This window comes from Dipodomys merriami, unplaced genomic scaffold, assembly GCF_024711535.1.
Source record: "Dipodomys merriami isolate MVZ:Mamm:240054 unplaced genomic scaffold, mDipMer1.0.p SCAF_24, whole genome shotgun sequence".
NCBI lineage: Eukaryota > Metazoa > Chordata > Mammalia > Rodentia > Heteromyidae > Dipodomys > Dipodomys merriami.
In genome coordinates this window covers 12,345,521-12,417,609 of record NW_027203826.1, presented here as the reverse complement: position 1 = coordinate 12,417,609, position 72,089 = coordinate 12,345,521, and the positions used below count along the sequence as shown (strand labels likewise).

At 36.6% G+C, this 72,089-nt stretch overlaps 1 protein-coding gene and 1 long non-coding RNA gene across 2 annotated transcripts; both read right to left on the bottom strand.

Annotated features, from left to right (window-relative positions):
- Positions 1-21,271: 21,271 nt before the first annotated feature.
- On the bottom strand, positions 21,272-25,505 carry Rgs1 (regulator of G protein signaling 1). Its single transcript, XM_070034069.1, has 5 exons — positions 25,311-25,505; positions 24,898-24,978; positions 24,241-24,302; positions 22,995-23,158; positions 21,272-22,034 (listed from the first exon to the last, which is right to left on the bottom strand). Exons 1-5 carry the CDS (start codon positions 25,445-25,447, stop codon positions 21,849-21,851), a joined length of 630 nt encoding a protein of 209 aa, XP_069890170.1. The 5' UTR covers positions 25,448-25,505; the 3' UTR covers positions 21,272-21,848.
- A 15,835-nt stretch (positions 25,506-41,340) lies between these two features.
- LOC138835597 (uncharacterized) lies at positions 41,341-54,455 on the bottom strand. The gene is made up of 3 exons (XR_011374666.1): positions 54,376-54,455; positions 42,288-42,340; positions 41,341-41,501 (listed from the first exon to the last, which is right to left on the bottom strand). It is a non-coding gene; the product is annotated as an uncharacterized lncRNA (long non-coding RNA).
- Between the last annotated feature and the right edge of the window lie 17,634 nt (positions 54,456-72,089).

Sequence of the window (72,089 nt, the reverse complement as noted above, 5' to 3'; positions counted from 1 at the left end):
GGTACTTCTTTCAGGCTTGAGTGGCTATGATTCTTATGAGTGTATATTAACCAATTATTGACATCTACATTTAAATTGTTTCTCTGTGAATTTATCTTCATGAAGTTGGAGAACTTTCCTTGAGTAGATACATGGTTTCAGTACATCCTCAAAGTTAAAAAGCAAGGATGCTCTTCAGAACTGTTACTTTACTAAGGGAATTTATCAATAGAACAGAGAGTTTTATACTTACTGCTTATGTTCAACTTTTCACATGTGAGACACTAAGCAGCTAGCTTTTCCGCCAGTGTTGTACTTGACATGACTCCTTCACTGTGCTCTTCTTGACACACATCCCTCAAGTCAGGTATCACTCTCATTTGACACTTAAGAAACCTGAGGTTCAGAGACATGAGACTACTTGTCCCAGGATATACTGAAGATAGATATAGGCTTGGATCTGTCTGATAAGGCTCAATAGATACTTATATTCCTCTTTTTCCCCCACACATAATGGGGAAGAAGGCAAAGGAAATAATCTGGGAAATAAATTAACTGACTGAACTAGAGATACAGCAGGATGAATTTTTTTTCCTCCCATATATTCCTGGACAGCTCTCTCATGGGGCCAGATGAGTTGGGATAAGTTTTCACAAGGAAAAAATAATACGTATTTGCATTGTTTTCCTAAAAGTTAGCAAAGCCTTGGAATATAAAGGCATCTATCCAGTATGTTAAGTAGCAATATGTAAATTTATTCATTCTTTTAGTTTAAAACTAGTTAATCTGTACTTAATATGAGTAAGACATTCTAAAACAATGTCTATATCTTGTAGGAAATTATAATTCAGGAGGAGTGCATTTAAAGACATGCCTTTTGGTATTGTATGTAGTAGTACATTTTTCCTCATGGTTTTTGTTTCTGCTCAATTCAGGCTTAAAATATAAGCTGAGTAACAATCAAATTCTATGCACTATCCTTTCATATTGTTCAACTTCTATATTTAACTTGTTATTATCTAATTTTTCAGCTGAAGAATGTTTTCTTACATCTGTTGTCTGAAAGTTTTCCCCAATTATGTTCTTTGGTGAAATAGTTACCTTTCTCATGTTTACTCTTGTCAATCTCTATGGGCCAAACCTTTTCCAATGGCATAGTGCAATATGTTGTATCAGAGTTTTCCATAGAAACAATACCAGTACTATATGACTATACACATATGATTACATATAAAAATTTGCAGTATTAGTATACCTTACTGGACTTCAAGAAATTTACTGTTATGGTTGGATCTGGCAAATTTCAGGCTTAGAACAGGAGGGCTGTAGGTTGGGAGCTGGAGAAAGACAAGACTGATGATCTATGCTTGCAGATTTTACACTTAGGACCTTTCAGTGCATTGGTAAGCATCCTCATTAATATAGGTAAATTCTTCTATTTAAAGGAAACTGAATGTAAATGTTAATCACATATACAAAACACCTTTCCACAGCAATAGCTAGATTAGTGTTTCAGTGAATAGTTGTGCACTATAGCTCAGCCAACTTTATACACAAGATTAGATATCACAGTCACCTCTTGGGATATGAAGAAAGTTGCTACAATATGAGAATAAACAATCCTTATATACATTTTTGTTTCTCTTTTCTTTTTTCTTTTCTTCTTTTCTGTTTTCTTTTTGTAAAGGGTTAAGTACGCCCTTTATATGAATTATTATGTAACACTTCCAGAATAAATGTGAAATCTCTCAAGTGGTGTTATAAAGTGTTAAGATTTATCAAAATGTGTTGATTCCAATAAAGAAGTAAAATAATAAAAAGTTCCTTCCTACCACTTCTAGGAAAGTTGTACTTCATGAGACAAAAACAAGAAAGATATTTCTATTGAGATTTTAATTTCCAGTTTTTCCTGCCACTTTTAAGTTACTTATTGAAGAAATAGATCTTGTAACAGGAGTTGAAGTTTAGCTTCAGTCATTTATTTCTTGAGAAGGGTTCTCTAAGCCACTTGAAACACATTCGACTTTACTCTTAAATACATGTTCAATTACTTTTCCACATGGGGCTGAGTATAAGTTTGATATCTAAAGTAGGGCTAACACCAAATCTGTTTCAGTAAAACTTCTGCCTACCAATCTATCTGTTTCTCTGTAACCTTTTTAAATCTTTTATTGTACAGGTAATGTACAGAGGGTTTACAGTTACATAAGTAAGGTAATAAGTAAACTTCTTTTGAAACAGTGTTACCACTCTCTCATTTTTCTTCTACTTTGTCTCCTCTCTACTTCCCTTCCTCCCAAGTTGTAAAGTTCATTTCCAATATAGTGTCTTTTGATTATCACTGTTGCAGTGGTTCACCCCCTGTCCTTAGTTTCCCCATTTTGGTGATTCCCCTTCCAATCCATAAATCAGATAAACTTATAAAGAAGAAACAGCCTAACAAAATCCAAAACACTGATAACAGGGTAAATCAAAGGGGGAGGGGTGAAAGAAAAAAGAAATAACTGTACACAGTACACTAAGACAAAACCCTAAAACATAATAATAAGACCCTTTTGTTTCCATATCTTATTGTTCATTTCAATTAGCATTATTTTATAAGGTCATATGTACATAGCTATTGAGCAATTGCAATCTTCTGCTTAACTATCGTAGATAGATATTAATTATTAAAAATGAGGGAAACCTCGCATCCTGTGTTTCTTTGAGTCTGACTTTTTTCACTTAATATGATTTTTTTCCAAGTCTTTCCACTTCCATATGAATGGGCCATGCTATTCTTTCTGATGGAAGCATAGAATTTGATAGTTGTGTTTTAGTTCACATTAGACACTATTCTTACAAGCTTTGTGGAACTTCATACTACATCAAGGGCTTTCTTCCCCACTGAGATTTAGTTGTAAATGACTCTGAAATTTCCGTTGCATATTCTATGTAATCTAAAAGCCAGAATTTTCTGTGAAATGTATGGATAAAGGAGAATTGGGCAGCTCATAGTTCATAGTGTCCATTGCTTCCTAAATTTCTTTTCCCTCCTAAGTCTTTAGTAGCTCAATAGAGATGATCTTTCATCCTCAGTTAATTAGCAAAAACAACAAAGATTGTCTTCATCCATACAGTGTTCATTAAGTAGATTAGTACATGTTACCAAGGTAAAAACATCTGTGTCTATGTATGTCTGGGAAATTGGGTAGAATGAAGGATTTTACTTTATAATAAGTCAACCTCAAAGGAAGCAAGAGCATACCGCATTCCCGTTGCCATACCATTTCTTCTCTGTTTCCATTTTCTGGGACTTCTCACCCTTTCTTTTTCCTCTCTATTTAAGGTTTCACTTCCACTCAATAGCAGCAATAACAACTTTCTCCTCTTTATTACGTGGTCCATATGACCTCTTCCTCTTGTATTCCTTCAGATATCTGTGCCTTTTGAATTCTAATCTACCCTAAAGGTAATACCAGGTATACCATCATTACAAGAGAAGCTTTAGATATTAAACATATAAGAAGACACATTCACAAAGATTGCTTGTGAATGATACAACCAAAACATAAGATTTCACCCAGAAAAACATGGAACATCTAAGTGAGAATTCAGCTCTCCACAGAACTCCACAGGCCTCCTTCAGAATTTCTAGGGTAAACTGCCACTGAAACAACAGAGAAAGGTGGTTCCTGTTCTTCTCCTTCACTTATCCACAGAAACTGGCTGGTTCTTTTCTGTCTAACAACCTCATTCCTTACCAAAATGGTACCAGTAAATGGTACTGCTAAACAAGTTTATTGATGGGTAAATATTATTTTCAAACAGGCACATTTACCCTATGTGAAAGGAAATAGAAATATAAAAAAATAAAAAAATGAATAAAACATTTTGTCTCTGATGCATAACAGTCCAGTAGACTACCTTTTACACAGATTATATAGGTAAAGATTGTCAATTCTATGATAAGCTTGCATTTTTAGCTAGAGAGAGAGAGTAGTAACTCTGGAGTTTTCTATTTTTACTAATAATGCTTATGTGGGTACAATTATACAAGTCATGTTGCAAAACAAATAACTATTCAATGATATAAAAAGGAAGAACCTAATGTGGGAAAAAATGGAGAATTATTTTAGTACTCACTTGTGGTGGGTATTGGTTAAAAGCAAGGAAAAAATGAGAGAAAAGTGAAGAGTGATGTAAGGATAGAATAAAGAAGGCAAGTCGTTATGTTGAAAAAGAACTTTACAACTTTGGTGGGGGAGATGGGAAGGGGAAACAAAGGAGGAAGCTACAATGCTTGATAAGAAATGTACTCATTATCTTGCCCATGTAATTGTAACCCCTCTATACAGTATTTTCACAATATAAATAAATAAGTAAAAAAGAAGAAGGGAATGTAAATGGGAAGAGCAATTTGTTATGATTTCCTCCATCTTCTGCAACACATTCAAACTGCAGGATGCAATTTTCTCTGAAATAGCTAGTAGTATTTTGCTGTGTTCCTGCTTTAGCCATAATCATTCAGCAAATTGCACTAATAGGTTATGAGATGATAGAGAATATATAATTAGTTGATCAGAGAATTGAGTCTGCATAGTTGTTCTGTGCAGCGAGGAGAAGGTAATTTTCCTTATGTCTGTGTGTGCAGAGGTATCACTGGCTAGAATACCATTTCCTATTTTATCCTGTGGCCCATTGTCTCTCTTTCTCTTGTATTCCTTCTCACACCTGAACCTTTAAATTCAAGTCTAATCTAAAGAAGAGACTTACATCATGATTTATAAGAAAATAACAAGAAAATAAACACAAATAATGTCACATTAAAAAGACACAGATTGCCATTTTTCTTTCTCTATCAGTGCTTAGCATGCTTACTTAGTGTCAAGGGTTAACAAAAATTTATAGTGTTATCAGTGTTTTTAACTCCAGTTTATGAACCTCCGTGAGCCATACCTTTTCTTCTAATATATATAATCTTGTAAGCATTGAACTTTTTCTATGTTTCATATTCTAGTACATTTAATATGGCATTTAATAAGAACAAGATACAGCTATCTAGAACTAAAGCCTCAACAGAACATTGTATTATCGAAGTATTATTGCAATATTTTCACTTTATAATGTATCTTTAGTCTTAAAAGATAGCATGGAGAAGGTTTAAAATTCATGGATGTGAGACAAGCTTCTTTGTTCCATATAGTTAATTTTTTCAAATATGTAACTTTATTGTTTAACTTTTCTTGGATAAAGATATTGGTTGATTAATTGATTGATTTTGCTAGTAATGAGACTTAACTTGGGGCCCCCGGCACTCATTTGATTTATTCATTAAAGGATGTACTCTACCACTTAAGCCACATCCCCACTTCTGGCTTTTTTTTTCTGGTTAATTGGAGATAAGGGGTTCATGGAATTTTTTGCCTGAGTTGGTTTTTGAATTTTGATCCTCACATCTCAAGACTCCGGAGTAGCTAGTTTTATAGACATGAATCACTACTGCCTGGTAAGATAGACTCATTTAATCTTTTGGGTTGTGATTTTACAATCTGCAAGTACAAAGAGAAAGTCTGACTGTCTCTTAATAGACCTCTAGATGTGGCATTAAATTTTTGAGAAACATAGTACAGTGGTGCGGGATTTTATTTTCTTTCTCGAAAGTGGATGAGAGACAGCTTACATAATAAGCAAAACCTCATTTTCATTGCTTTCCTATCTCACGATTTCCTCCTACACACAATGTATTTGGTACTTAATAGGTCCTTGTTGACTGAATAATGGCCCTTTTGTGAGGTTAGGGACCTTTAGGAGATTTTTGTAAACCCGGTATGAACTTGCATTACATGACACTAAGAATGATGCTTATTTGTCAATGATGCTCCTCTTATGATACAACTGAAACTAAGGGTTTAGAGTTTGGGCAGTATGAGTAAAGTTGTTAGAATCAGACAATTTTCCTGGAATGAATTTGACCTGCTGTAATTAGGGAATTTTTCTGTCATAATTATGTTTCTAACACTGAGAGATAGGTTCATTTTTAATCAATGGAAAAGTTAAATAATCTGTCAAATGGAATTCATTTTAAGGAGAGTACCTCCTGGAAAAAAAGCACCTAATTTCAGAAATTGTGTGAGTCAACACTCAGGTGAGACACATAGAAACCTCAGATGGCAGCAAAGCTTAGAATCATAGGAATCAGGAAGAATGTGAAAGCCCAGAGCTGAACTCTCACCACAGGATAAGTCACCCAGATCCCCCTTTATGTGGTTTCCAAGAAGCTGGTCTGAAAAGGAAGTAAGTGGTAAAGGTCTTGGAGTTCTTAATTTTGGTGAAAAAAGGGGAAAAAGTTAATAGGAAAGATGAAGAAGGCCTTATAAGGTGAAAATTACTTTTTGCTATTATTTATGTTTGTGTGTTAAGCCTACAATATCCGACGTGAGGCCACAATGTCTATCACTGAGAGGCTTGGATGATTGAGGCATGAAATGCACAAGTGTAAATTCTCATTTAACATAGAGCTTCAGAATCATGAGGATATGCTTAGAAAATTCTTGTCAGTATCTTCCTATTTTATGTGGTTCATATTTTTAATATTTTATGATGTGAGCAAATAGCTATCATATATATTGAGGTGGATAGAAATTCCAAATTTTATTCTCTTCCTGACACAGCTTTTCTAAAAAATATTTTAAATTCCAAACACTCCCAGTTCAGTCAAGTATGGGGATCCTCTTCGACTAACTCAGATTATATTGGAAATCATTACACTGTTAACAGAGTAGTAAGTTTAATATCAACTTTATTATATAATGTATTATCATATGAGTGTGTTCACATAAATTATACCTCTATGTTCCAGTAGACCTATTATGTTTGTGCAATGAGAAACAACATGGAACAAAGTTATATTAGCAAAATCAAGTTAACACTAGATGTCATGAGTTGGTGAGACTATAGTCATAGCTGTTAGATATTTACTCCAGGTAATCATCAAACATAGGCCATGTTTTCTATTAATTATCTATGTGACCCAAGTTGCCTTTTCTGAAATGTTCATGTTCAATGTCATTCAATCGTTTATCTTTTTCTAAACCTCTCCTGATCTGGCTCTGTTCAAGCCTGAGTAATTTCTAATGAACATAAAACTATTGCTTACAGTTCAAGAGACTAACACATTCCAGATCTAGGTGTTTATATGTCACAAGAACCTGATTGCTATGTCATACCACGGTAGAAAATACAAAGATTAAAAGAGAAATGGAGATTAAATGCAGCCTTCTACAGGTTCATCCCACACAGCAAAATGTTCCTATAATACAAGTTTTCACTCTTTCATGAGTATAGAACTCTTTTTTCAATTTCTCACCTCTTGATAGTGTTACAGAATTTTTCAATATAGGATTTGGAAAAGACATGTTCAAACCATCCACTCATCTTACTTCAATACGAAGAAATCTATGCTGTAATATTATTACAATATTATTAATAGACTTGTATCTAGGATAGTAGTTTCTATTATGTAGAAATTTTGAGTTTCATTGTGAGTATATCAATAAAAAAGTTAATAACCATCACTAGATATTCTAACTAGATTAAATTGTTTCTATGGCTACCACTGTGATTAGCACTTGATATAATAGATTCTGTATTTTCAAATGTGCAGAAAAAAACATGCTAATACTTAATATATCACTGAACGAACTAGATTAAAGGTTTTAAAAAGTATTTTAGTGGCTATGGAGAAACATCTGTGAGTAATGGGGAAGTAGATTTTTTGTATGATATTACCTAGGAACCCAGGCTGGAAAGGCAGGTCTGCCCTCTCCTGGAGCACTGTCACCCCTGGCACTAACATCATTGTCATGTTGGGTGAGCACATGTCTACTTTGCATCTGACACAAATACCACAATGTACAGGAGGCCCACTTACTGCTTCTGAGTCTAACGGTATAAAATGCATAATTTCTTTTCATGGTTCGTAGTAGAGAACTTACGTGTACACAAACAACTGTGAGGAGGAGAGAATAGATTCTTCAGAATATAAAAAGGTTGATCATAGTTATTCTTTTTCTTTCTTTTTTATTAAAGAAAAAGGTATTTTAAAAAGTTTACAAAGCATTTTGTGCATTTTTCTTCACTTTTGCTTTTGTATATCCAACAAGTATGATTTCTCATCTATGTGTCAACACTTCTTACTAGATGCTTTATAACTGTTTCACATTACACGGTTCTCAGATGAAAACTAATGAAACAATCAGACTGATTAAAGGAGGGTGAGATTCAACAGTGTAATTCAATTGAACAGTAGTTCAAAGTTTAATACCAAGAAGCTTAAACATGTTTTGACTGAGGGGGTAGGAAGTAAAAGAGAGGGAAAGATGGATGGAAAGAGGAATCGTCATGAATCCAGCCACAATACTCCATGTACTTAAGCAAAAACTGAATGAAAGCACTTCAGACAGGAGTAGACAGGACAGATGGTGGGGGTGGGAAGGATTTCAGGGAATAATGGAAGAAATGACCCCAGATACCATGCACACACACAAATGCACATGTTAAACTAAAACTCCTTTACATAATTATTTGAAGAAAACAATGAAATTAGAATTATCAAACATATAAAAAAGGTGACACATGGATCTTTCCCTCTCAGAAATTCTGTACGAAATTGAAGCTTGGGGGAAAATAATAAAATAGCTTAAGCTAACAATGGAAGTGTAATAAATAGTACCCTAAAGAATTAATTACCTAGTAAAGAATGGAGGTGAAAATTAATGTAGAAATTTGGAAGAAGTTCAACTGATTCCTGTTGTTCCAATGAAGCTTTATTGTAAAGAGTGACATGAATGTGATTTTGAAGAAATGGTAAGATTTCCCTATGAAGGCATGGGCAACATTGAGGTGGGAGATGAGGGACGCTGTGGCAAGCCTCTGTTTTGAGATTGAGTCTATCTAACTTTTTGCACAGGTTGGTCTTGAATCAAGATATTCCTGACATCTGCCTTCCACAAAGCTAGAATGATGGGCAAGAGCCACTGAACAGAACTCCATTTTTCCTTTCTTTCCTTGATATCTCCTTGTTTTGGTTCAAAAGCATAATGATGTGTCTTTCCTTCTCCCTAGTTTGGGTATCAGAGGATTCCCAGTAGTTCAGAGGCAATCTTAGCACTTGACACATCCCCCATGAACCTTTGACTAGTGGCATCACACACGCTCTGCATGCAGAGTTTCTGTAACATCCTCTTAGATGGCTTCTCATTGAAATCTGATATTCCCCAAGGATTAGGAGATTTCCTTTTCTTGGTGTTTTCATAGGATCCCCTTCATCTCTCTATTTGCCCATCTCATTGGTAATTTTATATCTTTTCCTCATTAGCATTTTATCCAAGCAAGTGTCTCCAGTACTCAAGGGAAGTGAGGCTTTCAGTAATTAGTCAGCCACTGTTTCTCTGGCCATCTACTCCAAGTGGCATCTTTTGTACAACTTCAGAATAAGTAATTGTCTTGCTTTTCGTTTTCATGTTTTCTACTTCTTTTTCTTTTGTTATAGTCCTTCCTTGTCTGGAGACATCAAGAATGCCTTCTCCATTTTATGACTATCTACCACTGAAGCATTCTTTTAATTGGGTGAAGCTAGTTTTTCCAATTTCACAATTAGAAAAAGAATTCTGTATTCCTCATTTTTATAATTGATTACTATTAAGTAGACATCTCTCAGTGAAGTGATAATTTTATAATAGAGGAAATAGCTAGAATGTGAGTCAGGAATAAACAGTCATTTTTTTTCTGTGAAACCCAAAATATTCAGAGTATCTAGCATCCAACAAAACCTAGGATGTCTGGATAGTTTTTTTATAAATGTTTTAAAATATAATTGAGAATTCTAAAGGGAGATATATCTTTGAATAAACTTCAAAACATAAAAATTAAATAGCAAATATTTAAAAATTAAATAAAAAATTCTAAAGGAATGCCATTGATCAAGATGTATTGTATTCATTACTGCTTTGTTGAATATCAGCTACATTGTAAAATGATTTAAGGATAATAAAGACATAAAAAAACATGTGAAATGAATACAATTCTCAAAATAAACAACTGATAGAAATGGGTATCGCTTGGGCTGGGAAGGTGGCTCAGTGGTAGAGTGCTTGCCTTGCATGCATGAGGCCCTGGGTTCGATTCCTCAGCACCACATAAGCAATAAAGAAAAAAAGCCGGAAGTGGTGCTGTGGCTCCAGTGGTTGAGTGCTAGCCTTGAGCTGAAGAGCTGAAGGACAGCGCCCAGGCCTAGAGTTCAGGCCCCACGAATGGACCCCCCCAAAAAAAAACTTAAAAAAAAAGAAATGGGTGTCGCTTAGATATCTTTTGATGATGACTGAGAAACATTTCATCTTTTGGGAAATCATCATCAAATACCTGCTACTGACTTGCATCACCAAATATAATCACTTCAAAGAGCATTTACAGGGGAATCTGGAAGCTTCTATCACAAATACTCTTCTGACAGGGATTCTTCCAATCAATGGAATGAAAACTCCAACGCAACACACTGTACTTGGTCTAGAGGACACACTTGTACTCATTCGCTTTCTCTTCTATCATCCAAACAAGATTCCTATCCTACTCCTTTCGGGCACCATTATCCCTAACTCCTGTGCTTCTTTGTGTTGGGAATGAGCCTGTTCACAGATCAAATTGGGTGACCTAACTTTGCTTTGCCTCCTCCCTATGTGGGCAGGCCCCTCAGAAGGAAATCCTTGTCCAACATTACCTGCACTTGGAGAATGAATTGGCCCACTTCTACTTTCCATTATCAAGTCCTTTTAAGTCCCAATAGCATGTTTCCTGTTCAACCTGAATCAGTAAATGTTTTAGCTTCTACCTTAATGTCTTTATTTTTTTTTATTTCTCAAGGAATCAGTACTTACGTGGGAAGGATAATATTCTACAAGAGCCATGTAAGACCTCCATCTTTCTATCCAACATTAGGCTGCTAGAAATATTTGCTAGTAGTGTTGGCAAAATGTACTAAGGCAAAATATCTCTTCCAATTCTTTTTTCTAGAAGTAGGTTGGTTGGATGGTTAATTCAGTATGCTTTTTCTTGTCAGCGTTTAATTCTACCTCAAATCAGGAGAGTACTTCACTATCACTTGAGCAATACCTGGTGCTTGTGAGATCTGAAAAGTTTACAGAATGTTCCAGTCATTTGCTTACTGTTCACTCATCTCCCTCAGGTTCTAGGCATACTTCAAAAACAGTATGAGCATCAGATACCTACCCCATGAAAAGTAGCCTGTTGCTTCCAGTTAAGTTTAATATTTGTAGGCCAAATATTGTAGGCATCACAAGATTCTCTTCTGATAGGATATATTACTGCAGAGGTAGTTATTTGGTCCTTCAGGGAAACTGGTTCTGGTAAGTTGACACTTGTAGCTTTCTTGGCATTCACCAAATTCACACCTCCCAGATTAACAATAAGTTTGCTTTCCAAAAGAACACCACACTTATTTGGAATTCTAACTTGTACTTGGTGGTTAGAGCATTTACCCTCGAAAGTGTTCATATTAGTATAGGATGTAGTTCTAAACTGAGTCAAAAATGTGAATGGAAAATTTAGTTTTTAAGTAGTTGTAAGTTTTTCATCGTTCACTTTTTTTGCCTACTTTTTTGCCTACACCTCCCTTTTTGATGTTGCTCTTGGCATTTGCTCTCCTAAGCATCTGAAATAGCTTTTCACATATTGTTCTCATCTATAGCTTACATCCTCTTTTCCAGGCAACTCTGTCTTAAAGAATATCACATGGTTAGAGAGATAACCTCTCCCTAATATGGAAACAAAATTAGATGTTGCTGTGACGGCCATGTTGCTCTGGTTTTTCCTGGGATGACTCTATTTATCTTTAGAAGTCAATTAAGAAATTACTTAAAGGAAAACAAATTTATATTAGTGTCTTTTTTTGGGGGGGGGTCCAGTAGTGGGGCCTGAACTCTGGGCCTGGGCGCTGTCCCTCAGCTCTTCAGCTCAAGGCTAGAGCTCTACCACTTGAGCCACAGCGCCACTTCCAGCTTTTTTTTTCTTTTTTTCTTATGTGGTGTTGAGGAATCGAACCCAGGGCCTCATGCATGCAAGGAAAGCGTTCTACCACTGAGCCACCTTCCCATGCCTATATTAGTTTCAAGATCAATCTCTCCAGTCACTCTAACAAACAATGTTAAAATCTTCACAGATTCTATCATTCACCTAAATGCCAGTATAGATTGCATGGTTATTCTGGACATGGTGATGGCTTCATGGTCTTTGTATTGTCCAATTTCTTTACTCCTAGCAGTGCCTCTTTTACAAGGAGTGTGGAGAAGAGAAATAATTAGGATCTGTTATGGTTTGGCTATGGTTTGTCACAAAATAATTCAAGTTAGGGCTTATTTCCTCAATATGAAGATTTGCTCTTACTTTCAAAGTAATTAGGTCATAGTGTCTCCATTCTCATGAGGGATTAACATACCCACAGAAAGGAGGGAGAATGATCTGTCGTACAGTGAACCTGTCACCTCTCCATAGTCTTGCTTATTTGCTTCTCTCCCTTACACATTTGCTTTACTGTCTGCTTTCTTTCTGCTCTGTGGTAATGTTTCCAGATGTGGCTGCATGATCGTAAAGTCTTCTGCCTCTAGAACTATATGCTAAATAAACATCTTAAAATTTACCTATTTTCAAGTATGAAGAAAAACACTAAAGGGACCCATCTCTCTCTCTCTCTCTCTCTCTCTCTCTCTCTCTCTCTCTCTCTCTCTCTCTCTCTCTCTCTCTCTCTCTCTCTCTCTCCCTCTCTCCTATCTATCTATATTTCCTTGTCAGGACCTTAGAATCAAATCAGCCTGAAAACAGCTACCCAGACATGTGGCTGACAAAGGGACTAAAGGAGTATGGTGGAACTCAGTATTTAACAGTTACTTGGAAACACCCCACTACTGGTTATGGGAGAAGAAGGTAAGAAAGGGGACCTCAGAGTCAAGCCCATGGAGGCTTGTTTGGCTGCATGGTTGAAAGGGAAACTATCAGATAGGGGGAAAACAGATATAAAAATAGAAAAAAATAGCATAGCAGCAGAATGGAAAAGTAGTCTGACATGCATAGCTTGAGAAATGCAACAGTGGTGTATTGAGGAACCATCTTGGGAAGGCATATTTCACCCAAGCTTACTGCTTTGGGAAACCTTAAGTTCCTAGAAATTCTAGTTCCCTGGGAATCACAGCAAGTGTTACCACCGTGTTCTAGACACTATCTACCTTATGACTTACTGTGTTCCCATCTGAATTTCACTTAAGTAAGTTCATTGTGTATATGGGATTCAGGTTGGAGCTCACATCCTTTAATACTGGTTGCTCTAAATTGATGTAAGAGATTGCTCAGGAACTAGGCTCCTGAAAACTATAAGGATGGGCCAAGGAAAGGGTGAGACCTCTTGCACACACTTTATGGGAATCTGTGTTTAAAATAAACAACAAAAATTAAGTAAAGAAAAAAATTAAGAAGAAAAAAATAATTAAGTAAAGCACCAGCAGACACTGCAAATCAAACAAATGGAATACTCTGACTTCAAACCTCAGTACGGCTAAAAACAACAACAACAACAACAAAAACTAAAGCTAGAACTGCCATGTGATTTGTTATGCCATACATAAGTACACATGTAAAAGAATCAACATGAGCCATATATTAGTTATAGCAAGTTAGTTATTTGAAAAGTTATAGAATCAGCTTAGGTGCCTACAAACTAATGAATGGATAAAGAAAATGGAATATATGTACAAAATGGATTGTTATTTAACCACAAATAAGAATAAAACATTAATGGAATTAGAGATCATAATTTCAAGCAAAATAATACATAGTGAGAAATTCAAGTCTTATATGTTTTCTTTCATATGCAAAATCCCAAGGCTAGGGATGCAAAGCAGTTTCTGTGGAGGGTAGGCCAGAGGGAGGGAAATTACAAAGAGAGGGTGTGACATGTGAATATAGTTAAAATATTTATATGTGAAAATAGAACAAGAAACTTCATGAGTTTGTTCCAGGAAGTGAGAGGGAGAATGAGGAAGAGTGAGAGAAGGGAAGTATTTGAACAGTGTACATTGTATTAATATATGCAAACATCACAATGAACAACTAATACATACTACTAGAAAGGAAAAATAAGAGAATATCTTAATCTTAAGATATTTTTGGTTCATTTATTCTTTCTAGACAAAAAGGGGGCTATATATAACTTCAACAGTTTTGAGGAATTAAAAGATGGTTGAACTGAATCCCATAGACTCCACTCCCAAATTACTCAAGCTGATTCAAAACTTTGGCAAAGTAACAGGGTATAATATTAACCCTCACAAATCAATGGCTTTTCTGTATGCCAACAATGAGAAAAGCGTGGCTGAAATCAGGAAAGCAACTCCATTCGTAATAGCCCCACAAAAAATAAAATACCTAGGAATTAACTTGACCAAAGAAGTGAAGGATCTTTATGAGGAAAACTTTAAAAGTCTGAGAAAGGAAATCAAAACAGAACTTAGAAAGTGGAAAAACTTCCCATGCTCCTGGATAGGAAGAATCAACATCGAGAAAATGGCAATACTTCCCAAAGCTATCTACAAATTCAGTGCAATTCCTATCAATATTCCAACCTCATTCTTCAAGAAAATAGAAGAGGCAATCCAAAAATTCATATGGAACAATAAAAGACCCTGATTAGCCAAAATGATCCTTAACAAAATGAACTGTGCTGGATGAATATCAATACCAAATTTCAAACTCTACTACAAAGCCATAGTAATCAAAACAGCTTGATACTGGCACAAGAAAAGACCTCAGGACCAATGGAATAGAATTGAAAACCCATAAATGAACCTAAAGACCTATAGCCATCTAATCTTTGATAAGGGAGCTAAAAAAAATAGAACAGAAGAAAGACAGCCTCTTCAGTATATGGTGCTGGCAAAATTGGTTAATCACTTGTAGAAAACTAAAGCTAGATCCTTATATATCACCCTGCACCAGAATCAACTCCAAATGGATCAAAGACCTTGGAGTCAAAGCAGACAGTCTGAAAACATTACAGGATGGAATAGCAGAAACCATAGATCTCCTTGGCACAGGATGAAATTTTCTTAATAGATACCCAGAAACACAACAAATCAAAGAAAGTTTGGACAAATAGGATTGCATGAAATTGTAGAACTTCTGCATAGCAAAGGACATAGCTAGCAAGAGCAGTAGAAAGCCCAAAGATTGGGATATCTTCACTAGCCATACAATGGACAAGGGTCTCATATCTAAAATATACCTGGAAATCAAAACATTAAATCCTCCAACAACAAATCCTCAAAGAAACAACTGCCCAATAAAAAAGTGGGATAAAGACTTAAATAGAAACTTCTCTGAAGAGGAAAGAAGGATGGCCAATAGACAATGAAGAAATGCTCAACCTCTCTAGCCATAAAAGAATTGCAAATCAAAACAACATTGAGATACCACCTCACCCCACTTAGGATGGCTATAATCAAGAACTCTAATAGTAACAGATGCTGGAGGGGATGAAGCCAGAAGGGAACCCTACTGTATTGTTGGTGGGAGTGTAAACTTGTTCAACCACTTTGGAAAGTAGTATGGAGGTTCCTCAAAAGACTCCACATAGAGCTCCCCTATGACTCCCTATGACTCAGCAATTCCACTTTTGGGCATTTACCCAAATGATCACAAACAAGACCACACTAAAGCTACCAGCACAACTATGTTTATTGCAGCATTATTTACCATAGCTAAGATATGGAACCAACCCAGATGGTCCTCAGTAGATGAATGGATCAAGAAAATGTGGTATATATACACAATGGAATTCTATGCCTCCATCAGAAAGAATGACATTGCCCCATTTGTTAGGAAATGGAAAGACTTGGGAAAAATTATATGAAATGAAGTAAGCCAGGCCCAAAGAAACATAGGTCCCATGGTTTCCCTTATTTGCAATAACTAGTATATGTCTGAGACAAGCAGAAAAGGTCAGAAATGTTGATGTTAGGTGAAATGAACTCCAAGAGAAGTATTCAAATGTTTTTTTTTTCTTTCTTGTGATTGTTTCTAACATATTCATAAGATGAGTTCTTTGTTGCTTTGTATGTCCCTACCCCATGCTATAATCCCTGCTTTCATTGTATTTGATGTTGGTATAATTTGTAGAGGGGAAGGGGAAAAACAAATCATTTAAATAGAGATACAGATTGACCCATTCCAACAATGAGATGTACAAGTCGTTATGTCAAAAAACAAACTTTAAAACTTTGGCTGGGGGGGGGTTGGAGTAGGGGGAGATAAAAAGGGGTGGGAAGGGGAAACAGAGGAGGCAACAATACTTGATAAGAAATGTACTCATTACCTTGCTCATTTAATTGTAACCCCTCTGTATGATATTTTCACAATAAACAAATTTAAAAAGATGCTTGAACTAAAGGTTGTGCCAAGAGAGTGTCTAGCTACATCAGTTTTTCTGTCTCTGTTAACAAGAAGGAAACCTAGAATATTCCACTTGTTGCTTGGCTCCCACATAGATTGAATGTCAAGCTAAATAGCAAGTCCTCCATATAAGGAAGCAGAATTCCTGTTGCTTTAATCACAATCTCCTGTTGTCCAGTGTTCCACACTCATGGTGGTTTATCTTTAACAGCTGTTAGCTGGTCTCTTGACAAAAATCCTGAGCTTTGGTTTTATTTTTCTATCTTTGAAAAGTACTTTTGACCTTTTGGCATGCACTTACTGCAAATCTGTTGCGTCTCTTGGTCTTTCGTTTGTTCTTAGGCTAGAGGATGGCTCAAAAGGCTCAGTTTTTGTCCAAGGTAAAAAACAACTTTACGAAAAATCAGATTTAATGTTTCATATGCAGATTTACTGGGAAGGAGATAGTGTCATTTGAAAATGCCATGTAACCTATTTCTCATATGTGACCCAGTATTACCATCTTCCATTGCTTAATTATTTAACACACATCTTAATGGAAGGCTCTCAAAGACAATGTGATGTAGCTATATTTTAGGACACTCAGATTACAAACCTTAAACTTCCTTTTGTTTTTTTTTTTTGGGGGGGGGCAGTCGTGGGCCTGAAATCTGGGCCTGGGTGCTGTCCTTCAGCTCTTCAGCTCAAGGCTAGCCACAGCACCACTTCTGGCTTTTTTTTTTCTGCTTATGTGGTGCTGAAGAATCGAACCCAGGGCCCCATGCATGCAAGGCAAGCGCTTTACCACTGAGCCACCTCCCTAGCCCACGTTAAACTTTTTGTATGTCCCTTTCTGGTTATTTTTCAAGACTAATCATTCACCAGGTATTGTCTGCTCACTGTCTTCTTCCTTAGCCTTGTTTACTTTCCTAGTGAAAACCCTGAGTTTCTCTGTTTGGCTACAAAACTAGCTGAGCTTGGCTTTCCCTCCTCAATGATACCTTCTTTCAAAAACATCTTCTATGTTAAATCTTGTGTTTTAAAAACACAAATCATAATTCTTCTAAGAATAGTACGTGGTGAGAAAGACTTTGGAAATTATACAGCTAAACTCAAGTCAGGGGTCCGTAATTTTTCAATTACATGCTGTTAGGTTACCTTTTTTTTTCATATTTTTCTCCCCTCTGCAATTCAACAGTTATATGGTGCAGGGAGTGCTTATTTTAAATATTTTTTAGGATTAAGGAAGTCCTTATTAACACATGCATTATTAAAAATAGGCCAAAACAATATTTTGCTTAAAATTTACCAGTTTTCTGTCCAGTAAAAGAGAAAATTTATATTCATTGGAGAGAAAAAATCTCCTCTCATAATCCTTCCTAAATTACTATGCTATTCAGCCTTCTGTTTCGGGGACAAAAATGCTCAAGAAAAATCAACTTATGAGGTGGACATGTTTCCTTGGCCTCACAGCTTCAGAGGTTCTAGTCCGTGGTGCCAGTTGCCTCTCTTGAGTTTGTGATAAGGCAGAATATTTTACTAGAAGCCTATAGCAGAGAAAATGACTAAGAAGAGAGAGTGAGCACCACTGTTCCAATATTTTCTTCAGAGAAATTAAATCTATTACATACAATTTATTCCAGATTTACTGCCTCCTCATAGTGCCAAAATTTAGCCACTAAGTCTTTAAGAAATTGTGGACATTTCACATCCAAGCTAAGGCAACTACTTCTTTAGATTTCCAAGCTATATGATCTGCTAGCCCATATATTTTCAATCAACTTAGAAAACTACTATTGTTGAACACAGCGTATTTGTTGTCCTGATATCCTAATTGTTCATAGATTAGTCTGTGTATCTGTAATCATCTCACCATTTTTTCCTCACTTTTTTTTCATTTGTTTCTTTCTTCATTTTTTTGCAAATATGGTGTTTGGACCAAGGCTCAGTGCTTGCTAGGGTGCTTTGACACATGTGCCATTCTCCCAGCACTACTTTTTGCTAGATATTTTGGAGTGGAATCTAATGAATTGGCTGGCACCAACCTATGACTCCTCACATCCAAGCATCCTGACTAGCTAAAATTACAGGGTGATCTGTGAGCATCCAGGTAGTAATTATTCATGATGGATGGAACATACATGATACAAGCAAGCATGCAATTAAACATAGAAAAGAAAGGAAGCAGGTTTTTCTGGAAATAAATCTATTGCCTAATGTAATATATTATTAGTTCAATAATCATTATTGTTTGTCAAGTATAAAAATTCTTTTAGGTAAGTGTGATTTATTTTTAAGATGTAAAGTGTTTGTACGTGTGTGTGTGTGTGTGTGTATGTGTGTGTGTGTGTGTGTGTGTGTGTGTGTGTGTGTGTATGGGTGTGTTTGTATGACAGAAGGGACCATGAGGTTTTCACTAACAGCACTGAGCGACTGGATCAATTGTTTTTTTTTTTAATAACAAATGTCACTGGTGCCAGTCACATTTCTGTGAATGGTCTAATGATACAGTCATACCATAATGAAAAGCACCTAAAGAAAGGCAATGACAAAGTAAGAGAGAATGTATATATCTGGTTTATGAAGCATTATTCTTAGTCAGCACTAGTGGCTCACATCTATGATCCTAGCTAATCAGAAGGCTGAGATTCAAGGATGGTGGTGTCGAGCCAGAAAAAATTTCCAAGAAACTCTGTCTTCCAATTAACCCCCCCCACACACACACACAAGTGGAGCTGTGACTCAAGTGGTAGAATGTCACTCTTGAGTGAAAAAAGTTAAGGTATACATGCCCTGCGTTCACGCCACATTTCTGGGAGAAAAAAAAACAGAACAACAGTTCATAAAAGCATTATTCTTGAGTTTTCCTTAGATTGAATTAAAATTAGTTCTACTATAGATTTATTCTGGAATGTAGCAGGCCATATTCTGCTTTTTAAGGTACTTTGTATTTGCTTGAATCTATTCAGCTAGTATGATTATTTTTCCCCACCTGAGTTGGTATCTTAGAAACCTGTTTTGATCCTCTGTTCAAAATTGGGTAGCTCTTTCATATGGCAGATTATTTAGACAAAGAGCAGCAGGGTTCATTTTATGACTGGTGTGTGTGCTGGATACTTCTGCTCCTCACTCCTCTGGCCTGGAGGGCCTGGATTCTATTTAACGTGACAGTAGCACTTAAAATAGGAGCAGGGAGTCCTGTATTTGCCTAGACTGCAGATCATCTACATTAGACGTTGGAAATAAATACACTTAGGGTGTCAATATCACAGAAAAGTTTTCAGTATGGGCCCAGAAGAACTGGTGTAAATCAGAAGAGCACAGGAAATGTCATTTGAAGTATAGAGCAGGGCTTCACCAAAAGCCTGGAAACAATGAAATGCGTTCTTAACAAAGCATATAGCAAGGTTCCTGCAGAACAGTGAATAGTCCAGAGCAATATTAAGTTAGGGAGGATACCCTGAGGGGAATAATGAAAGTTGCACTGTGAAAGTCACAACTGGCAGAGTTTGAATGCCAGAAGGACACATTTGAATAACATTTTGTATGTCACGGGAAACAATGTTTCCACGTCTGTACTTTAGAAGAGGGTAGGTTTAGCTGTTTAGATGATGAGATACAAACAGTTGGTAAATTGTGAAATGGAAGCTAGGATGGGGAGAATAGACAGAATAAGTGACATGCCACAGGCGTGGGTTGTACAACAGAGACGGACAGAATTCGGTGCAGTATGAGTCATGGAAATAAAGAAACCTGGGGGTGATGTGATCACATGGCACTTGCCATTCACAACTCAGCAGAGCATGCCAGAAAACCCAGGGTACTACTAATGTGGACTCAGTCCAACGGAAAGTTTAGTACAAATCTTATAACCTTGATCTCCATATTTTCCTTGCCACTGCTGTGGACTGATTGTTGGGAAAGCTGGTAGTGAGAATATAGAGAACAATTTACCAAGGTTTGTATCTGACTGGGTGTTGAGTAACATATGAATCAGAGGTCCAAGGGGAATGAAGGTGTACAGGGAATACAGGAATGTGAACCATATTTTCCTATTATAGGTGATAGACTTGTAAATTTGAGTGGTGTGGGGAATATCTTTTGGCCAGTGGGTGGCAGTATCACAAAGGAGAAAGAGCACAGGATTGCAATTGGAAGAGCCTTAAGGAGTCCCTTAGGCTGTTACTCCCCTTGTCTCCAGTGTCCAACTCTAGATTATCAAATTATGTTCAGAATTACCAATAGATTATTCTTAAAATTATATTCTCATATTCTACCTCTTGGAGCTTCAGATTCGGTCAATCTGGGCAAAACTCCAAAATAAGAGACAGTTGTATGTCTTCACATTCTGGGTGGTTTAAACCTAGTACTTTGAACTTTCAGTCTCAGTTTCCATGATACTGCCCTGAGCCACAGATAAGAAGACACACACACACACACACACACACACACACACACACACACACACACACACACACACACACACACACGAGTTTTATAAATGTTACTTAAACTAAAGTGTCAACTGTCAACTACTGAATCTTCAGGATAATTTCTATCATCACCTTTTTTTCCTTCTTCCTTCCTTCCTTCCTTCCTTCCTTCCTTCCTTCCTTCCTTCCTTCCTTCCTTCCTTCCTTTCTTTTTCTTTTTTTTTGTACAAATGTCACAAATTTCTTATCTGTTTGATGTTGGAATTTTGTGGGATCATATTTTCTTTTTATTCATGGCAAGAGAGAAGACAGATAATTCTTTCTACTTTAATGCATAAGATATACTTTTATATGTCTACTAGTAGTACAAAGTAGAAAAAGTACCAGGTTAAAAAATAGCAATAAAATAGAAACAAACTAGTTTCTCTATATTTTAATACAAAAGTCACATTTATTATTGCCACTGTGATAACTTAATGTACAAATATATTCTGATTTCCAATTTCAAGAGCAGTAGCTCAGATTATCCCTACTGTTCTCTTCACCGCTTCTAAGCCAAACACACTCACCCAAAAACAGCATGTGCTAAGAACAGTGGTGATCTGAACCACATAAGTTAAGGGGATTTCAGAAGTTTAATATAGTCTTTATAATAAGCAGCATGAGGTCGGTGGAGCTGAAAGCTTATAAGTTTTCTATAGTTTCGTATAGTCAGTTTCTCATGGCGAGGTCTACTCCATTTGATGTGAGTCCTATAGCTCCTTCTTCATCTTCAGTCTCCTTGTTTGTCTTGCTTATGCTTCTTCAAGTCTGACTGGAAGCACCCATGTTTTATCATTCTGACCCATTTATTCTTTTGCTGGGCTTGTGGAGTCACCCAAATATGCCGAGGTGTTCACCCAGGCAGCAACTTGGTCATATGTCTTATCCTTGACACCATCTTTTAAATTTCCCTCAGCTAGGAACTCACTTAAGGTTATTAGCCTGAAGGTCATTTAGGAGATTTATGTAAATAGCTGATTTCAGGAACCTGGGGTAAGAGTCCTTCTCCATGAGAGTAAATATGATTTTTTGGGCTTCATCAAAAGATGTGGGGGTTGGTGCCTTCATCTTCTTAGCTGTAGATTCTCGAGTCCGAAAGTCAATATTGATCTAAAGTGAAATCATTATTAATTAGCACACACTTCACATTTTTTGGTACATATTATCATCTTACTGGGCATTTTGATATATTTCAACAAAGTCATTTTACATCCTCATTAAAATCAGTGCAGAAATCCCTCAAATGCTTGCTCTAAAACCAACCTATACTTGATGTAGAGAAGATTAAAAAAAGTATAACCACAAAAAATATTTGCTCCATATATGTTCATAGTGTAGTTGAGAGATGAAAGGAGAAAAACACACAAAACGTGTTAGTATCAGTACACAGTAGGACATGTACCCAAAAATTGGCATAGACAATTAAGATGTACTTGTAAACAGGGCTTTTGTGCAGCTATTTTCTTCTTGAATGAAGAATATTTTGTTTGATGGCCAACACTACTACTAAAAGACCATACTTGCTTGGCTGCTTACAGTGGTGTGTATCATCAGAATTTTTTTTTGGGGGGGGGGGTCCAGTCGTGGGGCCTGAACTCTGGGCCTGGGCACTGTCCCTCAGCTCTTCAGCTCAAGTCTACGCTCTACTACTTGAGCCACAGTGCCACTTCTGGCTTTTTTCTTTTTGCTTATGTGATGCTGAGGAATTGAATCCAGGGCCTCAGGCATGCAAGGCAAGTACTCTACAACTGAGCCACCTTCCCAGCCCTTATCATCAGAATTTTATCTCATCTGAGATAAGATAGCTCATTAAAGTTTTACTTCTATGCACATCTTGCCAATAATATCCACACTCTCATCTCATTCTCAGATCGTTTTACAAAATCAGTCTTTTCATTCTCCTGGTAGGGATCTTTACACAGATTATCATTTCACTGGACTATCTGATAATGCCTAACTCTATGGAAATAAAATGATGATACTCAAAAAGGATTTCATGATGAGATGTGCAATGAGTTTTTTTCTTTTTCTGTTTAATATGCACACTGAAAGAAGGAACTTAATACTCACTTGCTTAGCTGCATCTGAATGCACAAATGCTTTGTATATCTTCTGTGCCTTGCAATACAAAAGATCAGACTCCGTTTTCTTGTAATCTTCGCAAGCCAGCCAGAACTCGATATTCTCTTCACTGAACTCAGTCTTTAGAAAATTTCCAAAGACATCTTTACCAACTAAAAAGAGGTGATTAAGATAATTAAAATAGTTAAGTAAAAAGAACTTGTAGAACATTATTTCAAATAATATTATTTCATTCTCAATATACAAATGTAAGAACTGGCTGTTACTGATATACCTATATCCTAATTTGTGAAGAGAAAGCCTGATAAATAGTTTTATAGAAGGAGAAAAGTCTGAGGGCAGAAAAACTTTTTTTCTTAATGAATAGCAGTTCAGTGTGGCTATCAGTCTTTAAACTGAAATTAGACTGGTTTTATAAATCAACATCTTATTTTTATAATTGATATAAAATATTAGCCAGAATTCAGAGTATTCCAGGCAAGCAAACATTCATAAACAAATGTTACTTATGTAATGTTAATAAACTCAAATATAATTGCCTCATCTAATATATATTTAATTAATATCAGGTCTACATGTCACCTATGCACCTGCTGTAGTGACTGTATTTGCTAGTATTTTTTCTTCTGTGCTACTGAACCAGGTCCTCCTCCCAGAAGCATTGTAATACACTCATCAGGAGAAAAAGCTGATTTCTGTCATCAGAAAATCTCCAAAGACTTAATGTTTTAAATATTTTTATATTACCTATATTAAAATATGTAATGCATCATGTTATATATAAAATATATTTTGTCCCATTCCCCTTCAGAATAGTAAAGGACTCTGTCATTGTGTTTGGACACTTGGTAACACTAAAATTCCTGTCACACAAAAGTAGCATGAAGGAGAAGAGCTAAGGAATGGGGACTTCCCATTAATTAATTAATTAATTGATTGATTTACAACTTACATATTAAAAGCTGTGTTTATTTTTTCAACTTTTTCAACTTCAGAACTTTAAAAGAAGTTAATGGTGCTTCTACAAAGATCCTTGGAAAAACCTACTTGCATTGTTATATATATATAACAGAGTGGTAAAACTGTGTGCTATGTCAGCAGTGGATACAAGAGAGGTCTACTTGGACACAACTTTCTTCACACTACTCTACCTAAAACACTATATTTTAATGAAGCTATTCAATCTACTAGGGTATATAGTTGAATCTAGAAATAGTTGTTAGTATGTGCTTACTTTGGTTTGCAAGGAGTTTTTCCAGAGAGTGGGACCATTGAATTACTTCATCAGCAGAAAGTCTGTAAAGAACAGCATTTATATAAATTAATGAAATATTTTATGTAAACTAAAAATGAAATGAGAATGACTAATAACTTTTCATAACCTTCGAATCTAGTTCTAGTAATTTTTTTTTTGAAACAGGAATTTGCTATACAACTCAGATTGTCCTGGAACTCATTTTGTAGCCAGGCTAGAAATCATAAGCCTTCTGCCTCTACTTCCTGTGTTCTGGGGCTAGAGTCATGTGCCCCATACCTGCCTAGTATTAATAAATGTTGTTAACATTTATATGTAACAAAACCTTAGAATTAACATAGTTATGAAACATAAGCTAATAAAATATAAAACAAATCCATATGAATAAAATCTGATAGTGCAAAAATAAACAGCAAAATACATTTGTATTTATTAATGAGATTATTATAATACAAATACACTTACAATACACTTTGTATTAAAGTTGTATTGATTCTAGGGTAGTCTAAGCTTACTTGGCATATTACCTGACAGACATGAAATCTATTGTATATAGTATTAATCTCTTACTAGGATACAGAATGAATGCTCAAGCTGCTTTTATAAATGATAATAATTCAATGGATTTATACATACATGTCTTTGGACTTGGAAGATTTCATTCCAGATTCAAGATGTGGTATCATAGATCTCAAGTATGCTTTCATGTCCATTCCACTGCAATAAAAGCAAATACATTCATTTATATGTTTTCAACACGTTTCATTCTAGTTTTAAAAATAAAAAGAGCGTGAGATAAACATCTCCAAGGAATAAAAGCAGATACATTTTTCATTATTAAAATAGAGCTAATTTATGAGTCAGTGTCTGAAAGTGTTCCCAACTCCTCTAGTGATGGAATATGATTTACTGTTTAATGCAACTAAAATCTTCCTTATAATTCACAACACACAAATTCTCTGATTTGGCCAAACTCATGATCTCCTCCCTTCATTCATAATCCTGACTACCACAAAAGATAATCCAAATGAGATACTGAATGCACTTACAAAGCCCTTGGCCTTCTTCTTTGAGTTTTCTCCTCTAGATGTGAATGACTGGTTTCTTTCAAGCCCTTTGGATTAGCAGAGAAGATCATTCCTGGCATTTTGTCCAGCCTTGGTGTAGGGATGGCTGCTGCTCTCATGGTCCTCTTACGGCGAATGTCTGTGAGTTTACGTCTCTACTGCTTTATATAGTAAAGGCAGACAGGCGCTTGCTCTTCAAAGGAGCCTGTTTATCAAGTGATGTTACCACAGACACTGGAAGTTCCTCCTTTCTTGGTGTATCATGACGCGTATGTTTAAAAAAATGCATACACTGATGTCGTCTTGTGGTTGAAACAACCAAATGAGAGCAGGTCATTTGATTAGACAGAAAATTAAACTCACAGAGTGTCACGGACTTGTACCACAGGTCTCAAGCATTAACAATATCTGCCTTTGGTTTCAGGGGATTCTTTATTCTTCTTGAAAGTCCCCTCTTCAATAACGTGATTTACTTGGTCCATTTATGGAAACTGACCGTTAAAGTTATATGTCTTTCAATGCAGTGGATAAGTCAGGGACTATAAATCAACTGAGTCTAATTCTTAAGCACACTTTTTCTTCCCCAGAAAGCTGTGTAAGCAGATACTCTTTATTTTACTCCTCTCTAGTAGGAGGGACACCATGATAACACTTTGTTTCCATCCATCATTGCCATAGGAAGTCTTCATGTTTTCCTACATTTGTCTACATGTCTCCCTACAAATGTGTTAAATATTCTATGGGTGATGTGTAGATTGTTTGAAAGGGTATATAATTTTAGCATTATTTTAATACTTAATAGGAATATGAGCTAATGTATCAAACTATGATTATTTATGTATTCCTACTTAGGAAAAGAATAAAATAAATTTAAACCAATAAAATAAACCTAAAAAAGATGTAATTAATACACAAATATGGCATGACACATAGGTGTACAGACACAAAAGAACCACCAATATCCCAGAAACAAAACCATTCTTGGTAAAACACAAATTTATTTTGCTATAAATGTGGACTGCTCAGGTGATGAGCTTCCAAATTTTGGCAATAGCTCTGGGAAGATACAGTATGCCTTTAATTAACTTAGAAAAAAATAATTCAAAGAACTCAATATCTAATTGTTTGAGAAGGTGCATTAAAGCAATATAAACTGTTGTAGAGTTTACAAAGAATGTGGTGTTATATAGAGCACCCAGTTTGATATGAACTTCCTTTGCATTTCTTTTTCCTTAAGAAACAGTATTGTGTATCTAGACAAGCTTTTAGTGAATCAGGTAGAGCTGTTGAAAAGGCAAAGAATAAATATACTTCCCCTTGTCTTATGTCAGTAAAGTAAACAATATTTTTAGAAAACAAAGTTACAATATTACACAATTTACTCCCACACAGTTATGAACATACACTGTCCGTAACAGCATCACTTGATGTTTGAGAGATAACCTGATCCAGGAAGAAAGGGAACTCGTGATATGAGCTGGCCACTTTGGAAGTGTCAGAAACAAAGTGATAAAGCTCAAGGATTGATGACATGAAGACATTTGTTTACTTCCTGTGGTTCCTGTTAGCATCTCCAGCATTGCTCATTCTTGTAGATAAGTGTGCGTAAGTTATGTTAGAGAAAAACTACAAATTGTCAATGGCCCATTATATTATCATCCAAATATACTGACAAATTTCTAAGTATGTTTTGGCATCAATAGTCCTTTGTATGCTAATAAATAGTCTAAGAATCAACAGGTTTTGGAATCAAAGAAGTTTGATAAATGTTGTATTTCTGCTTAGATAAGTATTTTATTTTCTAGCAGGTTTGATCTCAAGGCCATAAGTTTGTTTGGTTTGATTAATTCATCTCTTGAGCCACATTTCTAGCCTAAACTCTTCCTAGTCCTTTTGGGAATGGAGTTTCACAGCCTTTTTGCTTAAGCTGGTATCAAACCATGATTCTCTACTTCTCAGCTTCCTAAGTAGTTAATATGACAGGTGCAACCTACAAGCACCTAGCATATAACCTCTACAGACAGAGAAAATTGCTTCTAGAAAAAAAATTCTTTCAGCTCTACATTAGAAAATTCTGCTTTGCAATAAACACAAGTATTTCCTTTGTGTATTAAGGAATTTCTTTAAGTCTCCATGTACACACACACACACACATATACACACACACACACTCACATTCACACATGTACACATATGGCCATACCACAAGCATGAGCATGTGAAAGTAATTGTAATTATTGGCTTCTATGCTCAAGTACAAAAATCAAGGGTCAAAAGGAGGCTCTTCTGAGATCACAATTGTCTGTTGAACCATCCTAGTAGCATAGTAGTACAACTAGTCTTTTAAAGGCCACTTGGGCAGTCTAAGCTCTGCCTCCATGGATCAGAGCAAGACTCATTCAGCCCATTTGTATCTGGAAGGCCTGAGGAGTCATGGTATAGAATTAAGAGTTCCCCTAATTTCACACTTAGCATTATATGGCCCCTTAGTGTATTTTAAAATGGGAATATAAAGGAGTCGCTTTACTGAATCAATGACTTAAGGTATGATGTAGAGGACTTTACAGAAGCCAATAGAACAAAAAACACAGCAGCTTCCACAAGTAATACTTGATTCTCAGTATTGTCTGTGTTTTGAATTAATACTGTATTTTTAGAGAAGTTTCAGATTGACAGTAAAATGAACTGGACACAGCAAGTTCCCATACCCTCTCATCCTTCCTTCACAGCACTCAAACTCTTCCTCTACCAGCATTTCTACTCCACGGGCTGCTTTAGCAGCATTCAGAGAATTTGTATCCATGTATTCTTGTCATCCATAGTCCATCGGTGACCTCACAGTCCTCTCATGGTACAGCATATCTGTGGATTTTCTAAGTGTACAATGATAAATTTCTACCATTATAACCTCAAGCAGAAGTATCTCTGCCTTAAAAATACCAGTGTTCCATTTTAAGGTATCTTGGGTACTAGATCACTAACCTCAGCCTATGGTTCTCAGTTTTGATGGGAAAAGCCCATGATTTTATGGGTTTGTTTCCCTTCACTCCACCTACACAAATTTTAACAGGGCATGCTTTGTGGAATGTCATTTACATTTACATTTGATGATCCTTGAGCTGATGCTGAATAGTTTTTGTTGTTGTTGCTGTTTGTTTGTTTTTCTTGCTTGTGGGACTTGAACTCGGGGCCTGGACACTGTCCCTCAGCCCTTCAGCTCAAGGCTAGCGCTCTATCACTTGAGCCACTGTGCCACTTCCAGTTTTCTGGAAGAAGTTTCAACAAAGGTCGGATTAGAAAAAAAAGTTTCTACGTGTGTGAAGCCTGTGAGGACATCCATGCCTACTTTTTGTTTGTTTGTTTTTCTGGTTGAGGTCCTTGACACTTTCTCTGAGCTTTATTATTATTATTATTATTATTATTATTATTATTATTATTATTATTATTATTATTACTATTATCTTTTTTTAACACTCTATCACTCTACCTTTTTGAGCCACAGTACCACTTCTGGATTTCTGGTGGTTGATTGGAGATAAGAATCTCAAGGATTTTCCTCTTGGGACTGTCTTCAAACCAGGATGCTAATACCTCAGCCTTTGAGTAGCTAGTATTTCAGGCATGAACCACCGTTTTAGGGCTCTATTTGTGTCATTTGTGAATGAGTAAAACATTTTTACCTTGCTTATTACTTTATTTTTCAAATGAAGCTGTCTGCTCATTTATTTAAGCAAATGTCTGCAAGCTGGTGAAATGCAAAGCTCTCAGTAAATGAATTGAGCAAGATAAGAATCTAGTTTCTTTTTCTCACACCATTATGAAAAACTTATGATCAACAAGGAACATGTCATTTCTATAATTTGACCATTTATAAGAAAAGGGCCTATGAGATGTGCAGTAAATTGGATTCATGTGCTTTTATTAAGCTTTATTCACCCCTGATCTTATCAGTTGATTAAGCTTTCATAACAGCACCATTTCCAAATCACTCTAGAGACTCAAGAGTAGCAAAGAAATCCTTGGCCTGCTTCTACCAGTGGCACACATCTGTAATACTAGCTACACAGCAGGCTGAGGCCTGGAGAATTGAGAATCAGAGCTAGGATGGACAGAACAAGCCTTGACTCCATATATACGTTACTAGCAAAAACCCAGACTGGAGGCATGCCTCAGTGGATCAATACCAACTCTGAACAAGCAAGAGAACAAGGAAGTACAAGAGCCTGGGTTCAAACCCCAGTGTTTGCAAAACAAAAATAAAAGAGCAATAAATCTTTGATTAATCCTATTTTAAAGTGCTTATACAGCATTAGTATCATTCGATAAGCCTTCATTATAATCCTTTCACTAGGTGAGAGTAATAAGGGCTGAATGGATTTAACTGTGATTTGCCACTAAAATCCAGGTAGAACTGAAGCAAGAACCTTCTTACAAGTCCATATATATAGAAAACTTTGTGAAGAGAGGATCAGCGCAGTCTGTGAGGCTGGGGCATAATGTTCTGTTCCATAACACATAACATGAATACACACAAGCCAACGGATTGCAAGTCATCATGTAGAGGTAATTTGTAAAAAAAAAAATGAATCTTCTTTTTAGATATCAGAGGATACATTACAATGTGAACTTTTTAAATTTCTAGTAGTACTATTCTATTGAATTTCCATAACAATTACTAAATATTATAGAGGTTAACAGTGAAATGCTTTGTTTTCTCTTTTAAGCATGGAGTTTTCTTAGAAAACTCACCATCAACTCTTTTTTCTTTTTTCTTTTTTGGTCAGTCGTGGGGCTTGGCTCTGTCCCTGTGCTCTTCAGCTCAAAGCAAGTGCTCTACCACTTGAGCAACAGAGCAACTTCTGGTTTTCTAGTGGTTTATTGGAGATAAGAGTTTCACAGACTTTCCTGCCCCAGCTGGCTTTGAACCGAGATCTTCAAATCTCAGCCTCCTGAGTAGCTAGAATTACAGGAGTGAGCCACCTGCGCTGGGCACCATGAACTCTTTTTTTCCCAACATAGTTTGTTTTCCAATACTGGGATTAAAAACAAACAAAAACAAAAACAAAAAGAAAACCACAAAAAGCTCTAGGCTTGTGCTTGGCCTTGGCCTCTACCAATTGAATATCCGCTCCACTTTCAGCTTTTTGCTGGTTATTTTAGATAAGAATCTTGTGGGTTTCCATATCTTAGCTATGGTAAATAATACTGCAATACACATAGTTGTGCTGGTAGCTTTAGTATGGTCTTGTTTGTGATAATATGGATAAATGCCCAAAAGTGGGATTGCTGGGTCATAGGGGAGCTCTATGTGGAGTCTTTGAGGAACCTCCATACTGCTTTCCAAAGTGGTTGAACAAGTTTACACTCCCACCAACAATGCAGTAGGGTTCCCTTCTGGCCACATCCCCTCCATCATTTGTTGTTATTAAAATTTTTGATTATAGCCATTCTAACTGGGGTGAGGTGGAATTTCAATGTTGTTTTGATTTGCATTTCTTTTTTTTTGGGGGGGGGGGTCCGGTCATGAGGCTTAAACTCTGGGCCTGGGCGCTGTCCCTCAGCTCTTCAGCTCAGGGCTAGCGCTTTCCCACTTGAGCCACAGCGCCACTTCCAGCTTTTTTCTTTTTGCTTATGTGGTGCTGAGGAATTGAACCCAGGGCCTCAGGCTTGCAAGGCAAGCGCTCTACCACTGAGCCACCTTCCCAGCCCTTGCATTTCTTTTATGGCTAGAGAGGTTGAGCATTTCTTCATGTGTCTATTGGTCATTCTTATGTTTCCCTTATTTACAATAACTAGTATATGTCTGAGACAAGCAGAAAAGCTCAGATAAGATGATATTAAGTGAAATGAATCGCCAGATAGGGACAAAAGTGTTTTTTTCTTCCTTGCTATGGTTTCTAACATATTTATAAGGTACCATGTTGCTTTGTATGTCCCTCCCCCATGTTATAACCCCTTTTTTCACTGTATTTGATGTTGGTATAATTTGGGGAGGGGAAGGAAAAAACAAATTGTTTAAATAGGAATACGGATTGACCCATTGCAACAATGAGATATACAAGACGCTATGTTAAAAAAATGAACTTAAAAATTTAGGTGGGGAGGAGGGGAAGGATCTAACTGGAGGGACAGGATGGTAGGGGAAAAACAAAGGAGGAGGCAACAATGCTGGATAAGAAATGTACTCATTACCTTGCTCATGTAACTGAAACCCCTTTGTACAGTATTTTCACAATAAAAAACTTAATGAAAAAAATAAAAAAGAAAGAATTCATACTGAAGCAATGAATATGTCAAAAACCGTAAAAATCTGTTCTAATACATTGGAGATTTTTCCGTGTAACAAAAGATGAATGAGGAAAAGATTTTTTCATTTATTATTATCTTTAAGTAGTTGTACAAAGAAGTTCCCATTCTTCAAAACAGTAGATGAATGTAAGGTGTCTATTGTCACCCATCACTCTTAACCCCTATGGAACTTTGAGTGAGTCCCAAGAAAACTGAAATAGCTAGAATGTGTCAGTTGTATTATTACAGACTTCTAAATCCTGGGAATGACATATTTTGACACAAATATGGTAATCATGATCTAAAGTTACAAATATCTTCTAGAGTCATGATGCACCATTCATGTTATAGAGAAAACTACTGAGAATGACAATGACAAAAACTTCAGAATTTCCCATCCTCCTTCATATAAAATTCCCCAGATGCAGGCAGCTCAAAGATAGTGGAGGAATTCCAGGGCATAGGTCACCATTTCACTTCTTTTTTTTTTAATGAACACATAAAAAAGAGCACATAAAAACACATTAAAAACACATAGAAAAGATCATTTCAGAAATAACCATAAAATTAATTTGAAATGTTAAAACTTCTTTTTTCATTGCTTCTGACAGAAATACCCAACTTTTAAATTTTTCAAATCAAACATGGAATAAACATTGATTTAGCTGAATGAGTCTCAGAAAGCTGTGCAAGCTATCTGCATGCACAACTGCCATAAGATGAGGCTACTCAAATAGGTATTTGTGGTTTTTCGGAATGTTGTAAAGTACTTGCATTTCTTCCCTGGGAAGAAAACAACCAAGACCTTCAGCCTACCTACAAAAGGCTCTTCTGTTTATGATTTTCTTTTTGTTGTGTTACTGGGTATTGAAATCAGGGCTTCCTGCCCTTGCAATGCAGGAAGGAAATAGTCTACTGTTTGACCATGTGTCCAGCTTATTCTTGCCTCATTTATGCCTTGAGGTAGCATCTTGTTTTATTCCTGGGGCTAGGCTGAGCAACAGTTCTTCTACCACTGCACGCAGCCATTGGTTGAGATGGAGTCTCTCAAGCCCTCGCTGGCTTCAAATCATGATCCACTGATCTCTGTCTACATAGTCACTAGGATTACAGGATTAAGCCTATGCCTCCTTCTTCAATACATTTTCTTTTCTAGCTCAGCTGGCCATCTTCAACCAGATATTTGTTGGTTATTTTGGAGATAGAGTCTCTCAGATTTTTCTATCCAGGCTGGCTTTGAACTTTTATCCATAATATCTCAGCTGCCTGACTAGCTAAGATTAGAAACTTGAGCTTCTGGGGCTCACTCCTTTTTTGCCTTTTCTGAATTTTTTTCTAATCATTAAATTTAACTAGCTGTAAAAAAGATTTGCCATCCACCAAATCAGCTTTTGAATACAATTCCATTCTTTTCCTCATTCTCCCTCATCCATCTCAACCCTACTCATCCCCTCAATTGTCCTAATTCTGCATAACATACATTGGATTTTATTACTGCACTATCTTTCCTTCCTCTCTTCACTGTCCACCTCCTGTTCTATAAACTCAACCCAATTTTTCAAGTACCAGTATACTGGTACTCATTTTGTTGGACTGTTCATTAGTTTTTCTAAGGAATTACACCATTCAAATCTCCCCTCATAATATCATATGATATCTAATACATTAATGTGCACATGCATATAATCCTGATGTGTTTACTTATATACTTTTAATGCATTTAGTACTATAATTTTTTTCCAATAGCTCTGAAAATTTGGTGATCTTTATGCGTTTTAGTTTTAGTTGTTTTTTTGGGGGGGGGGCTGAACTCTGGGCCTAGGCACTGTCCAGCTCTTCCACTCAAGGCTAGTGCTCTACCACTTGAGCCACCGCGCCACTTCCTGCTTTTTTCTTTTTGCTTATGTGGTACTGAGGAATCAAACCCAGGGCCTCAGGCATAGAAGGCAAGCACTCTACCACTGAGCCACCTTCCCAACCCCAGCAGGTACAATTTTCTATTCAGAATCATTGCTACTCAGAAAAAATTTAAATTTTTAAAGGTTTAATTCAACATATATATATATATATATATATATATATATATATATATATATATATATATATATATATATATATATATATATACTGGGTTTCCAAACTGAATCAATTATTCTATGATGATTCTGGAAGAAGTATATTTAGATACTATTATTTTATACCTTTTCTAAGCAATAACACCTTTCTTATCACTGCTATTCTGAAAGAAGTACTTCTTGCTATAGTCATACCACCTGTAGTGTCTTAAATTTTGTTCAGATGATAGTCACACTAAAATACTCACACAAAATTATACTCCATTTCTGGAGGAATGATTTTTGTCAGCTGTACATCAGACAATAGCTAATATCCAGAATATAGAGATTTTAAAATATTAAACCCACAAAGAACAAACAACCCAATCCATAAATTGATTAATGAGCTATAGAAAGTCTTCTTAGAAAAATAAAAATGCCCAAAAGACACATGAATAATTGCTCAACATCACTAGCTATAAAAGAAATGCAAATCTAAACAACTCTGAGATTCTACCTCACACCAGTTAGAATGACCATTATTAAGAAAAGACCAGAAACAGATACTGGCAAGGATGTAGCGAAAATGGAACCCTAACACAATGTTAGTGAAGGTCTAAATTTGTTGGATAATTTGGAAATCAATACAGAGCTTTGTCAAAAAACTAAACATATGATCCAAAAATTTCACTCCTGGGCTTTTATCCAAAAGATTATAAACCAGGTTACAGTAAAGCTACCAGGACAATCATGTTTATTGCAGCACTATTCACCATAGCTAAGGTATAGAATCAGCTCAAATGCCCATGAATGGATTAATGTATCAAGAAAATGTGATATATATAATATATATTAATGCATACACAATGACATTTTATTCATCCATTAGAAGGAATGCTATTGCATCATTTGGAAGAAATTGAAATACCTGGCAAAATTATGCTAAGTAAGTCTGGCAAAGAGAGACAAATTTGCATGTTTCCCCTCCACCGTGGAAGTTGCAATTACTTTATAAAGTTACAAGGAAATATGTTAGGTAATATGCAAGAATACATCAATGTGTTTATTGAAAAATGATTGAATCAAAGGAGAACTCAACTAGTGTAATTTCTTAAAAAGGCAAATTCAAATTTCAACGAAATAAACACTAGGAAATGGGTACTTGAAGGTGGTCAAGGAAAGAATGGTAGGCAAATGAAGAAGAGTGAGGAGAATGCAGTTAAGAATTCAAAGTATATCCTATAAAATTAAGAAAAGTAAGGACATGGGTATATTGGAAGGGATGGGTGAGAATATTAAATGGCAACTCCTTTGTACAACTACTTGAAAATCATGAATAAAAAATGAAGGAAAAGAGAGAAAAATCAAGAATTATAGTTCAGTTGATTTTTGTGTTGTTTACTATTCTATTTGGTTCTTAATTATCTAAGTTAAATTTGGGATTTTCTTTTTGTCTCTTTTTGGTGGGTCTGGTTGGAACTCTGGGCCTCAAACTTGATGAAACCAAGCTGTCTACCACTTATGCCTTCCCTTTTTGATTTGTCACTTATTTTTTTTCTGGTAAGGGTCTCACTTTTGCCTTTTGCCTGGAGATAGATAAAAGGATTGGATATCATTGCAAAGTTTAGTTAATTAATTAATTAAATTATTTATTTCCTGTCCTGTCTCCTCAGATTTGTCATCTGGAGAGAAATACCTTGTGAAATAAGTGATTAGGAACAGAATGATTGTTAGGAGATTTCCTGGCAACTCTTCATATTTATTTCACTTACTATGCATCAGTGAAGGAAAGGGAATTTACCCTAAGAAATACTCTTAGCTATGTTTTTTTTTTATATTTTATTTTATTTTATTTGAGAACATACTGTACAGAGGGGTTACAATTACATGGGCAGGATAATGCATACATTTCTTACCAAGCATTGCAACCTCCTCCTTTGTTTACCCTTCACCTCCCTTCCCAGCCTCCCCCCTCCCCCCCAACCAATCATACCCCCCTCCCCCCCCTACACCGACATTGTAAAGCTGGTTTTGACATGACATTTTGTACTTCTCATTGTTGCAACAGGTCCACCTGAATCCTTAAACGACTTGTTTGTCCCCATCTCCTCCACATGTTATGCTGACATCAAATATAGTGAAAGCGGGGGTTACACTGTGGGGGAGGGACATACAAAGCAACAAAGAAATAATCTTATAAATGCGTTAGAAACACATGCATGAAAGAAACGAAAACATTAAAATACATATTTAAGGGTTCGTTTTCCTAACATCACATTATCTGACCTCTTAGCTATGTTTTAAAAGTTGTAGTGTAAAAGTAATTTCACATAGCTAACAAAGGTAATGATAATAGCTGATAACAAATATCAGACATAAAATCATCTTAAATATTTTAGATTAGTTGATTTAATTTTAAAGCAATCCTTTCAAAGAAATACCATTATGATCAACTTTGAATAGCCCTAACACCCTGACTTTAAAATGCATACTTGGTTCCAGAGTTCTAAACTTGCTTCTCAAATTTGCTGTGTTGTATGAGTAAGGCTGTGAGAACTGCAATGTGCCATTTCCTCTTAAGTGTCTTGAAGACTTTCAATGAAGGTCACATTTGTTCCCAAATTCTGTGCAGATCACATTTGTTCCCAAATTCAGTGCAGATCACATTTGTTCCCAAATTCAGCATGTCCTAAGGCTTCACTTTCTACCTATGTCTGTCCCAAGATGAAGGCTGGTTTGGAGCATCTCTCACATGTATGAATTTCAAAGTTCATAATCAGAGCTCACTCTGAGCAACACATCTCATGACAACTTTTCCTGAAAGCTTATCTTTCAGATTTGTCAGTTAAGTTTCCTCTATGTATATTAATTTTATCAACTGTTTAATTTTCTGCACGCATTGTATGTTTGTGTATGTGTGTGTGCATATGTGTGTGTATATGTGCATGAGCACGCTTTACAGAGAATCAAACTTGTCTTTATGAATGAACACTATTCCACCACAGTGCTGCACCTCCATCACAGAAATGTTTATCATTCACTGTATGAAGATGGTAGATTTGACACCACATTAAGAGTTTTAGCTAATTTTCAAGTATGAATCAGAAATTTTATCTCCTTAGGTTCAAAATTCAAATGCAAGAGCTTTCAGAACTGATTATAAGTTGCATGGCTCATTGTAACTTTGTGATTGAAAAACATCCTATGTGTTGTAAAGTCAAGTTCATTTTTAACACAATAATTTTAGGTATGCTGTTAGCATGGCAAGATATTTTACCGGGGGTGCTGTCTTTTAAGGTAAGTATTTCAAGATGGTAGGGCAGCATTTTGTGCTAAAAAGATGTGAAAAGGCTCTCACGTTACTAAGCTGGGAAAATGCAAGAGACCAATTTCAGCACCTTTGTCCAAAGCAGTTGCTGAGAACTTTATACACCCAGGGGCTTTCCATTTGAAAGATGCTAAAATCCAGTTCTGTGAACTCTAGGGGATTTCTGATATTCTGCTATAAGACCTGTAGACTGAAAATTAAATTTTGGTTCATAAGCATCCTGTGTCAGTTTCTTTGCAGTGCAGGAAATCAGTTTTTTTTTAAGATAAGAAAGATATACAAAATAGCTAAGCAGGGCATCCTGCACAACAGTTCACATCAATGAGGCCATTTCCAGGAATCAATAGTTGATCATTTCTCACATGATATATTTGAAGCACAGTGCATCAATAGGATTTACAGCTGATATTATCAGATATTTTATTTATTATTGGCCCTACACATATTCTTGTTTTCTTTTGTGCATTTAAAATACCTTAAAGCAATTTACTGTGTTAATATTTAATGTGAGGTATATTATGCTTCTCCTAAAGAATCTCAGAAAATCTGCATTAGAAAACACACACAGTTCTGTTCGTTTCTAGTTCTCTGCTCTCTCTCCATTCTTTTCTGCTCTCTCTGCTCTCTTGCTGCTCTTTTCTAGCTCTCTCTGCTTTCTCTCTGCTCTAGCTCTTTCCTCTCTCTTTCCTCTCTTTCCCAGTTCTCTCTCATTTCCAGGCCTTTCCCAGCCACGTGGAGTGCCAACCTTGCCTGGTCCCAGCTTGTCTACTGAATAAACCTATCCCTTACCTGAAAAAAAAAGAAACACACAGAGTTAATATACATTTATAATATGTGGATCATAGGTCGTTGGAGCATAAACATTTTTTGCATGTATTAGATGAATATCTGTGAAGTAAATATTATTTTTCAGGAATATATGTTAGAAATTTCTTAAAAACCTGGGCTTGGAAGGTGGCTCAGTGGTAGAGTGCTTGCCTTGCATGCATGAGGCCCTGGGTTCAATTCCTCAGCACCACATCAGCAAAAAGAAAAAAGCCGGAAGTGGTGCTGTGGCTCAAGTGGTAGAGCGCTAGCCTTGAGCTGAAGAGCTGAGGGACAGTGGCCAGGCCCAGAGTTCAGGCCCCACAACTGGACCCTCCCCAAAAATACAAAAAAACAAAAAAACCTCCTTGAGATCATATGTAATACTTATATATTATTATATATATTATTACATATTAATAAATATACACACATACACACACACACACACACACACACACACACACACACATATATATATATATATATATATATATATATATATATATATATATATATATGGAGGGAGAGAGAAAATTCACTATGAACTTTGCTGTGTATGCATTCATCCTGCCCAATATTCTAGGAGGAAGTGACTACTTAAACACTATTAGGCCATGTGCCTAAGTTTTATAAGTCAGCATATTTTCAAACTAGAATTCTGTGCCCAGGATGTCTGATTTGTTATCCAAGGGCTGTCTTCTGTATTCTCTTCTCTTTTCAGGAAAAGAGAAAACTAGAAAAACTAGCTCCATAGAATTACTTTATTAGTTACTAAAGTGAGTCCAACTTGTAAAGCTTAGGTGGAAGCTAAATTACAAATTATGATAGTTACATTTTTAAGACTAAGCAGATGATGACTTTTTACAACAGTCCTCAAATTCAGGTCTTCATTTTCTTTACTACTGGCACTGCCCCACTTGAGGTATGCCTTCAGTTCTAGCTTTTTCTGGTTAATTGAAATTACCGAAGGTTTGTCACCTGTGTTGGCTTAGATACATGACCTCAGCCCTCAGCCTACTGAGTTTATGGAATTGTAGGCATGAGCCACTGGTTCTTTTAAACCTTTCTTCCTTGTGTACACAGTCAGGGTCTTCACCTGGATATCCATAGAATTGATACCCTAACACATATTCATTCTTTAATAGAAGTTAGTGGTTAAAAAAAAATCTCCCATAAGCTGATGGTTAAATATCACAAAATTCCTACAACTAGAATTACTTTGGCATTCTTTTGTTAATCCATAAAATGAGAGAAACCACTATATCTATGGCATATTGTGGAGTAAGAGTGACATAAAGTGTTAGGTACCTCAGTAATGACATCTGGAATGGCTTCATGTTAAAATAGTGCTCTCATGGGTTGGGAAGGAGCGCTTGCCTTGCATGCATGAGGCCCTGGGTTCGATTCCTCAGCACCACATAAGCAGAAAAAGCTGGAAGTGGCGCTGTGGCTGAAGCGAGACTATCATTACTCTCATCTAAGTATTAAATGTAGTTAAAATAAAACCTTCAAAACATCACTCTTTACTACTTAAAATACAGGCCCTATATACTTGGCAAAAACTTGACTTCCAGTCAGGCACAGACATCCTGCTAGAGCAGTGGCTGTTAACTCTGGAGTACTACCCCTGATAGAAATTTTCCCTGTCTCTGACTTAAAGGGTGCATGTATAAGAACACGTGCATAGTGAACACACTGCTCTCTCCTCACTGGTTGGTTCTCCTTCTCAGTGTCACTCTTGAACTTCCCCTGTGACATTTGATGTGAGAGAAATGTTCCAGCTGACAGTTTCTCAATTTCTCTTTAAGGCTGCAGGCCATGGAGGCCATTCTACCTGTGATTAAACGGATGCCTCTTAGACATTAGAAAATAGTGTTTTGCACCCGAGTGACCACAATTAGTCACAGTCTGGACCCATCCTTACTCTTTTTTACTTCCCTTTAAGTATTCTTTATTTACTCAGTGCAGAAGCCTTGGCTCTTCAGGCAGTGAACCTCAGATCAGGGCATACTCACACAAGTTAAATTAATGACAGTAGACAGGCACAACACTGTATCCCATGGGAATGAAAGAATGCTTCTGAATTACATCTTTTTAGATGTACAGAGGAAATGCTTTGACAAACTTCCCCTTGAAAACTCAGAGTGGACAAGCTTCCCCTTGAAAACTCAGACTGATAAAATACGACATAAATCAAAGATCGAATTACAAAAGCAATGAAAATTCATTTGAAACCTCCTCACTACTGCCTTGCTGAATTAGTTTTCTAATACTTTCCAATTTCTTGTCCTCATGGACCTCTTGGATAGTCCCTCAGTTACAACACATTTTTTCACAGAAAAGAAAAACACATTTTCCTTGATGGAAGACATCTGAGTGTAGGTCCTCACTGGCCACCTATCTTAGCCCCTCCTGACAGTGCTATGAACAGCTGCTATGTTTTGGACTTCTTGAGTTCAGTTTAAAAAGAGATTAGCCTTGCTATTTACTATTAAAGTGGGTTTAAACTGAATATTTGTTAAGTGGAAGCTAAATTATGAGTCATAAGTCCTAAGGACTGACTAGAAGATGCATAAAGTATCAGAGGAAATTGCCCTGTTCTATGCTTTGTAGGTGGTTCAGGGTTGAGTGTAGCTCAGGGACTGCCATCCAGCCCTACAGTTCAAGAAAAACCACAGCTTCCTCAGAGCAAGCCCTTCTTATTCTGCCTTCACAGCAGCTGTACGCAGGCTGACAAGGGCCTCCAATTTCTTAGTAACTCTATATAGGGCAGCAGCAGGAGCAGGCCATGGGATTTTTGCCTTTTATTCTGTTTAGTTAATATTTTGGTTACTTGGAAGTGATTTGAAAACTTCTGAGGAATAAGGGAGGGGGAAGATGAATTTGTTTGGTAATCATGAAAAAAGAAAAATATTATGGTAAAAGTTCAAGGGAAAGGAAGGCTACTTTTTTTTAAAGTTCTCTAGTAAATCCTTCCAAGTTGGAATATTATTATTGTCTCTTCAATTTGAGAATTTGATGAGAACAGGTCGCACACTGTTGAAAGGAATGCAAGGTTTTAAAATAATTTACTCAGTAGAAAAGTGCTGCGTGATGATTGCACACTTATGCTCAGAACCAAGTGCTATAGCTTGTTTAAACTTTAAATGTTCCCCAATATCCAGGTGGTAAATGACTGGTGCTCAATGTGGTGTGACTGAGAATTGGTAAAACTGTGTGATGGCCAGGCCTAATAAGAGGCCTCAGGGCACTGGGACTGTCCCTTTGGGCTGCAGCATGCGCTCTCTCCTTGATGTGTTTCTTTGCCATGGCTCAAGGCAGTAAGGGCTGATGGCTGACAGACTGTCACCTCTGAAATTGTGAGCCAAAACCAACCCTTTCTGCTTTAAACATTTATCCATCATATTTGTTTCAGCATTGAAAAGGATCCTGCAATGCATAGTAGGAAAAAAATCAATACAACTAGACAAGTACAGAGTAAGATGTGAGTGACACTGAGCCCAGTACAGCAGGACTAGAATCAGATGTCAGAGGGTTGATTCCTTATATGGTTCCTGGGGACAGCAGATGCTCTAGTCAGTCTTCTATTGTTGATGGAGTAAAACTCAGTTGAGATTATTAAACTTTTCCTTTTGTAGTGTAGTTTAAATAAAAATCCTCTCAGTTAGCATACAAAACTGCTTTAAACCTGTTGACCTGTAGGAGATACAAAATTCAAAGTCAGTCTGAGGTAATAAAAAAATTATATTTTGTTATAAGTTTAGATTTAGAGAAGATTTGCCAAGATAGCACAGAGTTCAAATAATTTTCACGCATCTTATATAATCTTATATAACCACTAATCTTAAATAACTTTAATCATCTTATATAAACATTTTTGCAAGTAGAATAGCTAGGACTTTTAACAATAGCACAGTAGTGTTACATAAAATACCATATTTAGTGAGATTTCTCCAGGTTTTCAATAGTTTCTTTTTTCTATTTAGCCTTCAGATTGACACAGTTTGGAAATATCTGATATTCCTAACTGTTGCTAAGGCTGTATAGTGGGAACTCACATATGGTTACCAATGCTTAGCTACATAATTGATATCTAGAAATGCAATGTCCAGCATGAAGCCACTGGCCATGCAAAGTTACTAGGCAACTGAACTATGGAAGCTGAGTGAAACTGTAAGTTTGAAATGCATCTTGGTTTTCAAAGAATTGAATAAAAGTTGTAACAACACATTTTCAACAGCACTTAGCTAAAAAGTAGTGCTTGTTTAAGAGTATTTATCTCTATCCCCCAAAACTGTCAATGGAAGTGAACTTTCAGCTGTGCGCCAGTGGCTCATGCCTGTAATCATAGCTACCAAGGAGGCTGCGATCTGAGGATCGCAGTTCAAAATCAACCCAGGAAGAAAAGTCTGTGAGACTTATCTCCAATTAACGACCAGAAAACCAGAAGTGGTGCTGTGGCTCAAGTGGTAGAGCACTTACCTTGAGCTGAAGAGCTGAGGGACAGAGCACAGCCCAGAGTTCAAGCTCCATGACTGCCAAGAAGAAAAAAAAAAGAAAAAAGTGAACTTTCATAAAACACATGTCAAGAGTTTCTGCCAGTAAGAGAGTAGGTGGCACTATTATTGAACACAGGGAAAGGACATGAATGCACTGAAGAGTCACCATGCAGAGATTATGGACATCAATGTCTCAGACTTAATGAAAATCAGTGTGATAGGAAATGGAGCCTAAAACTCATTAACTGCTATAATCCACTAGGAGATATCATCACATGTTGAAATATATCACAGGCTTGAGAGAAACTCAGGGTAATACTTCCTTAGGATACCAGTACCCTGAGCCCTTCAGCCAATCCCACCAAAAGAGTCTTCCTCAGTCTACTATCTACTTCTGAATGGTCATATCTTAGCCTTAACTTTAAAATTAGCGCATCATCATCATTATTATTGTTATTATTATTATTCATGTGTGTTATGTGTGGCATTGGAGTTTGAACTCAGGTCCTTTCAACAGGTAGCAAATGTTCTTACTGTTGAACCATGGCTCCAGTGCTGATTTTTGTTGATTATTTTCAAGATCAGGTCTTCCTTTTACCCTAGGCATATATCTGGGTGTGATCTGCCTGTTAGAGGATTCTGCTCTAGCTACATAACACGTGCACACCATTAGATTTAGCAGGTCCTAGAGGAGGGCTCTTGTCCAATTTTCTATCTGAACTGGCCTCAAACTGGGATTCTTCCAATCTAGGCCTCTCAGCTATCTAGGATTATAAGAATGAGCCACTGGTCCTTGTTCAGCTCACAAATTTGTACTAAATATCAAATAAGTTTTCAAGATAATTGCTTCAGATAAGTACCAATTTGAAGCTCAACCTGCATTTTTGTCCTCACATGACCACTATATATAATATTCTTTGTATGTGGATATTGTTTTCAAGTGGCTATTACTTTAAAAAGAAAAGAAGTATGGTTAAGATGCATTGTATGCTTAATCTGACTTATTGATTGAAATGCCCTTGTACACTAAAGATGATAATAATAATAATAATTCTATGCCTCCATCAGAAAGAATGACATTGCCCCATTTGTTAGGAAATGGAAAGACTTGAAAAAAATTATATTAAGTGAAGTAAGACAGGCCCAAAGAAACATAAGTCCGATGGTTTCCTTTATTTGCAATAACTAGTATATGTCTGAGTAAAGCAGAAAAGGTCAGATAAGTTGGTGTTAGGGAAATGAACCCTAAGACATGTATTCAAATGTTTTTTCTTTCATGGGATTGTTTCTAACACATTTATAAGATTATTCGTTGTTGCTTTATATGTCCCTCCCCCACGGTATAACCCCTGCTTTCACTGTATTTGATGTTGGTATAATTTGTGGAGGGGAATGGAAAAAACAAATAGTTTAAATAGGGACACAGGTGGACCCATTGTAACAATGAGGTGTACAAGACGTTATGTCGAAAACAAACTTTACAACTTTGGTGAGGGGGGGAGGAGGGAGGAGAGTTGGATGGGGGAGGGTCCAGGAGAAGATGGGAAGGGATGGGATGAGGAAACAAAGATGCCCTCAGTAGATGAATGGATCAAGAAAATGCAGTATATACACACAATGGAATTCTATGCCTCCATCAGAAAGAATGATATTGCCCCATTTGTTAGGAAATGGAAAAACTTGGAAAAAATTATATTAAGTGACGTAAGCCAGGCCAAAGAAACATAGGTCCCATGGTTTCCCTTATTTGCAATATCTAGTATATGCATGAGTCAAGCAGAAAAGGTCAGATAATGTGATGTTAGGAAAATGAACCCTTAGACATGTATTTTAATGTTTTTTTCTTTCATGCATTTGTTTCTAGCGCATTTATAAGATTATCTCTTTGTTGCTTTGTATGTCCCTCCCCCAAAGTATAACCCCTGCTTTCACTATATTTGATGTCAGTATAACTTGTGGAGGAGATGGGGAAAAACAAGTCGTTTAAGGATACAGGTGGACCTGTTGCAACAATGAGAAGTACAAGTTGTCATGTTGAAAACGAGCTTAACAACATTGGTGCGGGGGGAGGGGGGGTAGGAGGCGAGGATTGGGTGGGGGGTGAGGGGGAAAGCTGGGAAGGGATGTGAAGGGTAAACAAAGGAGGAGGCTGCAATGCTTGATAAGAAATGTATGCATTATCCTGCCCATGTAATTGTAACCCCTCTGTACAGTATGTTCACAAAAAAAAATTAAATTAAATTTAAAAAAAAAGAAATGTACTCATTATCTTGCCCATGTAATTGTAACCCCTCTGTACAGTATTTTCACAAAAAAAAATATGAGATAGGGATAAAGCAGTTATTGTACCCAGTTAACTATTCTCCAAAAAGCAAGGACACTAATCCTAGCTATTCTGGAGATGAGATCTGAGGGTATGGTTCAAACCCAGCCAAGGAAAAAAGGTCCATGAGACTCCTATCTCCAAGAAACCATAAGGCAGGAAGTTCTGTGAGACGTTTTTTTAGGGGGGTCCAGTTTTGGGGACTGAACTCTAGGCCTGGGCACTGTCCCTTAGCTCTTCAGCTCAAGGCTAGCACTCTACCACTTGAGCCACAGCGCCACTTCCGGCTTTTTTTCTGCTTATGTGGTGCTGAGGAATCGAACTCAGGGCCTCATGCATGCAAGGCAAGCGCTCTACCACTGACTCATCTTCCCATCCTCATCTGTGAGACTCTTATCAGCAATAAACCACCAGAAAACTGGAAGTGATGCTGTAGCTCAAGTGGTAGAGCACTAGCCTTGAGCTGAAGAGCTCAGGGACAGTGCTCAGGGCCCAGAATTCAAGTCCCACAACTCTCTCTCTGTCTCTCTCTGTCTCTCTCTGTCTCTCTCTATCTCTGTCTCTGTCTCTGTCTGTCTCTGTCTCTGTCTCTGTCTCTGTCTCTGTCTCTCTCTCTCTCTCTCTCTCTCTCTCTCTCTCTCTCTCACACACACACACACACACACACACACACACACTCACAAAGCAAGAATAAATCTATCAGTCATTTTAGCTAAATATCTTGGGATAGAAATTTTCTACAATAACAGAGACTCTGATTTCAGATCCCAACGAAATGAATGAAATATTTATGTTAAACAGTTTGCACTAGGTCTGTTGAATTATACCTATAATCCCAACTAATTAGGAGGAAGAGGCAGGAGGGTGCAGAGTTTGAGACTGTTAAGGAGAAGTTATTTAAAGAGTACATCAAAACCAAACATGTATGTGAAAGCATTAGGGTCATAGCTCCAATTGTAGAAACTTGTTTAGTATTAAGAAGATCCTGAGTTCCATCTGCAGTAGCAAAGGGGAGAAATACTTGCTCAATTGTAAATAGTATTTGTATGTCCCAAAGTTTGTATGACCCAAAGGATATTGGGTCAGGGATAGTCATGAGATTAGGATGATTTTGTTGATTGACTGTCTCTCTTTGGTGAGGACCCTATTGATGGTCTGTCTCTACTTCAGACTGTGGTTCAGTTTCACATAAACAGCATCAGCCTGAGAGCTCAGTTCTCCCATTGGAACTCCATCTGGCCCATTTCTCTTACTTGCATTGATTCCTCATTCCACCTGTCATTTTTTGCTTGATTGGCTCATCTGAATTTTTTGGACATTTTATGTTTATTTTTTAATACATAGAATCATTTATGCATTTTATTTTTTATTGTGAAAATACCATACAGAGGGGTAACAATTACATGGGCAAGGTAATGAGTACATTTCTTATCAAGCATTGTTGCCTCCTCCTTTGTTTCACCTTACCATCCCATAACCCATCCCCCCAACCTGCCCACTCCTGTACCAAAGTTGTACAGTTCATTTTTTGACATAATGTCTTGTACATATCATTGTTGCAATGGGTTCACCTGTATCCCTATTTAAACGGTTTGTTTTTGCCCTTCCCCTCCACAAATTATACCAACATCAAATACAATGAAAGCAGGGGTTATATCATGGGATAGAGACATACAAAGCAACAAAGAAATCATCTTATAAATATGTTAAAAACAATCGCATTCATTCATTTCAACTAACATCAACTTATCTGATCATTTCTGCTTGTCTCAGACATATACTAGTTATTGCAAATAAGGGAAACCATGGGATCTATGTTTCTTTGGGCCTGGCTTACTTCATTTAATATAATTTTTTTCCAAGTCTTTCCATTTCCTAACAAATGGGGCAATGTCATTCTTTATGATGGAAGCATAGAATTCCATTGTGTATATATACCACATTTTCTTTTTTTATTTTTATTTATTTTTTATTGTGAAAATACTGTACAGAGGGGTTACAATTACATGGGCAAGATAATGAGTACACTTCTTATCAAGCATTGTAGCCTCCTTTGTTTACCCTTCCCATCCCTTCCCAGCCTCCCCTCGCCCTCCCACCCAATCCTCCTCCCCCCCCCCCACCAAAGTTGTAAAGTTCGTTTTCGACATGACAACTTGTACTTCTCATTGTTGCAACAGGTCCACCTGTATCCTTATTTAAACGACTTGTTTTTCCCCTTCCCCTCCACAAATTATACCGACATCAAATACAGTGAAAGCAGTGGTTATACTGTGGGGGAGGGACATACAAAGCAACAAAGAAATCATCTTATAATTGAGTTAGAAACAAATTCATGAAAGAAAAAAACATTTAAATACATATCTTAGGGTTCATTTTCCTAACATCACCTTTTCTGCTTGACTCATACATATACTAGATATTGCAAATAAGGGAAACCATGGGATCTATGTTTCTTTGGGCTTGGCTTACTTCACTTAATATAATTTTTTCCAAGTTTTTCCATTTCCTAACAAATGGGGCAATGTCATTCTTTCTGATGGAGGCATAGAATTCCATTGTGTATATACACCACATTTTCTTGATCCATTCATCTACTGAGGGGCATCTAGGTTGGTTCCATATCTTTGGCTGTGCTGGTAGCTTTAGTGTGGTCTTGTTTGTAAACATTTGGGTAAATGCCCAAAAGTGGGATTGCTGGGTCATAGGGGAGCTCTATGTGAAGTCTTTTGAGGAACCTCCATACTACTTTCCAAAGTGGTTGAACAAGTTTACACTCCCATCAACAATGCAGTAGGGTTCCCTTCTGGCCACATCCCCTCCAGCATCTGTTGTTATTAGAGTTCTTGATAATAGCCATTCTAACTGGGCTGAGGTGGTATCTCAATGTTGTTTTGATTTTAATTTCTTTTATGGCTAGAGAGGTTGTTTCTTATTTCTATGTCTGCCATGTATCCTTAAATGAGGGCCTCCTATACAACTCCATTTTCTTTCAATAACTGGAGAATTTGCCAGGCTTACTCTGGGTTTTAATAAGGTAGAAAGTTAATAAGAACAATGTCAGACCACAAGTCTAGATTCCAAAATATTCAACTGTTTTTGTGTGTTCCTCATTTGAAATGACTGGAATAATGACAAACAGGGCAATAAGGTTACTGTTACTGGAAACTTTTAAGCTGTCCTGGAAGGTGGTTTCTTTTAGGAAAGAACATATTAAAATCCTTTGCATGAGCTCCTTTAAAGGAAACAAAGTGTTTAACAGGAATGTCCCAAATATAAGTGTCTGAGAATATATTGAATTGATTTCTAAGTCAGTGGGGAAATTTTCAGAAAACACTCTTGAAGCTTAACCCACAGCCAAATCTATTTGTTTCTTTCAAATCAGAAGCATTTAAAAATATATTATGTTTCATTTTGAAGTATTTACAGTTCTGTCTTGTCCCTTTAAGAAAATTGGAACTACCTAATGGGATCCTGCGTGTTTCACTAATTACTCATTTCCTGCAAATGCAAAGGCTAAAAACTTGTTGCAGTCAGGACGATAATTAGCTATGCAATATAAATATGTTTCAAAGGATTCAAGTCCCTTTGAAATATTTCTCTTTAATCAAAAGCCAAAAAAGGATGGTTTTCTTAGTGTCTCTCTCTCTCTATTCTAGGAAATTCCACTTCTACAGAACTAGAGTGAGTTTCATTTGTCACCAACTGCCAAAAAGAAACCATTTGTATTGCCTTATTCTTACTTTATAGTTCTTACACTAAATAATAGGTGTGATATAAATTTTGATGGCCATTGTTCATCATTGTTTGCCTTAGAACTTTTTATATTCACGGGTTTAGTTCAGATAACTGACTAGTTGATCAGATTTTAAGTAAATACACACATAAAACATTGTCAAAAGAGCAAAACATCTTCATCCTTAAAAGATATGAAAAAAAAAAACATTTCCTAAAAACATATAGCAATCCCAGGCACTAGTGCCTCACTCCTGTAATCCTAAGCTACTCAGGAGGCTGAGATCTGAGGATCACAGTTCAAAGTCAGCCTGGTCAGGAAAGTCCGTGGAACTCTTATCTCCAATAAATCACTAAGAAAAGTGGAAATGGCTCTGTGGCTCAAGAGGTAGAGCACTCAACTTGAGCTGAAGAGCTGAGGGACAGCGCTCAAGCCCAGAGTTCAAGCCCCACAAACGACTATATATATATATATGTATATATATATATATATATATATATATATGTTTGTTTATATGTAGTATATATATATGTGTGTGTGTGTGTATATATATATATATATATATATATAATTAAGGTATTTATTTAATGGAGTGAATACAATCAAACTGCACTATGTTAAGGTATGAAAACAGAACAGAAAGCCCATTAAAAATTGTGAAACAAGTTGGACACTTGATACTCAGGAGGCTGAAATCTGAGGATTGAAGTTCAAAGCCAGCCTAGGAAGGAATGTTCTTGAGATTCTCATCTCCAATTAACCACTAAAAATCTGTAAGTAGAGTTGTCTCAATTGGTAATTCTAGCCATGAACACAAAAGCTCAGAGGCCTGAGTTCAAGACCCCGGTGTGGCGTAAGTAAATAAGTAAGTAAATAGATAAAGTAAAAAAGAGTAATAGAGTGAGTAAATTTGAAAGTATTTTACATACATATATGAAGCATCACAATGAAATTATTTTCTATGCATCACATACATTAATAAAATAACCCTAAATATAAAATTAACTAATATAAACTTTTTATAGAGGTGGGCACTGATGCTTATAATCTTAGCGCCTCAGGAGACTGAAATCTATGGATAGCAGTTCTAAGCCAGCCTGGGCAGCAAAGTCCATGAGATTCTTATCTCCAGTTAACTACCATAAAACCAGAAGTGACACACTGTAGCTTAAAGTGGTAGAGCACTAGCTTTGTGTGAAAAAGCTGAGGGACCATGTCTAGGTCCTGAATTCAAGCCCCATGACTAACCAAAAACATTTTTTTTACAGAAGAGGTACATATTTTTAGGGTGTGGGTGGACAAAAATATAAATAAGTACAGTTTTTACAGAGAAGGTACATATTCTTAGGTGTGGGTGGTCATCAGAGGCTAACAAGAATATAAAGAGCAGAACAAGTAGAGTAAGTCTATAGGTCAAAGAGCAGCAAAGCCAGGCATTACTAAGGCAGTGAGGATGGATTTTAACGTTACAATCACTGACAGCAGCAGAGGAGCTGGAGGAGCTAGCTTAAGTGTATAGTTGGACATGCACCTAGAAATGTTACAAGGACAATGAGATGCTGGGAACAGGGAACCTGGACAGGCTCAGGTTGAGTCAGGGAAATAAAAGAAGATAGAGGTGTAGGCAGTGGACATGTGAGCAGGCTAGCTCTGTGGACCAGTCTGCACTTGTTCCAATAGGAATCTATCCTCCACAGATTGCAAGGCATAGGCCTTATCCTTTCTGAATATTATAGCTACAAAGAATGACACTCATGTCCTGCAAGGAAAGTACCCCTGAATTGCAGGAGATAAGGATATACCACAAAAGGACAAATGAGTGCTTGGGAGGTGGCTCAATGGTAGAGTGCTTGCTTTGCATGCATGAAGCCCTGGGTTTGATTCCTCAGCACCACATAAGCAGGAAAAGCCAGACGTGGTGCTGTGGTTCAAGTGGTAGAGTGCTAGCCTTGAGCTGAAGAGTTGAGGGACAGCACCCAGGCCCAGAGTTCAGGCCCTATTACAAAAAAAAAAGGACAAATGAAAAGATTCACAATTTTAAGTCATTTTCAATAAATACCCTAAAGTCAGGGCAGAGATCAGGGTCCTGCTGACAAGGAAATGATGCTTTTGGGAGTTCTAAGCTTCTCAAGACACAACTCAAAAAAAAAAAAGTGTAGGTATTGGGGTGGAACCCTATGCTGTTTTTGCAGGTTTTTTTTCTTTGTCTCCCCTTTACTCCTCCCCATTCATTTCTTCTGACTGTATCTATCAGGATGCACCAGACTAGGAAACAGATACTACCAGTTTGGGTATTTTATGCAAGAAGACCTTTGATACAGGACATTATGTGCTTAAACAATTACTGAAAATGATGGAGGATTGCAGGCACAGCTGCAAGACTTGTTCAGATCCATTCCACTGGAAGCGACTCCTCAGAGCAGTAAGGTCAAGAACAATTCCTGGAGTCCTTATGCAAATGTCAACACTGACTGTAAGAAGCTGGCACTGTTATCCCTGCAAGTGCCTTCTGATACTAAGGGCATGAAATGAATCCCCTCAGCTTTAAGTAAGGCACTGACAGGACCCTGCTAAGCACTGGCCCAACTAGCCGTATATAAACATGTCTAGAAGGTTGCTATAGAAACACCTTGGGGTTTGACAATATGTGTATATAGTTGCTATGTTGGGAATGAACTGTACACCTTGGAGTATAGAGAAGGGAAGAGGGAGGAAAAAAACCTGGGAGAAAATAAGGGAAGGAGCCCAGTGCTGGTGGCTCATGCCTGTAATCCTAGCTACTCAGGAGGCTGAGATCTGAGGATCACGATTCAAAGACAGCCCAGATAGGAAAGTCCATGAGACTCTTATCATGAATAAACCACTAGAAAACCAGAAGTGGTGCTGTGGCTCGAGTGGTAGAGCGCTCGCCTGGAGCTGAAGCGCTCAGAGTTCAGGCCCAGAGTTCAGGCCCAGAGTTCAAGCCCCACAACCGACAAAAAAAAAAAAAAGAAGGGGTGATATTCTTCAAAATGTTCTCATTACCTGACGTATGTAACTAAAACTCCTTTATACATCGTATTTATGATAAAAATTAAAAAACTGATAAAAATGAAAAATTAAAAAAAGATCTTTGACTTTTCTATTTGCTTCCAAATCTTCAAAGTTACAGTGATTATAACCCAAGCTATGAGTTTCTGAATCTTTCCATTTTGCTTTTGTTTATTCTTTTCTTCCCTACCTTTTTAAAACAAACGTGTATGTATTTACTCTCTGCAAAATGCTAAGAATTGCTTACATGAAGTAGTTGACTCCTCTGCTAGATGAATCACAGGTAGGTAGGGAGATGTAGAGAGGCTAAGGATGGTAATTAGAAGCATAATAATATTTAACTCTAGATGGAATTCAATCATTCAAGCAGTTGTCCTAGTTATGATTATTGTATAGGGATGCATGAATATATACACTCCTATTATATACGTATAATATATGTATATTTATATATACATTGTGTATATAGAAATATATGTCATATATATATAGTATAGGGATCTATGTTTACATACACACACATATAATCCCTATGGGAATTTGTACGGGAGGTCATTCACAGGCTAACTGGGGGGGTGGGGGGAGAGGGTGTGTCAGATAGTATGAAAGGCAAATTTTACAATGTGAGCTTAAAATGTATGGTAAACAAAAATAATAACAAATTGTTTAATGCATTCCAGACACAAGTTCCATCAGTTCCAAGTAGATAAAAAAAAAAATAGTTGATGAAACTTTTAACCAGGAGGCTCTAATCTCCCATACAATCTAAATAAAATATTTTTGTTTAGTTTATCTCTGTCATGGTTTTCTAACTTCTATAGGAATTCATTCTTTGCTAAAATTATTCACCATCTGCTTCCCTGGTAATCTTTTTTTTTTCTGTTACCCAACTCAGTATTTATTTCTTAAGCTTAAAAGAATAGTATTCCTTCATTATTACAGGAATCGTGCACATTTAATTTTCTGATTCATTTGGCAACTACGAAGGGTAAGTTTGGGGTTGGGCATAGTATTTCCTGCAGGAGAACAGTAGTTGAATGTCAGAGACATAAACTTCTGGACATTGGATCAGCAGGCCGTTGATCTAAAGAATCACACAGGAATGCTAGAGGAACTCAGCACAGTTCTCCTGTGCCACTGGGAGGAACAAGGGGCTTCACAGCAGAAGCAGCTTCATAACTGAGAAATTAAAAAAAAATCTAATAGCAATCTTTTAGAAAGTTCAGTATGTAGAAGATACAGACTACTGTCAGAAAACAGCTTGTTGTATCTCAATGAGGAAAAATCTGAATATTGGGGGAAAGAAAATAGAAATGTAAAGGGATCTGGTTGGAAATGAGAGGTCCGCCACTGACACCTCAAAGTTCTCAGTATATGAACTTGGGTGTTAGCTGCTATACATCCTGGGAAAACTTGGGGGAAAGAGTTTCCTGAGGCCCAGAGGAGACAGCAGGAGTTTTGTGGAGCATGTAGCTCATATTAGGGCTTGGATTTTTAAAGGCTGAGAAGACATTGTTCTAGCTAGCTTTGGTGAGCAATGGAAGCTTCTGTCCAGAGGCTCTGTGAGTATGCCTCAACTTTTGGGGAGGGTCTCTTGAGCAGAGACCGGTTTTTGAGAAGATGAAAATCGAAGTTGGAACTATTATTGGCAGTTAAAGTATGGAAAGTTTAAAAGGGCATGATTCATTAGAGAAATAATATAGAAAAATATAGCATAAAATGCTAAGCAAGAGAGTCCACAATCTCTAATACTGGTGGAGCTTGTGAGTCTTTGAAGATACAATACATATGGAGAACACTTAAAACTCATACTTAGTAGGCCATTCTCACTGAGAAAGTATTGCATATGTCTTAAGAGATAGGGACCTATTGAAATCTTTCACAGTTTTGTTACTCATTTTAATTTCTTTTTACCTTACTAACAAAGTATTAGTTTTATTGAATCAAGATTTAGTCTCAGATGACTTGGATTCAATTTTGGCACTACCAATGCCTCGCTTTATAACCCTGTGAAAGGACTTCATACTCCTGAGCCCATTTCCTTATTTATAAAGCTGGGGTGGTATGTTCCTGGTATACCCTGTGTATTTTAAGGATCAAATGAGATGACTGAATACAACAGTTTATATTCTATGAAATACTAAAGGAAATATATTATTAGTATTACTATAATTATTTATAATGCTGGCTATCAAACACAGGGTAAATGAAGTAATTTGAAAGAAGTATGTAGGAAAGTTTGTGATATCAGGTGAGGAAAAAATGTACAGTAGTAACATTTTTGAAAACAGAGAGTGACTAGCATAAACAAAGATATTTTGAATAAAATGTAAATAGAAAATAGTGATTTATTTCACAAGGATGATGAAAATTGGATGAGGTGGAGGATAGACACAGGGAATCAATACGTGTGCAGTGACTATAGCTATCATCAATGACATTTACTTAAAATGTCACTGAAGCACCATGCATGGCAGATCTATTGTAAGGCAAACAGACAGTATAATGAAATCAATTTTTGTTTTGTGTTTCAAAAGCAAATCACCATGAAAATCTTACTTGATGATTTCAGGAAGTAAATGGAAATAGTTGGGTCCGAGAGCACTGTTTGTATGTTTGTATTCTTCACTAATATTTTTGTATACCGTACATTTCAGATATATAAAAAGTAAGAAATGGAGGGGATATATTTGAACAAGGTAAATTCGATGTATGCATGGCAATATCACAGTGAAATCTTCTCTTATGCATCTAATATATACTAATGAAAAAACAGTGACAAACCCTAGTAATTCATCAACTCAGGAAAGGATACAAAGCAATGTTATATGGCAGTCACATTTTATTAGTCCATTGCTTGTTACCTTGTAAACAAAGCCAGAAAACTAGAAGTGCAAAAGCAGCATTATTGATACGAATTATAATGAGTTCTGAAACTAAACTCAAGACATGGCTCTGATCCAGGACCCTGCAGTTGCTTACCATAAAGGGAGCATTTCAGACCAGTTGCTCTGGAAAGCAGTTGGTTTCTGTCCTCAGGAATTCCTCCAGCCCTCCATGCCCTGTGAGAGGAATGAAGACCTCTGAAGATTGTATTGTGCAGGTTGCTATGAAACTCTCTAAATATTATGAGCTGTGTAGTAGCATATGATCTGCAATGGAACTAGAGCAGTGAGAAGTCATTCCCATACCTCTGCAATGTCAGCTTCTGGTTTGAAAAATGGCATGAATGTGTGTTGTAAATGAATTATCCTTTATTGTGCTGTTAGGTTCTAATGGAGATAAAACGTTCGGGACTTCAACAGAGTATTGTTCAGGGAGCAGCCTGTAGACCCTAACAAGGAAATACACACAGGCATTGAGAGTAGTAACTGGGCAGAAGGAAATGAAAAACTTGGTATCTTCAGGCATCTAAAGTACAAGATTGAAATAACTAGAACTATTCTAAAATTCACTCCAAATGAGGGGTTGCAGATAAACAAGGTACCACAACTATGGGTTCTGGCGAGTCACCAAAAGTAAAACAATGCTCCCTCTTCCAACTCAGTTTTGTGCACGAGGCTCCAAACTCTCTGATACTCAGGACTCTAATAAAATTGTTTATGAAATAGTTCTAATTATTAACTTGAAAAAATTATTAAGTATAAAATGACCAGCCTATTCCTCCTTCTTGTACCTATGCTTCATTTAAATAAGAAATAAAGTTCTCTGTGCATATCCTTTTGAATAACAGTTTCATGAATGCTGCTCTTTGCTTCTGCAGACGCTGTGAATGCTAGTTTCCTCCCTGAATGAACTTTACTAATTTGTGAATTCAAAATATTACAAGCCCACATCACAAGTTGCAGTCTGAACAGGAACTAAGTGCCACTGGGGTTTTGTGGCTCTTTTGTTGTTGTTGTTGTTTTTCTTTTTCCTTTCCTGAAGACCATTGCCTTTCTTTTGACAAATGAGGGGAAACATTTCTTGCAAATCATTTTGCCTCCATCAAGAAATACAAACAAAAAAAAGAAAAATGAAAAGGCATGAAGAAATTTTGCCTTGAAAACCATAGAGAATATATTTGCCTCATTCTAGTGAAGTTTCTTTAATAGTAGAAAGAATCTTGCTGATAGTCTGTGTTTACTCATCTACTCAGCCTATGATGAGAGGAAGAGCATCTTCTATCCTTTTCCTTTTCCCTTTTCCCTTTGGTTATTGCAAAAATAGCATAGAAATAAATTTAAGAGAAATGTTTTTTTCATATAAGTTAGTATCTATACACTGCTATTTTCTATTTTTGTATATTTATTTTATGGTAGTTCTGCCACCACTTACATACCCTTCTGTGTTATACTCAAAGTCTAGGAAGTCTAAGAAAAGTATACAATGGGAAGCTTTAAAAATACATTTGGGGGCTGGGAAGATAGATCTGTGGTAGAGTGCTGGCCTTGCATGCATGAGGCCCTGAGTTCGATTCCTCAGCACCACATAAGTAGAAAAGCCGAAAGTGGTGCTGTGGCTCAAGTGGTAGAGTGCTAGCCTTGAGCTGAAGAGCTGAGGGACAGCGCCCAGGCCAAGTTCAGGCCCCACAACAGGACGCCCCCCAAAAAATTGTGGTCAATGGTAAGCTGTAAATGGTAAATAAAAAAAAATGGTAAATAAAGCTGTAATGGTAAATAAATGAAAAGCCAACTGGGTTCCTCAGTATATTTGTGGTCTTCCTGCCTGGTACCCGGCTTAGTGGCACAGCTTCTATAGTATGTACAAAGATCTCCTCATACTTGCTGTTTCTATTTACTGAATTTCTGGAGAAGGAAGTAGGTTAGTCAACTGTGTCATCTCTCAGTGGCATGAATATGACACACAGAAAAGCAATAGTTTCTAATGTCTCATCGAATGAGAGTATGCATGGTGTCACTTAATATTGTGGGAAGAAATGATGTCCCACATTATCCTTTAGAAAAAAGTTTCCTTGTCTTCCTTTGGTTGAAGTCTTTAAAAGTATTACTCAAGATGAAGGAATACCACACTACATTATAAAATCTATTTCAATCTTTCTTATAATATGCAAAATGAAGGATTTGAAGTTAGTGATTTTAAAGCAGAAATGATTTTTCCCACCCCCAACAAAAAGGACTTTTAACAACTTTAGGAGAGATTTGGGATTATCATGACAGGAGATGATTTGAGGAGAGAAAGTTGAAGAATGTTAATGGCATAGGAAGTCATCTAATCTAGGCCTTGTTATTGGAAGTCTAGGAAGTCTTGAAAAAGTATACAATACATATGGGAAGCTTTAAAAATTTCACTTGAAACAAAATATCATCTAAGAATTATTCCCAAACATGTAACTGTCCAATTTTCCTCTCTTCTTTGTGAGGTCTTTGATACATAGTGGGGAAAAGTCAGCAAAGCAGAATCAAAATCAAGTAGTATTCAGATGAAGCACAACAGAATTAAGAAGAAATCCCATTTTAAAGGACTTATCAAGCCTAGTATATAGATAATAAAGCTCTTTGGATCTTTTACAATTAAAAAGCTAGTTTTCATGTTTTTGGAGTTTTGATATAAAATGAACAATTATCTAGGTTAAACACAATTTGAGTCTGCAGGATGTTATTTGCATTATTCTTTTCTTTTCTTTCTTTTTTTTTTTTTTTTTGGGGTCCGGTCGTGGGGCCTGAACTCTGGGCCTGGGCGCTGTCCTTCAGCTCTTCAGCTCAAGGCTAGCACTCTACCACTTGAGCCACAGCGCCACTTCCGGCTTTTTTCTTTTTGCTTATGTGGTGCTGAGGACTCGAACCCAGGGCCTCAGGCATGCAAGGCAAGTGCTCTACCACTGAGCCACCTTCCCAGCCCCAATTATTTGCATTTTTCAAGACAAGAAAAGAAAACATTTCTCTTCTGCTATATGAAGAGCATTTTACCTTTCCCCACACTTTTGCAAACCTCAAAATGAGAATTTTTCAAACCTTAAAAGAAAATGTAGTAAAAATAGTTTTAAAGTAGATCCCTTGTGCAGGCCTGTAATGTGGCTATTTAGAACTCTGAGATCTGAGGACGTAAAGTTTGAAGCCATTTTGGAGTCTTACCAAGACACTGTCTCCAAATAATTTAATTTTATTTTCAATGATGGTATTTCCGATTGTTGTTCATAGGCTGGAAACCAAGTGTCTCTTAGTAGTAAAGTACTTGTCTAGCATTCCTGAGGCCCTGAGTTCTATGTTCCCTACAAAATAAAAAAAAGTTCTTGTTCAGATTTAAATTAAAAACATAACAGACTATTTCATAACTCATACAAAAATGAGTTATTACACAATAGCACATCTGACTTCTGCTCATCTTGGAGTGTGTGAGTGAGGCAAGTTATCAAATGTTATTTCATAACCACACTTTTGGTTATAAGCAATGGAAATCTCTATCCATTTTTTATCCCAACTATGAAAATTCCTATTGTACTCATCTCTCTGGTGACAAATGGCAAGAAAAGGGGAACACGAAAAGACTATAAATACAGTTCACTGAATTTGGCAAAGCGAGTCTTAGTCCAGAACTGACCTACACCCAAGGAAACCAAATTTCAAAAAAACCTGATGATAAACCTCTCAATCTCTTATTGGAACAAGACTATATTTGTATAGCTGCAGCTTCTACCCAATTGGGAACACAAAATAGCATTGCAAGTCTGTAAATTATAGTGATCCCATATACTGCATCTATTATACAGTAACTGAGTATCAAAATTGAAAGATATTCCTCAGTATTTTTCTGGGTTCCTCAAAGAAGGACTCTAACATGGCTTCAAAATATGGCTTCTATCTCCTTTCTCCTGTACTGTTCCTAACCTAGCTGGTATTTCCAGCCTTCCAGTTCCTGAGATACCTTTATACTGATGGTGCCGAAGGAGCTCTGGCTAGAGTCTCTCAACACTGGCATTTCCACTTATGCTTGGACTTGTGTTTCTGGTTCTGAGCAATCAGGAAATTTGCTCATTGTAATTCTGTGCTTTCCTACAGTGCTCTTAACATTTAAAGATGCAGAGTGTCTTTGTATAACCATCCTCTTCTGTTCCATATTTCTCCAAAGCAATTCTTAAAATAAATCTCTATTCCTTTTCCAAATACAAGGAAAAGTCCACACACATTTCTATTCATTCTTGTCCCTAATCACTGCTCTTTTTTTCTTGTTAAACAAAAATATTCTGCAACTTCAGTTCAGTGCACTGGTTTACAGTCCTAAATTAAAATATTAATTATTATCTAGAATATTTGCCTGCATTTAGGAAGATGATGACAATGTATACATCCAAGATGATTTTTATACATTTATATTACACAAAGTTTATTCTGGAAATGAGAAAGAATCTTTCAAAATCAAAAAAAAGCTCCTGGCTTGTGGAAAAGCTAATTGTGTTATTTAAATGAGTTTTCTCTAACTTTTTCTTAGTTGCATTTAATTATTTTGGAATTCATTTCTCATTCAAGACTGATATGAAATATAGAATAACATAAGCTTTTTCAAGAGAGAAATGGATTAAGAAGTAAATGTTTAGCTAGGGTGCTAGTGGCTCAGGCCTACGTTTTTAGCTTCTCTGGATGTTGAGACCTGAAGATTGAGGTTCAAAGCCAACCTGGGCAGGAAAGTTTATGAGATTCTAATATCCAAAAAGCCAAAAATAGAATGGTGACTCAAGTGGAAGAACTCTACCATTGAGCAACAATGATCAGGGACAGATCTTAGGACCTCAGTTCTAGTTTGAAGACCTGCATACACACACACACACACACACACACACACACACACACACACACACACACACACACACACACACACACACACACATATTATAGATGTTCTTCGTAAGAGCAATGTGGGATACAAAAACTCTTTTTGTTAGTGTTGAATTTGTATAGATATTTATGATCAGTAACCTGGGATTCACCTAATGCCAAACTGACTGCCTCACTTAAGTAATCTAGTAATCTTCCAGATTGAGAAACCACTACCCTCTTTCTTCCCCATTACCCTTTTCTGACTCTCCCCCACACTTCTTTGTCTCAGTTTGTGACAATTCCTGTTTTTCTGTTCTCAGTCTAAAATCTAAGGACTCATTCTTTTTACTAAATGTTCTCTTTATCATTATATGTAAACTCTCACTTCTGTAACTCTGGAGTTTGGAATGCCTTACTACCTCCACCTGCACTCTCTTGGAAGAAGCTACATACTTCTTTCATCGGGATGATTACAATAGTTGTCTAACTAGTCTCTTGCTTCTACTTTGGTTCCTAGAGTGATTTTTACACCGATCTTATGAGTTAGATTGCTTGAAGTCCTCCAAGGGTACCTATTTCATAGAAAGCACAAGTTAAACTTGTTTACCAGATCCTAGAAGTCCTTCCGAACTTGCCTTTCTGCCACATTACCAATTAGACCTGATTTCATATCCTATGAAATCATGTTGCATGGTGGGAGACATGTGCAGTCCATGTGACCCTATTGTCACAGGGTCCCCAAAGATGGCTTGTGTTTCTTGAAATTCTTAACAGTATTGAACAAATGGTCCCACATGTTTATTTTGCACTGAGCGCTGGAAATTAGGGCTTCAGATGATACAGTTGACACAGCCAGTTCTGTTTTGGGTACTCTTCTCCCCATCTACCGTGGGGCTGATTCCTTCACATCCCTGGTAAAATCCAGGACTCTCTGTCCACCAAGCCCTCATGTTCATTGTTTCCTCTGTCTACTTGTCTCTTGCCAGGGAGTAATGTGACATATGTTCTCACCTTGTTCATTATGTGGCTCTAACATTAACTTTTCAGTGAGATTTAGCTTAAACACTCCATTTCCATCACATATCTGTTCCCTTTCTTCTGTCTCTCGCGTTTCATTTTATCCCTTACCTTATATATTAAAATGTTTTCTTAATTCTTCTCTTAATTATATATTATCTTCTTGAATATGTCAAGGTTTGCAAAAGCAAGGATCATACATGTGATAGATAGGTAGATATCACAAGTAAATTCTTAGTAAATATTTTTGAATAAACATTGGAGATTGATATCAGAATCCAAAGATATAGTTTCCTTACAGAATATTTGCAGAAAATTATTCTGTTGTATGCAACTGCAGAGAGTATCATTCAAACTTAAAGAACAAGTCTACATTTTGTAAATTCTACTAAAATATGATAACATTAAGGAATCTTTGGTAGAAAGAAATGTTATTGCTTTTTTTATTTTATTTTATTAATTATCTTTAAGTAGTTTGTATAAAGAAGTTCCCATTCTACAAAACAGTATATGAGTACAAAGTGTCTGACAACATTGTCACTCATCTCTCAACCCAGCCCTGCTCTCACTTTTTTTTTCTTTGAGCTTAGGTGATTACATAAATTTTACATATTTCACAGTATTGTAGAATAGTGATATTTAGTTAGAGTCACAAACACATTTTACCTTTCACAAGGCAAATTGTCATTATCATGGTCTATACGGTTTGTGAATTCTATGAGCTTTGACAATACAAGTTATTTTTTCCACATCAGGTGATGTTCACATTTCTTTCCTTTTGCTTAGTGTTGGCTGTTCCCACTTATTCTGTTCCTCCTCCTGGCTTCCCTCTGTTGTGTGCATATATCTACCATATATATGGTCAAGAACATGGGGTCATTTAGTAATGATATGACAAAATGGGTGGCTGTCCTTTGTTTCTTGAGTCCTGTTATTTGCATATATTCTTTTTTCTTTTTTTGGTCAGTCATGGGGCTTGAACTCTGGGCTTGGGTGCTGTCCTTGTGCTTTTCAGCCCAAGGTGAGCGTTCTACCACTTAAGCCACAGCGCCACTTCCAGTCGTATATTCTTGCATTTAGCTTTAGCATCCACGTATCAGGAAGACCATATGCAGTTTGTCTTTTTGTTCCTGGCTTACTTCGCTCAAAATAATCTGCACTAGTTCCATTCATTTCTGTTATTGCTTTTTAAACACAAATAGAACCTAATGAACTAGGACTCTTTATTAAATGTGAATAAAATATTTGCTCCTGGATTCTTCATGTTCAAATAGTCAACTCAAAGTACACAAATTATTCTGTGGTGAGTAAAATGGAAACCTGCTGGTGTTAATGGTCTGATGTTCAGCGAGATGGAGGCAGAGGGAAGAGCTTGTTGGAGCATAGCTTTATGCAGTTTCACTTCCTTTATGGGATACTCTCAGGCAATGCTGTAGAAAAAACTTTACAACACAGCAGCACATTCTGTCCATCTGGAACTCTTGCTCAAATATTTGTAAAGAGAATACAGCTTTCTAGCAGGTCTCAGCCAGCATTTTTACTTTTCCTTGGATTTCATTATTTTCTTTTCCTTTGTTCTCTGGAGTATTAATGGAAGCTGGTGATGTTGCTCTTCATTTTATAAAAAAAGAAAATTAGAAGAGGATTTCAATAGATTCCCAACCTTATCGCATCTATCCAACCACTGGCTTTTATGACGAAGTATTATTTCTGTCCTGTTCCTAAAATGGAGTCCAAACTCTCCTCCACCATTTTAAACAGAATGTTGTTCCAGTAATTTTTCATTCTCCTGAAATTTGCTAGCATGATCTCTCTTACACATATATTATTATGTTTTGTCTTTTTCTATATTGATAAAGGTGAGATCTCTTGATAATGTTTTTGTTGGTCATGGGGCCTGAACTCTGGGCCTGGGTGCTGTCCTTCAGCTCTTCAGCTCAAGGTTAGCACTCTACCACTTAAGCCACAGTGCCACATCCATCTTTTTCTGCTTATGTGGTGCTGAAGAATCAAACCCAGGGCTTTATGCATGCAAGACAAGCACTCTACCACTGAGCTTCTTTCCCAGTCCAGATCTCTTGATCTTTTTGCCCCATCACTTGCTGGCTTTTCCCTCTTTGGTTTGCAATAAATCTCAAATCTGTTTATTATATTTACTACCCCCAAGAGGGAAACTAATAGGAACAAAAAATAATATTCTCTAGAATCATTCTGAATCAGTTACAGTTACAATATTACATAGAAAACACATTTGTCCACTACATCATTAAGAACCTCTCTCATTGAATCCAAGGTTTATAAACAAATCATCTACTTGACTGATATAGACAGTTAGACTGATTAGAGACAGTTGAGGATCACTTCCTCCTTTAAGTGTGTTTATCTTTGTCTGTCAGAACCAGTATGGTTTCCTGTATAGGCTATTCATTTTTATTTTCTGGTTCTATTTAGTCTTCATCAACTGACAATTTTGAAAGTGGCCCACTGTTCATTACTAAAATTTTCTTTTACTGTTATTAATTCCTAAGTATGACCTAATTTTCTTCTGTTGTTCTTCATTCTTAACTACTGTTTCAATATTATGTTTTTAGTGTTATCCATATTTCCCAACACCCCCACACCTACCAAATAATATTCTTATATGAATCTCTCCTTTTAGTCCAGGATAAAATGTCTCTACATAAGTGTTTAATTGGTCTCAATCAGAATTATTCAGTCTTAATTTGCTCTGAATTCCATGGATATATAGAAACTTTATTGTTCTAGGTGAACATGTTACAGGTCTTAGAGTCAAACTTGATGCCTCTCCTATGTGGGACATCCTGCTAGATTTGTCTTCAAGATACATCCAGCAAACATGATCTGTTCTTATCTTTTTCAGTCCTACTAATATGGCCCAAAATATCATTAACACTACATTATCCCAATGTAATCTTCCTTCTATTTTCTTTTCTGTCCTTCATTTTGTCTATTTAAATACAGCAGTCTTAGAATTCCTTAGAATAAAAATGAGTTGACCATTCTCTGTTCAAAACTTTTCGCTGACTTTCTTTTTTATCCAAGCAAAGCCAAAGTTCCTAATATTTCTGATCTTTTCTAATTTACACTTTATCTCCTTTTTCATGCTTGGTCTTAGCTTAGCCATGCCAGGTGGGCCTTTTCTCTTTATTTTTCAAAAGATGTATACCTATTCAATTATGGAAAAAGAGTTAATATTCTCAGGAATTAATTGAAATGTCTTCCTATTAGTCACGATAGATAGATAGATAGATAGATAGATAGATAGATAGATAGATAGATAGATAGATAGATAGATAGATAGATAGATAGATAGATAGATTCACATGTATATTTTTATTGTAAGGCTGATATGGAGTGGTTAGAGTTACATAAATCAGGGAATGAGCACATTTATTTTTGAACAGTGTCACCACTTTTCTTGCTCTCTCCCAGGTTTTCTGTCCTATTTCCACCCACAAGTTGTTTGATTCATGTTCATCTTGGTGTCTAATGAGGCCCTTCTCTCTTCCAATTATGAATATCTGAAACTGGATGGTTTGTAAATAAGAGAGGCTTATTTAGCTCACAGTTTTGAAGACCCAAAGCATGGCAGGGGAGAACTATCAGCCTTTAGGTAAGGGCCTTTCTGTTGGCCCATGAAATGGCAGAGGGCTTCACAGGTGGGAAATATGAATAAGCCAATATGTAAGCAACAAAGCCACTATTGAGATAACATATTAACCCACCTGTTCCCTAATCTGCCCACAAAGCCTATGGCAAAGAAGCATGAGGTGTGACCCTTCTCACTTAGCACATTAAATATGTGTGAAAGACTGAAAAAAAGTAAGGAATACCAGGTGTATTTTGTAGCCCACTTGTCCATGGCCCTAACTTGTCCAAGAATGCAGCCCAACAAGCATGGATGCTTTTTTCAGGTGCATAAAAATGGTGATTAGGAAGAAAAACCAAAAGAACTCAGAAATGGCCTATATGTCTTCTGCAACCCTTTGAGATATAACTGAGTTACAGTGCAACTATATACTAGTGTGTATTCATCTTTGTTGCGGGATCTAGTTTTTTTAGAGGCATTTTAAGCTGCTGAAGAGAGAAGATGGTCCCTGAGAAATCCCCAGTAGTTTTTGTCATGAAAGTCAAATATCTGCTTTCCCCTGTGACTGTCCTGATTCTAAATCAAAAGTAAGTAGCATAGAGCTCTCCTGCCTGTGACTAATGATGAAAACCCTTCAGTTCCTGGAATCTGGATGGAGCTTGGTATTCACAGGTAACTTCCTTCAGGACAACCCTACTCTCTTTCATTTAAAGAAAGTTAAGCCCGAGTTCATTATGCCATCATTCAGAGAGTACCCCCATGATGATTGTTCTTGGAATTAGTCACTGAAACATAGAATAAAGAGACCTCATAAAACCTTTAGAAAACTCCAGTGGGAAGGCAGCACATGACCCTGGTAGGTTCTCTGTTAACTATGGAAAGTGTGTAGGCTGATCATGTCAAAGTAAATCAAATGATTTTCACTTGATCTTTTCATGTCTTGGCTTTGTGGTCTAAGGTTAATTACTACATGGACAAATGCTTATCATCTACTTTTCCAATGTGTAATTTCCTTGTATGGTTTGGAGTGTGTCTTATTCCTTTGTGCTTCTAAAATGAAGTCCTGCAGTGTTGGCAATATATAAACTATAGAACCTTATTTCTTACAATTTAAATGTTAGAAAGTTAGCAAAGTTAGTTGTCTGGTGAGGGTAACTGTCTGTTTCCATTTTTACAACTTTGTATTTTCTCCTCTGCAGAAGAGAAACCCTATGTCCTTATGTGTTTAAAGGTGGAAAGACAGAAAGAACTAGCTCGGTTGTTTTCTGCATGAAGATACTTAGTTCCTGATGGGTAGTAGAGCCCTCATGACTCAACCGTCTCTTCCCAAGATCACCTCTCTTCATACTTACTGTCCCATTAAGGATTAAATTTCAACATGAATTGGTGAGGGGACAAGGCCATTCAAACTATAGATGAGATATCTCCATATATTTTAGATTTACTGATAATAGTTTATTTATTTGTAATTCAATAGGTATTAATTAAGCCAACAGGTTTAGTTACTACTTATGTATCTTATTCTTATACTTAGACACATTGCATTTGGATGCCATGTTGATTACATAAACAGACATGTCAACAACAGAACTTTGCCCATGAGTGCTAATCATGCTTGAGGTTTAATGGGTGAAAGCAAACTTTATACCAAAATAACAGCTGTAGAACAGTGTCAGAAGTATGGCTCAGAAGTATCATGCCAGCCTATGTCTATACTGTCAGGACTATAGACATAGAAGAGGACAGATTGATTATTTCTGGAATCCAGGGGAAAGAAGATGGCAATTGAACTAGAATTAGGACACTACACAAAGGGAAGTGGTAATAGGCAGTCAGATTCACACACAGACACACAGACACAGACACAGACACAGGCATGCACACACAAGCATGCACACACACACACACACACACACACACACAGCAAAATCCAAACAGAGTGAGCATGATCTACTAAAGAAGTTGGCACAGGGTGAGAGATGAGTTGTAACATGATAAACACTGTAAGAGGATAAATAGTTTTGGATAGGTAGACAGTGATTAATAGCTCAGATTGAGCAATGTGCCATTTCTAAAACTCATTAGCTATCCAATTTCGAGATATCACATGCAGTCACATTAAGAAATTGGAATGTAAAGAGAAAGATTTGGTCTAGAATTTTAAACTTGGAAGATGTCCACAAACAGACAAGACTGGGGAAGTGTGCCTGAAGTAGCTGAAGTCTGGTGCTAAGACATTGAGAAAAAGAAAAGGAACTATCTAAGCTTCTAGGGACTGGCCCGAGGAGGCAAGTAGGGGAACCTGGGTGAATGAAGTCTCTAGAACTAAGAGAACCAGGTATATGGATGAGTTATATTCACAGAGAGGTATTCTGTGTTTGGGAAAAGAAGCAGACAAGTAGAGAAGGACAAAGTAATGGTAATTACACACAACAATTTGAATCAGGAAGTTTTCAGAAGATTTATGGCAATATGTTTATGATTCTGAGTGATTATTTCTTCTTGATTCTTCATTGTCTGCTAATAATTCTCCTTCTCAAGAGTCTGAGTTTCAGTATTTATTTCTATATTTTAACTATATCTGAGGGATTCTTTTCTATCATTTCCCAAAGTTCTGAATTTTGACAGTTTCATCCATTGACACACCTCAAACTGTTATTGTTTAGTCAGTAATATTTGTGTTACAAATCTTATGGTAGGTTTTGAAAATAAAACTCAATTCCCTAATAATTCTCTATTTCAATTTTTCTTATTATGTACAGTTGCCTGTGTTATTCCAACTATGTATTTTTGTCTGGGATCATACAATTTCAGAAGTATCAGTTTCTCTAATTGGAACAAATTGGTACCCAATTATATAAACAATGTCATAAGTAAGTTATTGATGCACTTAAAATTACCAGCAAAAACTCATTTACCTTCTTCTTTCTTAGTATTTTAGTTAGTACCTTGACTTTGTAGTCACTGGTTACTCACTGAGGAAAGCTTAATGTTACAGATCTTCAAATAAGGAAGAAGGAGACTCTTTTAGACAGGCAGAAAGTCAGTGAGGTTGTTTTAGGGGAAACCACACTTTTGTTAGTACCTTCTCATCAGCTGACTGGAAATAGTCAGGAGGAAGGTTTGGGAAAATCCTTATCTGGTTGGTATTTGATCTGGAATTTCTAGTTTTTATTGTGAGATCTTCTAGGGTGTTAAAGGTAGAAAAATAAATAGTTTTATGGACAATAGACTGCAATTTCCAATAAAGACAAAGTGCATTCTTCAGTATAGGACAAGAATATTCAGTCACATGGACATAGTTTTGTGAAAAGTTATAGCAGTGCTTATTGGTGATTGAATTAATACAGGTGATATTTAAGCATCACTCTAGATTCTTCACTCTACCAGACTCCTTTAAAAGTCAGTTTTCTCACTTACTAGACTCAACAGACCCACTAAAAAGGTATCATCCATGTCATTAAGTTTATAAACTTTAAAACTCATGTGATTAAATAATTTTACTAGAGAAATCTGGGAAGTAAATCATATAACATTGGTATCCATTTGAACTGAGCATAAGACAGTAGTGATGGCATTTGTCAATGACACATATACATAGAAGTTGGCTTGTTTCAGTAATTCTGCAAAAGGGTACTTACACAGGCTCCTCCGAGTATGGCTCTTCCAGATAGAGGGCCAAGATAAAAATGTAGAGAGATAGAGGCAGTGAGAAAGGCTCTCTTCCTCAAGACTTCACATATAAGCATCCATTTTCCCAGTATTCATTGTTTCTAAAATATAATAGCATAAAAGTAGTATTTGTGAGGTCTAGCAATATTACATAATGCATGGGATAGTAAAAGGCATTGCAGATGTAGGAAGTCATAAAATCTAGTTCAAGTAAAAAGCAAAATAACCCTACAGATTAACACAAGGCAGCTGAATAAGGTATCTTAGCTCAGTTTGTATAGCATAACATCTCAGTTTTTGCATCCCTTGGGGAACAGCAATGGAGCATGGTGGTGAGAATGAAGGGAAATGTGTTGAGTTTCATCCTAAGCCAAAGCTGTTCTTGTGCAAGTTGCTGCATACTTCCTTTACAAGGCTGGAACCATTTTTCAAGAGTAAATTCTAGGAAGTGAGCTATTAGATATATTTGACTTCAGTCAGAGAACAAGGCTTGAAGGAAAAGGCTGCATTTCTCAATTATGAGTTTGCAGTGACTCAAATCACCTTTCCTGCATATCCTTGAGTCAGAGGGAAGGGGTCCTGGCATTCCTGTGTTCTGTATTTCTGTGTTTTGCACCATCTCCATCTGTATTTGTCAGGTCATCTACCATTAAAGATGTTGCTAAACTGTGCTATACAAACATGTATTACCTCTCTCAACAGCCTACTCCATATCGCTCCCTTTAACACTAAGTTTTACTAATTCTAGTATGGAACCCAGAACAATCGTTTTGTTAACACCATTTATATCTGGAGATCATGATCTGTGTTTTGAAAAACACTAAACATTGATGGCAAGAGTTCCAAAACATGTACTGATTAGTGATCAGAAAAGAAAATTAAGAAGAAGAACAAGAAAATAAGAGAGTGTGGTCTACTTTTGTTTGCAGGAATAACTACTGGTTCTCTTTGTGTGTTGATTCTGTTGAATATTGGTTCTTATGTGGTAATATTCAAAATAGTCCTTAGTGAAAGGTCAGTTCCTAGCTCAGTTAAACTCCTTTTCCAACCTATTCTTGTTTTCTTGATTCATGCTTTTCTATACTTTACATTTTCTATTAAAGGTCACCTCTTCAAGTGCACTAATTAACTTCTCTAGCCCTTTAAGTAGAACTTCCTCCCATCAGCTAAGATCATAGCACCTCTTACACTAGTCAATACTGTAAATACAAAAACTCAAAAACCCCACCTACATATATGCATACTTATTTTGTGCATCTCTGCTCCTTCCTTATGGGAAAGACCTTGTTTAATTGCCTGTACACATTCAGAGTTAGGTATCATTTCTTGTATTTCATGTTTTAATCAACATTCAATAATTAAGCTTGGAAATCTTTGATCCATTAAAAACAGATTATGAACCAGACATAGGTGTGAGACAAACACGTCTCACACCTTTAATCCTACCCATTCAGGATGCTGAGATCTGAAGATCACGGATTGAGGCCAGCCACAGCAGGAAATTCCAAAAGTCCATGAGACTTTTATCTCCAGTTAACCACTAAAAAGCCAGATGAGTGAAGCTATAGCTCTAGTGGTTGAGTGCTAGCCTTGAACAAAAGAGCTTAGGGAGAGGGCCCAGGACTCTAGTTTTAAGTCACAGAACCAGCACAACAAACAAACAAATAAATGAAAAGCTGATTATGGAAAAAAAGTTAAAGACTGCCCTGTTTCTATAGCTTAGTTTGGTATTTTATTTGGTTAGTGCATTAGTAAGGTGATAATGTTATCTTTGAGGTGCAGGTGAACATGATGGCATCTCTACGTACCATGGACAGTGAGAGAATGCTTCTGTCATACTCAGGAATTTCCAGGTATAGTGTTTTTTTTAATTTTCTTTTTTATCTTTTGATTGAAAAGTATAACAATGAGAGCATCTACTAAAAAAGAAATTAATGTTGAACACCTGTGGCTCATGTCTGTACTAGCTACTTAGGAGGCTGAGATATGAGGATCATGTTTCAAAGCCAGCTCATGCAGAAATGTCCTCATGACACATTTATCTACAATTAACCACTCAAAAACTGGAAGTGGAGCTGTGGCTCATGGTGGTAGAGTGCTAACCCTGAGCAAAAAGATCTCAGGGACAGTGCTCAGAATCTGAGTTCAAGCCTCACCACCATCACCACCACCACCAAGTACAACAACAAAAGGAAATAATACTCTACTCTGAAGCAGAACTAAATGACCTGATGTTGAAAGCATTACATAGATATTGTAATATTCCAAAGATAAGTAAGCCAGCTAGCTTCCTGGCTAGCTCTTCTCTGAGAAATTCCCATGTTGGCTTTGCTAACACTGATGTTACATTTACACTCTGAGTGGTGGTATGGGTTTTCTTCTATTCATCTCTGGTGTGTCTAAACAAAACTACATTTATTCCCCACAGCTGACAGTGCACCATTCAGACGGAAGTGCTACTGGTTTGTCACAGTATCATATATCTATACTATGCATACAAGAACAGTTTAGAAACTTGTCATAGTTGTATAAATAGTTTATAAAGATCTCTTAGAGAACTATGTTTCTGATTATGATAATACTTCAAATAGGACAACTTACTAAAATAGTTAAGAAAATAAAAGACAAAAATCTTAATTACTTTTCTGTTTCATTTGTTTTATAAGTTTTATTTATTTAATTTTAGAAAAAATATTGGCCTTGGATGATATCTGACAGGGTCTATTAATGTTTAAAAGTGACTAAATTTTGTTCTAAAAGGTTGCTAGCAATACTATAAAAGAAAATACTAAATCATTTACTGATTTTATTTCTCATCTTACAGTTCCATGAGTGTAATAAATGTACTGTGGATCATGTGATAAAGAGAAGCATGTGATTTAATAATGAATCCAAGACAGGCTATGTTGCGGATTTCCCACTTTTTCTGCTTTTTTAAGGTATGGCATAAATATTATGAAGTCACAGAGAAAAGCAGCCCAGGTAGCTGCCTGACTAGCTCATTCCTTAGGGCATTGGAAGTCTTAGGACTTCACATCCATGCTCCATAAGTCCACAGAACTCCCACCACACCCACATCTTTACTTACCCCTTTGCTTTGTGTCAGCTAGTTTTGTGAAAGGGTCTCCTGTTTTCCTCTAGGGCTAGCATGGTATACTTTCCTCTTTACAATGTCTTCCATGTTTCTGGGATATATAAAACCATGCCTGGCTCTTTGATGTAGCTGTGGTCTTACTAGCATTGTGCCTAGGCTAGTTTTGAGCCATGATCTTCCTAGTCTCTATGTCTGGAATAGCTGTTATGACCAGTTCTGGCAAGGTAAATATTGATTTTTACTTCAACTCAAGAAGGAATGTTTAAAAACAAAAAATATCTCACTGAATTCAACTATATACATGTATGTATATATATATATATATATATACTCTGAAACCAGTCAGCCTACAGCCAAAGTCAGGCTATGAGTGGGTCTTCAGGACAGTAGCCTGAAATCCTGAGAAAGAAAAGCATAGGAGATGGCACCAATTATAGGAGACAAGATTTTCATCTTTATTTACAAACGTACGTGAAGAATTTAAACAGTTCCAGAAATTTTTTAAAAAAATGGAAATAGAAGGAAAGCATATATTCTTAAATGTGAGAAACAATATTTCGATTGAAAACCAATATTTTGCAAAAGAAGAATTGTGATAGCCAGTACACAAACTAAATATTTCCTTACTATGATATGGAATATAATCTATCCTAATCGATAGTATTTTCAAATTGTACTAAATAAATAGCAAATGCCTTTTCTGTATTGTCCCAGTGGGACTCTCTTGTCTTTCCCAATATATGGAGATCTAACATCTTGTCCTGACCATCTTCTGAACACAACCTTCAGGCTTATTCCACGTCACACTGATAGTGAAAAACATTCAGGCTCTTACCATGACCATTTTGAGGAGATCTGAACTCCCTGGCTTTGCATGTGTACTTCCTAATCTGACTTCAACCTGCCTTCTAGACTCTGCTCTCCAGTCTTCTCCCAGGCAATTCTGCTACAAACAAGTATCTGTTTCCCCAAATGCCTAAAAGTTTCCTCCCCCTGTGCCTTTTCTACCTCAAACACCCTTTCTTGGTTTTATTCAAATTCTATACTTCTCCAAGAATTGTACCAAATACAAAATTTCTTTCCAGATTGCTCTAATTCATATGGGCTGTTTCCTGATGATCAGAAATTGTCACTGGGCGACGTGTCATAGGCTGTCTTTTTTTTTTTAGCTGTTTTTTTCCCTTCCTCCCACAAACCTAAACATTGCTTCCCCAAATGGACTGAACACTGCCTAAAAACCAGAAGCATATATTCTCTATCTTTTCATCTCTACATCAGCCAAAACAATGTTGTGAAAGTGCTAATAATATAATTCCATCTAGAATCATTTCAGAGTTTTACTTATATAAAACTTGCTGAATCCTTTACCCTCAATCAGTCATGGCATCTTGAATTTGATCTTAGATCCTCAGAGAGTCTATTCCTGTGAGACCAGCATCTTTCAATTCTGACCCTGCTTTAAATTTGAACAGAGAGAATTCCCCCACGTTGTCAACAGAAACGTCCTAATTAATGTGGTTGCCCTAAGTACCTTTCTGTATTTTGTGCA

Coding starts and splice junctions, on each gene's coding strand:
- Rgs1 (XM_070034069.1), bottom strand. CDS start 25,447: ATGAGAGCAGCAGCCATCCCTACACCAAGGCTGGACAAAATGCCAGGA. Junction 24,303..24,897: donor TCTTCCAAGTCCAAAGACAT/GTATGTATAAAT, acceptor TGTTCTTTACAG/ACTTTCTGCTGATGAAGTAA. Junction 23,159..24,240: donor AAAACTCCTTGCAAACCAAA/GTAAGCACATAC, acceptor ACCTCTTTTTAG/TTGGTAAAGATGTCTTTGGA.